This window comes from Arachis hypogaea, chromosome 14, assembly GCF_003086295.3.
Source record: "Arachis hypogaea cultivar Tifrunner chromosome 14, arahy.Tifrunner.gnm2.J5K5, whole genome shotgun sequence".
Lineage (NCBI taxonomy): Eukaryota > Viridiplantae > Streptophyta > Magnoliopsida > Fabales > Fabaceae > Arachis > Arachis hypogaea.
In genome coordinates this window covers 127636352-127706726 of record NC_092049.1, presented here as the reverse complement: position 1 = coordinate 127706726, position 70375 = coordinate 127636352, and the positions used below count along the sequence as shown (strand labels likewise).

At 38.6% G+C, this 70375-nt stretch overlaps 9 protein-coding genes across 30 annotated transcripts in view; 2 read left to right on the top strand and 7 right to left on the bottom strand.

The window, feature by feature from the left end:
* Positions 1-15601: 15601 nt before the first annotated feature.
* On the bottom strand, positions 15602-18745 carry LOC112744082 (cleavage stimulating factor 64). The gene is made up of 6 exons (XM_025793565.3): positions 18258-18745; positions 17921-17959; positions 17308-17820; positions 17128-17223; positions 16039-16224; positions 15602-15965 (listed from the first exon to the last, which is right to left on the bottom strand). The coding sequence occupies exons 1-6, from the start codon at positions 18426-18428 to the stop codon at positions 15840-15842; spliced, it is 1131 nt and encodes a 376-aa protein (XP_025649350.1). The 5' UTR covers positions 18429-18745; the 3' UTR covers positions 15602-15839.
* Positions 18746-21470: 2725 nt separating this feature from the next.
* On the bottom strand, positions 21471-30150 carry LOC112744080 (DEAD-box ATP-dependent RNA helicase 50-like). 8 transcript variants are annotated; one of them, XM_072214911.1, is made up of 10 exons: positions 29619-29953; positions 28875-28969; positions 25881-27169; positions 25323-25651; positions 24025-24219; positions 23580-23651; positions 23359-23482; positions 22627-22840; positions 22144-22275; positions 21471-22041 (listed from the first exon to the last, which is right to left on the bottom strand). In XM_072214911.1, exons 8-10 carry the CDS (start codon positions 22672-22674, stop codon positions 21844-21846), a joined length of 378 nt encoding a protein of 125 aa, XP_072071012.1. In that variant the 5' UTR covers positions 22675-22840; positions 23359-23482; positions 23580-23651; positions 24025-24219; positions 25323-25651; positions 25881-27169; positions 28875-28969; positions 29619-29953; the 3' UTR covers positions 21471-21843. The 8 variants fall into 8 exon arrangements, with proteins under 8 accessions (XP_072071012.1, XP_072071011.1, XP_072071009.1 ...); XM_072214910.1 differs by lacking the exon at positions 28875-28969 and having other exon boundaries at positions 29619-30128; XM_072214908.1 differs by lacking the exons at positions 23580-23651; positions 28875-28969 and having other exon boundaries at positions 23359-23546; positions 25881-26094; positions 26861-27169; positions 29619-30128.
* LOC140173048 (DEAD-box ATP-dependent RNA helicase 50-like) lies at positions 23376-25021 on the bottom strand. Its single transcript, XM_072215963.1, has 3 exons — positions 24977-25021; positions 24025-24219; positions 23376-23546 (listed from the first exon to the last, which is right to left on the bottom strand). Exons 1-3 carry the CDS (start codon positions 25019-25021, stop codon positions 23376-23378), a joined length of 411 nt encoding a protein of 136 aa, XP_072072064.1.
* Positions 30151-32913: 2763 nt separating the features above from the next.
* Positions 32914-33577, bottom strand: LOC140178731 (uncharacterized). The gene is made up of 2 exons (XM_072215962.1): positions 33328-33577; positions 32914-33137 (listed from the first exon to the last, which is right to left on the bottom strand). The coding sequence occupies exons 1-2, from the start codon at positions 33575-33577 to the stop codon at positions 32914-32916; spliced, it is 474 nt and encodes a 157-aa protein (XP_072072063.1).
* A 3003-nt stretch (positions 33578-36580) lies between these two features.
* LOC112744078 (pyruvate dehydrogenase E1 component subunit beta-1, mitochondrial) lies at positions 36581-41245 on the bottom strand. Of its 3 annotated transcripts, none has more exons than XM_025793560.3 (15): positions 40985-41245; positions 40775-40823; positions 40624-40677; positions 40101-40181; positions 39943-39969; positions 39801-39863; positions 39429-39515; positions 38705-38830; positions 38428-38561; positions 38010-38082; positions 37829-37894; positions 37507-37545; positions 37305-37429; positions 37110-37224; positions 36581-36914 (listed from the first exon to the last, which is right to left on the bottom strand). In XM_025793560.3, the coding sequence occupies exons 2-15, from the start codon at positions 40796-40798 to the stop codon at positions 36846-36848; spliced, it is 1083 nt and encodes a 360-aa protein (XP_025649345.1). In that variant the 5' UTR covers positions 40799-40823; positions 40985-41245; the 3' UTR covers positions 36581-36845. The 3 variants fall into 3 exon arrangements, with proteins under 3 accessions (XP_025649345.1, XP_025649346.1, XP_025649347.1); XM_025793561.3 differs by having other exon boundaries at positions 40775-40837; positions 40985-41124; XM_025793562.3 differs by lacking the exons at positions 40101-40181; positions 40624-40677; positions 40775-40823; positions 40985-41245 and having other exon boundaries at positions 39429-39662; positions 39943-39965.
* A 2527-nt stretch (positions 41246-43772) lies between these two features.
* LOC140178730 (uncharacterized) lies at positions 43773-48121 on the top strand. The gene is made up of 4 exons (XM_072215961.1): positions 43773-46274; positions 46553-47080; positions 47128-47334; positions 47525-48121. Exons 1-4 carry the CDS (start codon positions 43773-43775, stop codon positions 48119-48121), a joined length of 3834 nt encoding a protein of 1277 aa, XP_072072062.1.
* A 14403-nt stretch (positions 48122-62524) lies between these two features.
* LOC112744077 (CAX-interacting protein 4) lies at positions 62525-65703 on the top strand. Its single transcript, XM_025793558.2, has 2 exons — positions 62525-62871; positions 64466-65703. Exon 2 carries the CDS (start codon positions 64493-64495, stop codon positions 65456-65458), a length of 966 nt encoding a protein of 321 aa, XP_025649343.1. The 5' UTR covers positions 62525-62871; positions 64466-64492; the 3' UTR covers positions 65459-65703.
* A 1835-nt stretch (positions 65704-67538) lies between these two features.
* Positions 67539-69943, bottom strand: LOC112744074 (uncharacterized). Its single transcript, XM_025793546.3, has one exon. The coding sequence runs from the start codon at positions 69657-69659 to the stop codon at positions 67704-67706; it is 1956 nt and encodes a 651-aa protein (XP_025649331.1). The 5' UTR covers positions 69660-69943; the 3' UTR covers positions 67539-67703.
* A 346-nt stretch (positions 69944-70289) lies between these two features.
* LOC112744075 (serine/threonine-protein kinase BSK3) overlaps positions 70290-70375 on the bottom strand; it is an 8626-nt gene continuing 8540 nt past the window's right edge. For all 13 annotated transcript variants that reach the window (XM_072214890.1, XM_072214899.1, XM_072214891.1 and 10 more), the window contains one exon: positions 70290-70375. This exon is cut by the window's right edge and continues 370 nt beyond it. The gene's annotated coding sequence lies outside the window, so the exon portion shown is untranslated.

Here is a 70375-nt window from a genome sequence, read left to right as displayed (position 1 = left end):
TTCTCTATAATTGTGATCTTTACTTTGTTTCAGTCTATATGTCCAATATTTAGTGTATTTACATGTTTGCATATGATTGAGGCCATTATTTGATTTTAGCTCACTTATCCCAAATAAGCCTACCCTTTACATCACCCTTGTTAGCCACCTTGAGCTTTTTAATCCCATTTGTTCTATATTTTACCACATCACTAGTCTTAAGCGGAAAACAAATTAATTATCCCAATTGAATCTTTGGTTAGTTTAAGGTAGTGTGTTAATTAAGTGTGAGAAAACTGTGGGAACATGGGTTAATAAGGGAATGTGTTATATTTTTAATTTGATAAAATATTTAGAATTTGGGTACCTACTCATGTGAGACTAGAAAAATTAAAAATCCATGTGCATTGATAAGTTATGTTTATTTTTCTATTTAAAAAAAAAAAGAGAAAGAGAAAAAGAAAAGAAAAAGAGCAAATTAAATAAGGGGACAAAATTACCCCAATGTTAAGTTAATGAAAAAAAATCAATGCATATGTGATAAAATTAAAGAAAATTTGATACATGAGTATGTGATACAAAAGTGAGAATTTTGGGTAGCTAGGCATGAATTAGAATTATATAGAGTATATGTATGTTAGGTGAAAGTTTAGGTTAATTAAATATTCAATTTATAGCTCACTTAGCCATATATATACCATCACCCTTACCTTGGCCCCATTACAACCTTGAAAAGACCTCATGATGTTTGCATTAGTACATTAAATATTTGTTGATTGGTTAGATAAAAAACAAAGTTTAGAAAGCATGATTAGAGAAGAGTAGAGTGAATTACCCTATATACTTGAGTGATTAGAGTGCATATACACTACCAGTAAGGGTTCAATGCTTAATTCTATGTTCCCTGCTTTCATAAGCTGTCTTCTTACAAGTTTACTTGTCTTTTATTGTATGATTTAGATTAGTGGAATTTGATTTATATTTGTCTTGGAGAACTTATTTACTTTTGACCAAGTAGGTGGAAACATTTTTGCATTTAGTTGCATTCATATAGATAGGTTGCATTTCATATTAATCTACCATTCCTCTTCATCTTTATAGCTTCTCCTGAACTTAGCATGAGGACATGCTAATGTTTAAGTGTGGGGAGGTTGATAAACCACTATTTTATGGTTTATCTTGTGCTCAATTGGGTGGATTTTATCAACTCTTTACCCACTTATTCATACTATTTGCATGAGTTTACATTCTCTTTCCTGTTTTTGTGCTATGATTAAAAACATGTTTCTTTGATCTTAATTTAGCTAATTTTAATCCTCTCTTATTACCATTCGATGCTTTGATATGTGTGTTAATTGATTTCAGAGATTACATGACAGGAATGGCTCAGGGGATGGAAAGGAAGCATGCAAAAGTGGAAGGAATACAAGAAGTTGGAGAAATTGCTAAGCTGTCCAGCCTGACCTCTTCGCACTAAAACAGCCATAACTTGGGCTACAGAGATCCAAACGATGCGGTTCTAGTTGCGTTGGAAAGCTAACGTCCGGGGCTTCAATTAATATGCCATAGTTGCTCTGACGATAGGGGACGCGAACGCGTGCTCTACGCAGACGCGTCGTAGTGACAAAAAATTAGCGTGTTTGAATTCGCAACCAGCGAATTCTGGGCTGTTTCTGACCCAGTTTGCGGCTCAGAAAACACAAATTAGAGGCTATAAAGTGGGAAAATCCATTCATTCAAGAGAACAAGCTTTCATATTCACAATTTTAGGATTTAGATGTAGTTTTTAGAGAGAGAGGTTCTCTCCTCTCTCTTAGGATTAGGATTTTAGGATTTCTATTAGTTTAGTTCAACTCATCTTCAGTCACAGGTTCAATATTCTTTTTATTTTATATTTTTCTTTTACTTTCAGATGCGTTAATGCTTGTATTAGTTATGTTGCGTAATTGGCTTATGAACCATCCATGTTAAGGATTCTTTTTATTTAATATTATTTGAGGTATTTCAGATTTAAGATTGCTTTGCTTTATTTATATTGATGCTTTTAATTTAATTTAGATATTTTCTTCCTTTTGGCTTTGGTTAAGTAATTGGTAACTCTTGAGCTGTCAAATAAAGCAGTGGTTGAAATTGGGAGTTACTCCAATAACTCTAGTCTTTCCATAGGAATTGACTAGGACCTGAGGATTAAGCTAATTAATCCACTTGATTTACCTTCATAGTTAGAGGTTAACAAAGTGGGATTAAAATCCAATTCTCATCACAATTGATAAGGATAGGACTTCCAGTTCTAATACCTTGCCAAGAGTTTATTTTATTATTACTATTTTATTTTTCTTATCATTTAACATACTGGTTCCTTACTTTCAAAACCCCCAATTTACAAGACTCATAACCAATTATAAGAACATACTTCCCTGCAATTCCTTGAGAAGATGACCCGAGATTTAAATACTCGGTTATCAATTTTAAAGGGGTTTGTTACTTGTGACAACCAAAACGTTTGTAAGAAAGGTTGATTGCTTGGTTTAGTAACTATACTCGCAACGAGAATTTACTACAACTTCTAAACCATCAATCCTCAGTTCTTCACTCCGGCTCTGATACCATCTTATTGTATGGTCCCACATCAGTTGGGGAGGGGAACGAAGCATGCCTTATAAGGGTGTGGATACCTCTCCCTAGCATGACGCATTTTGACGAGTGAATGTGGGCGGCTTCAGCTATCATCCCTATCGTCAAAGGCAAAACCGTGAGGCCTTGTGTGCCAAAGCTGACAATGTCGTGCTAGCGTGTGGTCTGGGCTGTTACAAATGGTATCAGAGCCGGAGCCCGGATTGATGTGCCAGTGAGGGCGCTGGGCTCCCTTAGGGGGGTGGATTGTAAGGTCCCACATCGGTTGGGGAGGGAAACGAAGCATGCCTTATAAGGGTGTGGATACCTCTCCCTAGCATGACGTGTTTTGACGAGTGAGTGTGGGAGTCTTCGGCTAGCATCCCTATCGTCAAAGGAAAAACCGTGAGGTCTTGTGTGCCAAAGTGGAAAATATCGTGCTAGCGGGTGGTCTGGGATGTTACAGATGGTATCAGAGCCGGAGCCCGGATCGATGTGCCAACGAGGGCGCTGGGCTCCCTTAGGGAGGTGGATTGTAAGGTCTCACATCGGTTGGGGAGGGGAACGAAGCATGCCTTATAAGGGTGTGGATACCTCTCCCTAGCATAACGCGTTTTGACGAGTGAGTGTAGGGGGCTTCGGCTATCATCCCTATCGTCAAAGGTAAAACCGTGAGGCCTTGTGTGCCAAAGCAGACAATATCGTGCTAGCGGGTGGTCTGGGCTGTTACAGATGGTATCAGAGCCTGAGCCCGGATCGATGTCCCAGCGAGGGCGCTGGGCTCCCTTAGGGGGTAGATTGTAAGGTCCCACATCGGTTGGGGAGGGGAACGAAGCATGCTTTATAAGGGTGTGGATATCTCTCCCTAGCATGACACATTTTGACGAGTGAGTGTAGGGGGCTTCGGCTATTATCCCTATCGTCAAAGGCAAAACCGTGAGACCTTGTGTGCCAAAGCGGATAATATCGTGCTAGCGGGTGGTCTGAGCTGTTACAGAAAGCGTTAATTCTCAAATCAGTAATAATTACCATTTAAACTCCCCATTAATACTGACCCACTCGACACGTCTCCCAAGACTTCCGCATTCTCTTTCTACCACTTTGTCTTCTTCACTAAGTTACCTCTATTCGTATCCCTTACACAGTAACTGCTTACAGTAATACTTTAAATCCATCATTCCCTCCTTTGTTCAAAATCTTTCGAAACTCATTATCCCTTGAATTTTCTTTACATCAAGAACTTCTTCACAAAAAATCCTTAATGTTCCAGTCTCTTTTTCCTGCACTTAACCATGGCTGGTTCCTCTTCTTGTCCCACTACTCAAGATAAGGGTAAAGGCCCTGCGACAGCATCGCCATCTCCGCCTGTCCTTCGCATTCTTAATCAGGTCAATGATGAAGTCATTGACGATCCCCATTTGCAGGTCAATGACACCAGAATCCTAATCCCCTTCACAATCGGTGTAGATACACACTGTTTCCTTGGACCGATTGAAACTCTTGAGAGAGCAAACAAAAAACTTTCTTTCTTCCCTAATGCTGAAGGGAAAGATTTATTAATAAACCAAGCTTTTAATATCTCTCATTTCATCAACCAGAAACCCTTCAGAAATAATCCAAAAATAATCCTCGAGGGTTCGATTTCACAACTTGGTACCAACGCCTCGAACCCTCAAAGAGCACTATCTGGGGAGCCCTAGGAATACAAGAACTACTAAGACTTTCTCATTTCTCACTCACTACATACCCTTGGATGATTGGGGCGGTGACTTGTTTCTGGAATAGGACAACCAACAACTTCCACCTTCCTTGCGGAATGGTCGGAATGTCTCACCTCGATGTAGCTTCCATTACAGGACTCCCAATAAATTCTCCAGATTGTATCCCTGACATGAAATCTAAGCACCAGTACAATGTTGTCTTCAACACTTATTACAATGAATTTATTGCCCACAACATGGGTGAAGATGGTACAGAAATCACAGACAGTGAACATGTAGCCTTCTTGTTTTATTGGTTAACTGCAATCTTGTTCTGTTCTCGAAGCGTACAAATGTCAAAGCTCTTCCTTCCCCTGGCTACTCTTTTACATGAAGGGAAAGTTCTCAACTTGGCTAAGCTTCTTCTGGGGCACATTTTTGAAAAGCTTGGTCAATTTGTCTGTGACCTCCGAGACAATAAGATAATCAATACAGGAGGTCCACTCTGGCTCCTTCAATTATGGCTTAATGCCATTTTTTAAAATTTTACGACAAAACCTGAAGGTGGCAGTACTGATAAACAACATATCGAAGGTTTTCGATTGTCTAATTACAAACCCAATTTTCCAAACACCCAATCAGATGAAGCCAAATTCTGGGTTGTTTTCTCCCTTTTTCACTCTTGCAAGGATTTTGACAAAGATCAACTCAACTTCACCCCTTTTTTGCATCGTAATTGTGGCCCTGCCTGGCTTGATCGTTTGCTCTTTTCTAACACTAATAAGGAGAAAGAACTTGCAAATCGAACTTGGAAAAACCTGTTGGCTATTCAGGTAATACCAATAGGGTTACCACAGTATAGAAAAGAAAGGTTCAAGATAACCCTGTACGCTCCTCACTTAACTGCCAGACAACTGGGATTTTCTCAAGCTATCCCAACACCACAACCTCGACACAGTGATCCATTCTGCCACATTACTCTGTCATCTCAAGAAGATTTCAACACTTTTCTCTTAAAGAATAAAAAACGTATGGACCGCTTCAACTTCTTGATCTATGAACATAGTTCATTCATCACTAAGTCTTGTTTCGAATGGTGGACTACTTATTATTCAAGGTACACCCGTACCTTAGAAGAAATTCAACAAACTGCTATTTGAACGGCTGTCACTGAGAGTTCCCCAAAAAGAACTCACAAAAGGAAAGCTGACACTGCTCGACCACCACCACATAAAAGCAGAAGGACTCCTACCAGAACCTCTCGAAAAGTACCTAGTTTACTCATAACTTTTCCTTTTAACTTGAGATGATTTAAATTGTAATTTCTTAACCATACTTAATTCTGAACTTTTTATCAGCTACTGCTGCCATCATCAAGCGAAAGCGCTGATGAAAGTGAACCAACCAATAAGGACACTCTTGCTGCCTCCCCCCAATCAGAAGATGCAGCCGATTCTGACCCTGGCTCTCAGCTAGTACGAAGATCCAGACTTCCTCAGGTAACACAATTATCTCTACACACATTTTTCTTGGTTTAAAATAAATTTTAAACTCATAACTATGTACCTTTTATACTAGCCTATCAATGTTGCCCATTCAATTTCATCTACTGGGGCTCTTGATCAACCAATTCTGCAACAACAAAATGACCCAGAGCACTCCACATCACATGATTCAATCCAATTCACAGGGCCCATTCAGCCAATTCCAGCTGTTTTTCCACCTTCTCTTCATACAACACAGGTGGTTGATCTGACAACAGATCCCTTGCAGCACTCTCCAGAAGATACTCATATACTTGAGTCAATTTCACCAAACAATCAAGCTGCATTGTCTGCAGAAAATCAGGTGGCCCTAGACTCTGACTCTGCTTCTAGAATTGCTAACACCACCAATTCAGATTCTTTTCGATCCAGGGTCTTAGAAACTCCTCCCAAACTGCCTAGTCTTTCACTCAAAGTTGATCTTCAAACTTCTCCTGGACCAAGACCTGGAACATGGAGTGCTTCTACTACCCCTACAAGTGCTACCCTGGTCGATTTAATTTCTGTTTTAAAAAAATTTATCCAAGAAAATAAAGTACCAGTGCCTGTGCCAGCAATCTCGAGACCTGCTACATCAAGGCCTTCACTTGAATTAGATCCTGGCACTCGAGAACAGCTCCGATCACTCATCAAGCTCTTAGATCATCTACCTACCACATGGGTTAATGACCCAATTCTTAACCAACTCCTGGCTGATCTCTTGAATTCTTCTTTTGAACTCCCAGCTAACACCAAATTCTGCCTCAATTCAAGAATTCAAACAACTTCTTGATGAGAGCGTTGCATCTCAATTTCAACTCCAAGAAACTGAGACTGAAGAAGCCAATATCAAAACTAATATAGAAAATTATTTTGCAACCGCTCAACCAATCTAAGCTTCTTGTGAGGAATTTGATCTGAGAATTTTCCATGCTATTTCTATTCAAGCTTTTCATGACCAAGAAGAAGCAAGACTTGAAGTAGAATTAGCTCAGATTAAAGAACAGCTTGCCACAATACACCAAAATCGAGCTACCATAGCCATACCTCTGGCAGCATCCCAACAAGAACAACACCACCTTATTCAAGAACTTATTTCAATTGATACCAAGCGAGGAGAATATGAAAAACAACTTGAAAAAGTCTATGCTGACAAGTTCAAACAAATCGAAATACTTTCAATTCTGGACAATAAAAGGGCAAAGCTACACTCCGATTTGGCAAAACTAGTGGCACCTTGAATTTCTTTTCATCTCAAGTTTTATTTATATATATTTTGTAATAGTTTCCATCTTTTCTAGACATATGCATGTTGAAATTCTACTTTTGCCAACAATAGTATTGCTTCAAGTATTTTCCATTAACCGAAGTAATTACTCTTTCTGATTCAATATCTTTAATCTGGTAAGCATTTCCTGAATACGTTCCCATCACTTGGAACGGACCTTCCCAAGTATGGGACCATTTACTAAGAAATTTCGATTTCTTTTCCATTGGCAAGATAACCTTCAAAACCAATTCACCTACATTAAAATACTTTCCTTTGATTCGACGATTATAACTTCGAGCAATACTTTCTTTTTGTCGAATCATATTATCGAGTGCCAAAATTCATTCTGAGTCTAATTCATTTAACTCATCAAACATTGCATTCTAATAATCATCAACTGGCAAATCATTCTGTCTTGATACTCTTAAAGTATTCAAATTAATTTCTAATGGTAGTATTGCATCATGACCATATTCCAATTTATATGGCGAAGTACCTGTCGAACCCCTTGGTGAATTTCGATAAGCCCATGACACTTGGCTTAAAGTTTCATGCCATGTTCGGGGCTTATTTCCGATATACTTTTTAATCAAACTTATTAAAATTTTATTTGCTGCTTCTACTTGCCCATTAGCCTGTGCATAATAGGGAGTCGATGTAACCATACTAATATTTCTCGAAGCTGCAAAATTTTTAATCCGCTGACCAGTAAACATTATTCCTTGATCAGTACTTAATGTTTGAGAAATTCCGAATTGATGGATAATATGTTCCTCAACAAAATCTATTATCTCACTTTGACTTACTTCTATCAGGGGAATTGCTTCAACCCATTTTGTAAAATAATCAATTGCTACTAAGATAAACTTATATTGTTTTGATGAAGGAGGATGAATCAACCCAATTAAATCCAGAGCCCAACCTCTAAATGGCCATGGCTTTATTATCGAATATAATTCGGATGCTGGGATTTGTTGAATCAAACCATGTTTCTGACATTCTAGACATGCTATTGCATAATCAATACAATCTTTAATTATAGATGGCCAATATACATGATTGCAATATAACACCCATCTCATTTTCTTTCCAGCCTGATGAGCACCACATATCCCACTGTGAACTTCACCCAAAGCAATATTTTGGTCATTTTGACCTAAACATCTCGATAGACTCCCATTGATACCTTTCTTATACAATTCATCAGCCATTAAAACAAAATTCATTGCTCGCAATTTTATTTTTCTATCAACTGAAATGCTAGAATTTTTCAAGTACTGAGCAATAAGCTTCCTCCAATCAATGTCCTCCCATTCATCAACACACAAAACTTCCCTCTGACTTGCAGGTACTAAAATCTGATGAATACCTACCAAAGATTCAAGGGTTCCTGGGCCAATTTTATACTTCGAAGCAATTTGGGCTAATTCATTAGCCATTTCATTCCGAATCCTTGGAATATGAACTAGGGAAACTCTTCGAAAAGAAGTTAACAACTCCCAAGCAGTTGTTAAATACTTCTGTAACCTCTCATTATTACATTTAAATTCTTTGGACAACTGCTTCAAAACCAACTGGGAATCCCATAATATCTGAACTTCTGAAACTCCCTTATTAATTAAGATTTCAAGGCCCAAAATCAATGCTTCATACTCTGCCTCATTATTCGAACAATGATACTTTATTTCAAATAGAAATTTTGATAAAATTCCTTCTGGTGAAACAATTAAAATCCCAACTCCTGCACCATCTTTATGTTTCGATCCATCAAAATACAACTTCCAATAGTCGATTTTTACTTCGACCACATTTGCCCCCTGGTCATTCAGATCTTTTGAATTATCCACAAGAAAATCTGCAATGACCTGTCCTTTCACAGCCTTGGCTGGGACATATTGTAAATCAAATTCTGTCAACGCCAGCATCCATTTCCCTAATCGTCCCCTTAACATAGGGAAACTCAACATATACTTGATTAGATCAGTTTGCGCTATAACTTTCACCGACTTAGCCACCATATAATACTTTAATTTCATACAGGCATGATATAAAGATAAACACAATTTTTCGATTGGAGAATACCTTGTTTCGATATTAGTTAAAACTCGACTAAGGTAATAAACTGCTCGTTCTTGCCCATTTTTATCATCTTGGGCTAACATACACCCTATAGTATCTTCAGATGCTGCAATATATAATTTTAAAGGTTCAAATGGTCGAACATTTACCATAATCGGAGCTTTAGACAAATAAGTCTTAATCGAATCGAACGCCGACTGATGCTCAGCTGTCCATTCGAAATGTGAATTATTTTTTAATTTCACTAAAGGTGCAAACACCCTGGTTCGATCTGAAAGATTTGAAATGAATCTTCGAAGATAATTCACCTTAACCAAAAATGATTGTACCTCTTTCTTCGATTTTGGCGCAGACAATGCCAATATCGCATCTGCTTTATTTTTATCGATGGCAATCCCTTTTTTATGAACAACAAAACCCAAAAAATTTCCAGTCGACACACCAAAAGCACATTTTAAAGGATTCATCTTTAAACCCTTCTTTCTCATAGTAAGGAATGCTTTCCTTAAATGATCAATGTGCTGACTTACCAAAATCGATTTAACCATAACATTATCGATATATACCTCCATAAATTTCCCAATAAACTCATGAAAAATAGCATTCATTGCCCGTTGATATGTTGCTCCAGCATTTTTCAAACCAAAAGGCATAACTACCCATTCATACATACCCAATGCCCCAGGACAACAAAAAGCAGTTTTAGCCACATCATCTTCTGCAATAAAAATTTGGTTATACCCAGAATAACCATCCATAAAACTAAGTATTTCATTTCCTGCTGCAGAATCGATCAACATATCTGCAATAGGCATGAAATATTCATCTTTTGGAGTAGCATTATTTAAATCTCGAAAATCGATGCATACTCTCAACTTCCCATTCTTCTTCATAACAGGTACGATATTCGACATCCACTCAACATAGCGTGCATTTCAAATAAATTTTGCTTTAATCAAGCGTTCGATCTCTTCTTTAATCTTTACATTAATTTCAGGAGCAAAACGTCGTGGGGTTTGCTTCACAGGTCGAGCATTGGGTTTCAATGCTAATCGATGTTCCACCAATGAACGATTGAGACCAGGCATCTCATGATAATCCCAAGCAAAACAATCTTTAAACTCATGTAAAAGATCAAAGAGTTTAGTTCGAAAAGGATCAACAAGGTTTTTACAAATATATGTAATTCGAACATCATCGAGAGTTCCCAAATTAATTTCCTCTAAGGGATCTTGAGATTCAAACCCTTTATAATAATCACCATCATTCACTGAGCATTTCTCAAAACCCAATGGTTCAAGATCATAAATGCAATCAAAAGTGAAATCAATAGAATTATCAGAAACAGAAGAGACTTGATCATGAATAAAAACATCATTACTTTCATTTTCTACATAATGAGCCTCTGATATTAAATCGGCAGTCTGGCTTGCATCATTATTTATATTACAAGAAATGGGGAAATCATAACTAAATTCGACATGTCGAATTGGACACATTATAACTACTAAGATTACTAACCCTATGTGATTCAACTTCATCAGAAGAACCAACTTTATTTTTTAACAACTAAAAATCATTTAAATAATTATATAATGTTACCAGGTAGTCGGAAACTTCCTCAACCTGGTCCATAGAGCAGTTCCTTCAAGGTCTTCAAGAAAGACAGTCCCAACCAGTTGGCTCTAAACCCAACTCTGGATAGCGTAACTTTACCGAGAGACCTTCCGAGGACAAGTAGCACCCTTCACAATTATAAGGGCTCAGTGATCGATCAACATTTAAGGGCTTCAACTTACGATTATATATCCTGAAATCGACATGCATTTGTTCGACATATAAATTCGAATCTGCCTTGACGATTTTAGGTTTTCCCTCCTTAGTCCATAGGAGCACGCTCTGATGCACAGTAGAAGGTACGGCTCCCACACCGTGGATACAATCTCGCCCCAACAAAGCATTATAACTTGCTCTTGAGGAAACCACCACAAAGACAGTATTACGCTCAGACGAGCCGACCTTCACAGTCAAAGTAACCAATCCTCTAGTTGGGGTCGAAGTCCAACTGAAATCTGTCACAGCAATGTTTGTAGGGACTAAATCGTCAGGATACTTTTCCACCTTGATTAACATCCTCTCCGGCAACAGACTAATTGCAGCACCACCATCAATCAGAACTTTATTTACCTTTATCCCACTCAAAGTAGTTGTTATATGAAGTAGGCGGAGATGAGACATTTATTTTTCAGTAGGCCGCAAAATGTATCCTGGCTCATCTTCAATTCGAATAAAGAAAAAAGCTTCCTCATCCTCCGAATCATAGTCTTCATTGGGGTCACCTTCATACTCCCCCAAATATTCAGTTGGAATGATCGAAATTGTCCCAACCATGTCATCATCATCCTCATCAAAATATTCCTCATCAACATCAACATTTTTATTTTTATCGATTCCAGAAGACTGGGCTACTGCTTTGCCCTTTTCCATCTTCGCAGGTGATGGAATCTCTTTGGGGTAAGTTTCTCCATCAGAAGGAAAAACAATTCTGGAATGCACAGAAGGCGTTGCCCCCTTGCTTAGCTCTTTGCTTGTCTCAATCGAAAGTTTCTTATTCTGATTGAAACTTCTCCTTCCACCTCTTCCTCGCGGATAACCCCTGGCGCGACCTCGATAATAGGAATACTGATTTCGAGAAGGTGCTCGATGCCCCCACTATGGATTACGTCGATACAGATGATCACGTCTCTGGAATTCTTGGCAATTCCTAATCCACTGAACACCAATGGCCTGGGACCGGCTTAAAGGTGTGGTCACATTTTCTTGAGGAGTCTTTGAAATAGAACCCTCCATACGCCTAATTGGCTGCCTCTGGCGTGCTTGCTCTTCTCTATGAGCCAATTCCTTCTTCATTCTTTCCTTTTCAAAAATTGTTGCTGCTTCAGCATCAAAGACAGCATTGCACTATGGACACAAAGATACGTCCCGGTCCTTAATCTTTTGCTGAATCAAAAAATCCAGCAAACCATCCCTTGTCTTGGGGTATACAGATCTTACCTGTGACTCGAAATCATCAAGAGCCACATCAAAGTCATAGGACATGCCAACCATGTTCACTTCAAAACAAGGTTCGACATAACTGGCATCAACCTTGAAGGGATCCACATCAACCTTCATCTCTTTCTTGCCATCGTCGAATTTCAACCATCCCTCCATTATCGCCTCTTGAATTAAGTCCCTGAAACGGACACAACTATTAGTCGAATGACTTGTTGCTTGATGAAATTTACAGTAAGGCTTTCCTTTTAAATCTTTTACGGAAAGTAAAGTTCTACCCTTAGGCAGAATTAATTGTTTATCTTTAAGCAACACATCGAAAATCTTATCAGATTTTGAAATATCAAAACTATATTTCTTTACACCTTTCAGTTTTGAATCATTCGACTTTTCATTACTTGGAAGTTTCTTCAACAAAGAACAAACATATGAAGGGCCTTTCTTAAGTCCGGCCAAATCGACTTCTGTTTCAAAATCGAATTCCTCCTCTGAGGACTCCATGGTCACATAAGCAACCTTTTCTTTTCGAGTAAAGGGTTTACTCTTTGATCTTTGTTCATTTCTATACTTTTCTTTCTCTTTTTTCATGAGTTTGGTCTGTCGAACCTTCTCAGCCAAATGGGCTAAATCAGGAATATGCACATTGAGCAGTTTTCTACGCATATAGAATCCTAACCCCATAGTTGCTATTTTCACTACCTCACTTTCGGGCAATGACACAAAGCATCTACTCCTAGCGTTTTTGAAACGTATTAAATAATCATCGATGGTTTCACCATCTTCACGTTTCAAAGCCACTAGATTAGTGACTACTACATTCATCTCCCCTCGATAAAATTGAGCGTGAAAAGCAGTTTCTAACTGATTCCATGTTGTGATCAAATTCGGTCTGAGATTTGAAAACCAAGTAAATGCATTCTTCGTCAACGAAGAAGAAAAAAACTTCATTTTCAATTTTTCATCATTAGCCAAGTTCCCAATCTCGACCAAATAACGAGCAACATGTTCAGTAGTCGATTCTCCGACTTCACCAGCAAATTTTGTGACTATTTTTGGATTTTTCACCCCTCTTGCACCTCAGCCATCTGAACAACTTGGGGAAAAGCAGATACAAAATATGGTCGATTCATAAAACCAACATTGAGCCCAAATCAATTTAAAACTTCTTCCACAATTCTAGTGACTTGATAACGTTCACCACCATGATTAGCACGTAATCTGGCTAAAACATCATCAGCATTTTGACCTCGGAGAATTACATAAGGGTTTTCTTGATTCAAAACATTGTTTTCATTTTGAAAAATATTTTCTACTCCTTCGTTATTTCCCCTGGCATCATGCCTTTCACCATCATCATAATCAACAATTCGAGCAATCCTCTCGACTTGTCTAGCAAGACGCTCAAATTTTGATTCGTGATCAGCCATCATATAATTCAGAATTGTAGTCATTTGTTGGGTCAATAAATTGACTAAGTCATGGTGATTTTTCTCCACTTGTTGTCGATATACTGCCATCGAATTAGCAGCATTCGACGTAGAGTCCACATTATAATCACGAGAATACTCAGAATATTGCTGTGGGTTTTGAGTATTATTAACTCCATTTGCATTCCCAAAGCGGATAGGCGGGATAAAACCACCCATCGGTAGGGTATAACCAGGAGGAAGACCATAGGGAGGCCAACCAGCGGTTAATGGAGGCTGATACGGTGGCGCAGGGCCACGTGGACGGATATTACGTCCAACATTTTCAATCTGAATAGTTGTAACTGCTATACTTTCAGTTCCAATTGCAGCCTCTAAACGTGAAGACACGTCGGCCTGTTGCACAGATACTGGTATGCTATCATTAGTGGATGAACCACCATTCACAATCGATATCTCATCAGCCATGTGAATGATTTTTCCACTCCGTAATCACATACACTAAGTGATACTGCAAAAAAGTTATTTGACGCACTTCAATTTAAAAACTGTCCCACCGGGCGTGCCAATTTGTTTTTTCGATTTTTAGCAAATCGATGGTGGTTCGATATCTAGTGGTCTGGGAGCGAAACCTACTCCTCTTTGCAGGTACCAGTTTTCTAAAAGTGCATCAAAGCGTCTTCGATTAGACTGGAATCGGGAATAAAAATAAATTAAAATTGATAAATCAAGAAAAAGAATAAAAAGGAAAGTTTTTGAAAAGAAAACATGTTGAAAACAGAAAAGTTTGCGTTGAAATTAAAAGAAAGCGATAAAATGCCTTTGACTGGATCAAAGGACCTTGAATTGGAAATCAATAATGCAAGAATGTAAATTGAACAACAACGAAGATAAAGAATACTTGAAAAATAAATTTACTTGAAATGTAAAGTTTACAGGAAGATAAATTGAAAGAATGAAAAGATGGAAGGAACTCTATAGAAAAGTTACTCGATTGCAGACTCAGAAATTTCCTGGGATGTGAGTGTGCTTGAGTGTTTTCTGAGTAAAAGTTCCAATCCTGATTTCCTAAGGTTTCCTAGTATTTATAATCAATCTTTAATAACTAACAATTAATTATGATTAATTACAATAAATTATAATTTTGAACTTTTCAAATGCTTTCCCCTTGGTAACTGCTCCCGCCACTTGACTGTAGACGTTTCCCATAATTTTCGCATGTGATAAAAGTCTTTAATTGTTCCACTACCGTGATTATTCGATCTACCTTTCGAATGCTTTATTCGATTCCCCATCTCGAATGACTTACTCGATTAGTCCTATCAAATTAACAAGTCACTCGAAGTCCAATTGGCGCTCATTATTTCCAACCCACGCTTACGCATACATCTTCTCGAGAAATTCTCCCTGACTCATTCCGAATCGATTTGCTTTTATCGAAAAATATTTTTCGATCAACAGTTATATCTATAGTAGAACATTGGGAGTCTCCAGTTTCTTTTGTTTGTTCCATATATGAACACCTATATGTTTTTTTCATTTTATAAATGAAATTAACTGACTTTGAAAAAAAATAGTAAAAAAACAAAATTTAAACAAATAAAATGATATCAACTATATTTAGGAGTTTTAGTTTTTAATGAAATGTGCAAACTCATTAATTTCAACTATATTGCTTCTTTTTTTTTCTTTTTTTCCCACCATAATAGTCATTGTTTATTACTCGTATAAGAAATGCCTAATATGGAGTTATGGACTATTACTGAGACTGAGAAAGAAAAGCTTATAAAGTTAAATTTCTTATCTAAAAGATGGTATCGAAGAGAAGTGATGAAACAATGGTTTTTAGTTACGACGACAAATTGAGTATCTGCTGATTGTTATTTCCAGGATGAGCTTGAACATTCTGATGGTGATTGGTAATGAAGACAGTGATTGGGATTTCGAGTATTCTAATTTCTAAGTTTTCAAACACTTAATGATTTGCATTGAAGTTTCTGAATGACATAGGCCGTTACATGCAGCCAGCAAGAGATAGCTTCATCTCTGCTATTCAATTAAATTCATTCACAATATGATTATACGATTGAATTCATTCCTATTTAATTATCAACCTCTACAAAACTTCACTGAAGCCAATCAATTTGATCATAGAATAATGCCTGCCAAATTGCATGGATTTATGTGCACTACATCATTGACGCAACATCTGTTGAAGCTGCAGCACTTGATTTCTTTGTTCTGGAGGAAGTAGATTTATCTGCTCTGGTGTGAGACTCATGACTTGTTGAAGCAGCGCCTTCTCCATCTCCGGTGTCAACTACACACGCTAGAGAATATCAAAACACTGAAGAACCATCCATACAAAATAAATGTTAATTCACAAAAATTACCGCAGGAGGCCGAAGTGGCTGATTAGAAGCGCCCATCAGACCAGGCACTACAGATGGTGGTCCTGGAGGTACAGAATGCGGTGTTGGGTTTTCTGAAGGACCAGGCATCCAAGAAGACCCTCTATCAACTTGCATTGCACTTCCAGCTTGACTGCCAAAATCAGGCCCTAAAGGCATATTCCCAACCTGATATGCAAACATAACTTAAAATACGAAAAATTCAACTATGTTTAATTTCAAATTCAATATACATGATCATAGCATCATGTGACTCAATACTGGGACACTAATGATATCGCTAGTGTAATAGAATTTTCCGTATCCGTCGGCTCACCCCCCCCCCCCCCTTGCTCTCAGTTACTCATCAAATGGTACTCAGTTAAATATAAGGCTCCCAAGTACTTTATTTTGGTATTTCTTCTGGTAAAATCTCAACAATCAACTTAGGTTTAAGGATCATTATGTGCACAAACAAGAGTCACATGTGGCAGAAAGAGAAAAATCATAAAATAAAAGAAAAATGAATTAAACAGGACTCCAACTAGAGTAAATCAAACCATTACTTCTGCTAAGAATTGCTTTGACGATATCTTAAATTGTCTAGTGAAGTAAACTAGAAAATATAACCATTTTACTCTACATGACGTACTCTGCAAGTAATTGGTATCAACTTTCCTATTCAATAATTCATTTGAGTCCAAGGCATATTTTCCCTTTAAAACAAAGGAGCAATGTTTTCTACTTTTCTTGTAAAAGCTACTGTACATATAACCCAAACTCATTTGCAACAGTTCTATTACTATACATATAGGTTAATGCCTAATAACACCTTATACAAAGACTTAGACTTAACATGAGACATGTGGGATCTGATTAGCCAAATAAAATTGATTCTAGTCAGGCATGCCAATGAACCAAGTGTTAAATTCATAAGGATGACAAAAAAATCATATAAATAGAAAGCACAAAAGAATGAATACCAGATAGAAACAAAATGTCAAAAAACCAATCAAGCCCCAAATATTTTTATAAGAATTCATGGTGCCCAAGCATGGTCATATGTCCTAATCAATTATAGTATGTGCATACCTGAAAACGTGATTGAGATGACTGTTGACTTGGAAGCAGGGGATTCTGCCCCTGTGGAAATGTAGGTCCACCACTTGCAGGAGGTTTTGTACCTGGCTGAAAATTTCATCAATAAAACAACATTATTACAATTCAACAAGTCATTGGATCATAAATTGTAAATTGAAATATTCAACTCACAAGAAACAAGGATTGCGAAAGATTGTGAGGAGCACCACCGTGTTGAAAACCTATATTGGCACCCGTTTGTGGAAGGTACTGGGAATGATAATTGGTTACTGAAGGTGGTCGGTGCTGTGGCGGCAACGGCGGTTGCGGAGGCATATGTGAAAATCCAGGTGTCTGCAAAGGTTGTGCAGATGAATGGGGCGAAGGGGTCAGTATGTTTGGAAGTTGTGATGATTGTGGAAGTGGCCCGGAAGACACTTGGGGAGCCAGATGTCCCTTGGGTTGCTGTGGCATTTGAGAAGAGTGTGCGGCCATCGGCTGAGATTGATGACTCATTGCAGGAACAGCAGTTGATGAGACCAGCGGCGGAGGTTGGTTCGGGTGTTTTCGTAGAGGAATCTGGGGTTGCGATACACCTGCTTGATCCTGAAAACCACCTTGCCCGGGCAATAAAGGGGCAGGCTGAATGTTTGGCTGCACCGGCGGCTGAGTGTTCTGCGGTAAAATTGGCTGAACTTTTGGAACCTAGAAGCAAACATTTTTCCACACCCTCAATGAACGAATTTCTACCAAAAGACGATTGTGAAACTGAAACTGAAATCGGAAAAACAAGTCGAAAGCATACCGTTTGAGGTGGTTGCACCATTCCTAGCATAATTTGTGCCTAGTTAAACAAAATAAAATGGGTAGTTTGAAGTTAAACAACGAATTGAGCTTGAAAGAACCACAAAGTGAATTGAAGAACTAGCACGAGTACACTTCAAAGAAACCTAGGGTATAATGTGAAGAGTCGAAAGTGTTCAAGATATCGATAATCCATTCTTGCAACTAGTATAATTAAATATAGAGTTTCATGTTATAAACCTAAAGCGCTCAATTATGAAATTACGTCAATAAGGAAAAAAGAGTTGCCATAATCAATAGAAACAGCAAAGCAATGAAATCAAAGGCATGTGAAGAACCTGGAAAAGAGCTTTGGTTAACATAGGGTTCTGGATGAGGATCTGCCTGGCTTGTTGCTGGTTCTGTTCGATGAGATTCTTCATCTGAGACATTATATCGTAAAGTTGGTTCTTCGACATTCCGGCAAGGTTGGCTGTTAAACCGTCGCCGCTGATCCGTTTCTCCGACATTCCTGAACGTGGCAGCACTGACCAGCTCACCACGAAGACGACAACAGACGATTAAGAGAGTGATGAGGATAATCTTAGGAGGGTATTTTTATTTGAAAAAGATTGTTGCGTGGGATCCGGAGGTTAAGTGAAAAGTACACTAAAAAAATATATTTAGTTCGCGTTTTTACCAAAAATTTTAATTTATATGTGTTTTAGTATAGGACATCCCTTCTAAAAACGATGAGTGTACTTTTTATGTTTGCAATAATAATTTTACTAGAGGAGATTTGAATGTTTGCAATGAGGCAGAGAATAAGATGAAATTATTCCATCATGTTGGTAAGCTCCATCAATAGTAGAGTATATTAAAAAAAAAATTCAAAAATAGATTTGGATCTGGTCTGGAGATAAATATTATCAGAGGTTAGAGATTTATGGCCAATCTACTAATATAGTTGTTCACTTAGAAAAGAGTATTTACACTTGCAGGTTCTGAAAAATAAAAGGTAAAATTTGCACTTAAATAATTGTTAGATTGATAAATTTGTAGCATGGTTGTTGTGTTATCACTAATTAGTATTTTTCTTTATAGATATGCCATGTATCCATGCAAGTGCAGCCATATCTAGGATTAATCGAAATCTTGAGAATTATTATCATTATTGGCTGATTATAGAGATCTATAGAGCTACGTATATACACTTTTTTAATCCAATTTCAGGATAGGATCTTTAGAAGAAATCTCAGTATATAGGCCTCTTGCACCCAAAATCAGAAGAAAGCCATGTCCATTAACCAAAAACAGAAAGAAAGATGTCGATGAAGAGTCTTCTGGTAGTAAGAAAGCAAAAACTTTCACCAAATTAAAAAGGCAATACAAAAAATTCATTTGCACTTACTGTGATATTAAAGGACACACCAAAAAGAGTTGCTCCCATAAGAAGGCAAATGATATTGCCGGTGCTCTTGTTGCTGCTGTAGCAGCTATTGTTGCCTCCTCAAAAATTGCGAATGCTAGAGTTATCCGAGTATAACCAACGCTGTCACTGCTGACCATCAACTTGGTGAGGTTGAGGCTAATATTGTTGATAATCCTCTTGAAAATATTGATAAAGCACAACTTTCAGAGATTAAACTCACCCAACCCACATATTCTCAACTAGAAATTCAGGAATAGATAATATTAAGCTTGTTATTTGCATTTTTACATGTCTTAATATGCATAATGTGGTACTCAACAATCTCACACATACAATTCATTTCTAGATGTGTCCATCAGACCCATCTTCACCTTCACCTTCACAGCAGGTGATAAGGTTTCCACTCCCTAGCAACTGACAAGGCTTGAAAAGCTGCCACTTAAGAAAAAAATAATACCGAGTGGACTCAATGCAAGGCGCAAGTTCTAGGACAGTTGCACACTTGGCAGAATTTTTAAATTTTGTTCCCACTCCAGGCTTCAAACTACCATGAAAGAAAAAGTTTATAACTTAAGGTGTTTGGAACATATTGTGTTTCCAATATTTTGTACAAATCCTTTTCAAACTATGTTATTTTGAGATTATATTATCAGGTGTTGTGTTTTGATTTGGAAAAACTTAATTATTATTGATGATATTCTAAACATCACTTTTGATGTATTATAGCAGTTAATGCTATTGCTACTTGAATACTATGATTAATTACTATGACTTTTAGTTAATATGTTTAAAGTTTGTTTGTTTAATTATTTTGGTATATTACAACAATTAATCTATTACTATGATTAATATATATAGCCAATGAGTTAACTTATTTGTAATTTGCATATTTTATTTTTTATTTCAGAAACACAGCTTTCACAATAGACATGGTTTATCATTTCATTGCAAATAAATATATCTCAAACTTTAATTATCATTTTCTCTTTCATAGACCATAACCTACATCCATATAAATAAACCACACCATCTCTTTCCAATGGTCTGAAACACAAAAAAAATCAGAAAAAAAAAAAATTTGAAAGGAAAAACAATATAGAACTAAAATAGATATTCAACTAACTCACATTATAATTAGGATATCCATAAAATAGTTTTTCTGGATTCACGTTTGTACTAGACCAACGAAGAATGGGTTGCATCCCACAATCACAGAATTTTTCCTCCTCGGCCATGATGTGCATTCCTCACCCCACTACCATGTGAACGACATCTACTAGAGCTTTAGGAAGTTTCGTGCTCCTCCTCAACATCCTCCCTAACTCACCACAAACAGGTTCAATTTGGAAGATTTGGGTTACTTTCTAGGTTTTAAAGTTCAAATCCGATATTCCTGGAGGCTAAATTGATGCCTATAAGAATTTCGTCATGTCATATAACAATTAAAAGTATCAGGTGTTAATTAAACGTGACACATTCACTCCAATGTTGGAGATGGACGAAAGAGCTAATTTGAGTCCCACATTAAAATTTGAAAGTACAATTTGAATCATTTAAAAATTTGAAGGCTAAACTTAGTTAGAAATCAAATTTCAAAAATTATTTTGAGTATTAATTTCTAATTACAACAGATATGATTTATGAATAGTGTGTGAGGATTTGATTTTAATGATAAATTTAAAAATGAAAAAAAATTAATCATTAATTATTTTAACAAACCATTTTTATGTAAATAATTTATTTTATTAATTAACTAATTAGTGATAATGATTCTTAAGAAGTTAGATATGACTTAAATAAGTTTTAATTTTTTAAAAAAATATGCATAATTTAGAGTTTTAGACTAAAACAAAAAAAAAAACATATTTTAGTCAATTATATATTTATATTATTGAAATAAACATAACTATATAGTATAAATGTATGAATATTAAATTAACATAAAAAGTAAGACAATTGAAAATTCAGGATTAATTTGAGACCTAAAACAAATTTACTCCAAAGAGAAATGGTAAAAATTCAACCAATTCTTTTAGAGGCTCACTTTTTGCCTTTTACTGTGTTGCCGGATAAGATAGGAATATAAGATAATAGGAGCAGAGAATAAATTAGTAGTTCTTTTGGATTTTGCACATCACCATAACTAACAAACGTGAATTTTTCTTCATTCATACACTAAAAATGAGTTTATGCATTGCAAAGCATCGGCGAGGTGAAAACTAGAAGGTAATAGCAGAAGGGACATCGTGTAACGGATGACCCTTCCTATTTCTTTCCATGATTTTGCGTGCAAGCGATACTTGCTTGCCTACCACGAATATGAATGCCTTCCCCACACCCTTGGCGCCTCTCGCCGTTCTTCCGACACGCCTCACATATTCGCTTGGATCCCTCGGGAAGTCGAACAGTATCACGTGCTCCACTCCCCAAAAGTCTATTTCCCTTGATGCTTTGCACTCAACAACCCTCCTTACTTACATCATTATCAGAATAAACAACTCTAAATGCAAGACTTAGTTTAAAATAGATGAATACCGGTCCGTGCAAACCATAAACTGGGACACTTGTTTTGACGGTGAACGTGCAAACTCCTTCATACTGGCAAGCCTTGATTCCTGTGTCATGGCAGCATGGAAAGGTAGAACTTGTATAACTGCTCCCTTTCTATCTATACGCTTTAATGCATTCTCTACTTTTCTGCATGTTTCAATCTGCAAATTATTTCCAGATAATTATAAACCAAATAAAATAAATAAAAAGAAAAAGATAATCGTAACAAACATTCAATATTGTATAAATAGGAATTGAAATACTTTGTTGCAAAACACAATAGTTCTTGGAACAGGCCGTTCCTCTGCAAGCTGCAGAAGAGCAGATTTCTTGTTCAGAAATGCTGTATCAGTAGTTTTTTCTTGCCCATCTTCTCCACTGCAATCTACTATGATCTGAACAAATGAGAAAATTATCAGCATGGCCATTTACCGTGAATTTTATGATTCTTTAAAATGGTACAAGATTCAATTATCAATTCTGTTTATATTGGAAATATCACTTGCATTATAAGTTTATAATATGATTTATAAAGGGCATTATATGTTACATGGCTTTGACACCAAAATGAACAAGCATTTCTAGAATATAAAGAAACCAATTTTATATTTTTGAAGCTGCAGTGACATATCCTATATCACAGAACAAAGTAAATAAAGCTGAAGAACAAGTCACAGTCCAGCAATGGTTTCTCATGCTCAACTCATACAGGAATACTGATTCCAGTTTTCTCAACTGGAATGTACCTCTTCAAGGCGTGGGCTTATTCGGTGCATACTAGGTCCCATGATCATTTCACAATCGGGGAAAATTTCAACCAGTTTGCTGTAAACATCTCTTGGTAGAGTTGCAGTCACAAATAAGTATTGTGTAGTTATGGGTGAGGAATTGATCAAGCTTTGAAGAGCCACTTCGAAATCCTCATCACCATAGAGAATATCTACCTCATCCAAAACAACACTGCAACAAATTATTATAGTTAGGTCAAATTATACAATTGGAAAACAAAATATCATTAATTCTACAAATATTCAGAGTGGAACTAACGGGCATAGAAATCTAGTACATGTTATTAGGGACTTCGCTAAAAGATATTCCAAGGGTATTTGTTAAGAAGATGATAATGAAAATTTTTTAAGGTTTTGAAGTACTCAATGTATTGGAAACAAAAAATTTAATTGTTGAAATAGAAAAGTTTGTTATCCCAATGGTTATATATCTGCAGTAGCTAACATCTATTCCAGATATCAAACATTGTTCAAGTTTCAACACCAACAGAATGTAAATTCCACATATTGGATGCTTTATGCATGTTGATAGCAGATTAAGCTAACTCCAACCGTGGGTTAGGTCAGCAAAATCATAATTATGGCATTAATAATGGCATCATTGTTAGTTTAATGATAAAACAAACATAGCAGAATATTGACATTACCAACGGTATTTAATAATTCAATCCAAACGAGATCAACTTTTACCATCTTAGATTTGTTAACTACAAGAAGCCTTCCTTCATAAGAAACAAAAAACGGCCAGGTGTAGCTATTAATACATCAACACCCTGTTGTAAAGTTTCCAGTTGAGTTCTTTGTCGAAAGCCACCTGTGACAACCATAGATTTAAATGGAACCCCAGATCTAGACAGTGATCGACAATTATCTAAGACCTGCAAGCAATTTTTGACAAACAAAAGTTATACCACTCTCCAAATGATGAAACTGCACATCTTTTTCTAAACTTGTGTTTGTGCAGTCAGATGATTGGCATGGTCCTGCATACTCATAATCCACGAGTATTATGATTTTAGGGCTTGAGTTTCAAATGCTAAAAAGTAAATACTATCATGTGAAATAATGAGACATACTTTGAATCCCAAGTAGAAACTATTATTGGATTTCTTGTAACCTCATATTTTGAAATTACCCAAAAAGTAACTAAAAATTTAAGACAAGTCCTTGAATAACCAACATGATTCTAAACAATAATGTAGAAACAAGGTAATCTTCCTTTTTGGTTTCATGGGCTACTTTCTTGTTCTCCTATTCTGTTATGTTCTTTAACATGGTAAAAAATGTTAAAAGTGGTCCAATGACTTGAAAGTGAATATTTGTTTTAATGGGGCTCAATAGGAGAAGCAAAACAACCTGGGAATCTAATTCAGCTGTTGGTGCTAGTATGACAACTCTAGGAGCTTGAGGAGTGGATTTACTATGTCCTTCTAGTTCTTCTTGCCTAAGACGCTGAATTATTGGTGCAAGATATGCTAAAGTCTTTCCAGAACCACTTTGGTCAGCTATACTACAAGTCTTTCCAGCAATAACAGGTGCAAATGCCATGGCCTACACGAAATCAAATTATAGAGTATAGAAATCAGCCACAGCATAAAAACTAAAAAGCAATCACACAGTTTACAATTTATATCATAGTTACATGAATTCACTAATTAGATAATCTAGAGTTAATCCTCAAAGTTGTCCTTGAACTTGCAGTCGAGCCTCAATGTCATCCCTAAACTTAAAATTGCCCTAAATTTGTCCCTGAACTTAACAACGGTCGTCCCTGAAATACTTTTCGATGACGAAATGATGACGTGGTTGGACGGAGGCCACGCTGGAAGCTGCGCTGGACTGGTAAAATAATGTGTTTCATTTTTTGCGCCCAAATAGAACATCAACGACATCATTTAGGGTATTTTGAGGAGTTTTAACATGTTGGAGATAAAACCCGGAGAAAACGAAAGCTAGCCCGTTCTGGTTGTTATGTCTGGCAAGAATGTCTAGGTTCCTTAATCCAAATCCAAATTTGGGAGAAGCTAAGCTAGCTGACCTTTTGAGAGAAAAGGAAATAGCTACACCGAAGGATTCGGTTCGTCTGTTCATTGAAGTAAAGCAAGCTTCATGGATCGACCCGCTTTTTGTCTTTGATCCCCAATATGAGTGAGACCAAGATGGTTGATTGGAGTGCCACAATTTCGCTTCCTCGGGGCCTGATATTTTGAGGGGTTTTAACATGTTGGAGTTAAAATCCCTTAAAATACCCTAAAGGATGTCATTTATATTATATTTGGGCGCCAAAAATGAAATGGCGACATTTTACCATTGCAGCATAGCTTTTAGCATGGCCTCCGTCTAACCACGTCATTATTTTGTCACCGGAAAGTACCTTAACAACGGTCGTTGTTAAGTTCAGAAATAAATTTAGGACAATTTTAAATTTAGAAACGATGACTCGGCTGGAAGTTCAGGGCCACTTTGAGTATTAATTTGATAATCTATTGCATAAGAATTCGTGCGTACCACGTACTGTTTCATCTGCGTAACTGAACATGTGTATATTTTTCACATAAAATATTTATATCATATCCCATGCCAGATTTCTATGTAACTATGATTCACATAACACTGAATAAATGAGAGCCACACTCCAACAATGAAAGAAGTACCTGTACATTGGAAGGGCGCGGGAAAGAGAGCTTTTGGAGTGATTGGATGAGGTAGTCAGCGCAGCCTAGTTCCCTGAAGGACTTGACACTGAAGAAGCTGGTGTCGGGAGCGAGCTTCTGAGAATTAAGAGAACGGAAGGATCCTCCAGCGTCCCCTCATCCTCCTCTTGAACGAGGGTTTGGCGATGAATCATGTGGTCGACCATCGTCAGTGCTTCTGTTTTTGTGCTGCTTAGACCTGTGGACGAGAGCTTTGACTTTCTCAGTTTTCAGTCTTCCGAAACTCCGGCTTATTGAGGATGAGGACGAATCAATGCTTGTTGTGATGCCTGCCAGTGTCCAACCATAATAACAAATAAAATAACAAATATATGTTAGCAAAAATGTCATCCCAACCACATGTTTGTATGAATGCATGAGAGGGAGAGGGGGAGAGAGAGGATGCCTGCCGCTGTCCAACCATAATAACAAATAACAAATATATGTTGGCAAAAATGTCATCCCGACCACATGTTTGAATGAATGCACGAGAGAGAGACAGACAGAGAGAGAAGAGACCATTGTCTTGTTGCTGAGAGGAGGAGAAGGCGGTGGCAATGGTGGCGATGGAGGGAGTAGTGCGCCAAGGAGAAATCAGCAAAGGCCTTTGAGAGAGTGATGGCCAGTACCACCACCACCATCGTCTGGAATTGTAATTGGAACTGGGACCAAGGTTGCGAGAACCGAACCGGTTATTGAACCGGTCGAGTGACTGGTTCAATAGTTCAATGATCTTACCGAGATCGAATTTTGGTTGAATCGGTTTAATTAAATATACAATAAAATTATTAAAAATTTAATATACAATTTCAAATATTCAAATTCAATGATTTCTAAACTAATAAAATTCAAAGTTTTACAATTTCACATCATAACTTATTCATATTTATCATTAAAAATTCACAAAATAAAAATTTCTAATTAACTTCTAAGCTCTAATCAAGTAAACAGCAGCAATATTCATCACATCAGCAACAAAGATTTAGAATAAAAAATTTCAACAATAACTTTAATAATCAAGTAATCACCAACAATGAAAAACACAAACTTACACAAAAATTCAAACCATCAGCAATAAAGAATTCAGAATCACAAAAAATTTCAACAAAGACTTCTAATTAAGTATCAACAACATCTCAGAATCCAAAAACTAAAAAACTAAGCAAAGAATCCAAACTCAGCATCGAAACTAAATTTAGAATCACATAAGCAACCACCCCAACTAAGAACACAATCTCAACTCATAATCTAGTACACAAACTCAATTCAGAATCTTAGAATTTGAAATTGAGAACTCTGTGATTCTTCCATCTTCAACATACAACCAAAAAAAATTAGTCATCAACAACATTTATTCGGCAAAAAATATTCAACCGAATCATTCAATTCAACTATTATTCCACAAAATCAGCAACTCCGAATCAGTAAACCCGGCAACTCAGAATAGGTATTATCAGAAAAAGTACAAAACAAAAAAAAATTGAAACAGCAGTGCCTACCGGTGGCGAGGGAGGAATGGGAAGTAACGGCGACGAGGAAGGGAAGTTAGCTCGGAGCCTCGGACAGAGAGCAGACCTTCGCGACAGAGACGACCGAGCTCGAACAGAGAGAGAGAGAGAAGGGATGACGACCAAGCAACCCTACGTTACGGCGACTGCGAGGCGACGAGCTGGATGTAGACTTTCGGGCAACGGCAAGGAGAAGAGGAACGATGCGATGAGGGCCGAGCTGCAGACCTTCCACAAGCAACGACAGCACCCACGGTCTGTCCCCGTCGGCGGCAACAGCTCCTGTGTAAAACTGGACAACTGCAAGAAAGACAAGACAATCGCTGAATTTTTCAAGAGCCATTGCATTCAAAGTTGATTTGCAACTCTTGCATCTAAGAGTAGCATTCCATGAACACAAAGGAAATGTGTTGGGTACACTCAGAGATTGTCGTGCCGCACTCTCTGTGGACCCTAACCACCAAAAATGATGGAATCAAGGTTACGAGAATCGAACCGATCATTGAATCAGTCGAGTTACTGGTTTAATAGTTCAATCGGAGTCGAACCATAATTAAATCGATTTAATTAAATATATAATTAAATTATTAAAAATTTAATATATAATTTCAAATATACAAATTCAATAATTTTTAAATTAATAATCCTCTCAAGTCGAGAAAGAAGGGCAAACAAGAAGTGGCACTACAAACCAACTTCTAAAAACTAGAGTTCATGCATGCATGGGTTCAAACACCTGACAAAACCCTTACAATCAAGATGATGACTTTGGTCTTTTTCCCATTACACACAAACTGAAACATCGGTCAATATTCAGCAGATAGAAGATTATAGGAACAGATAAACAAAGATAATACATAAACATGTTCCTCTTAATTAGACTCATTTGTTTCAAAATAAATAAATATATAGATAAAGTAGTTCATCGAAAATTCTATGTATATAGACAAATTATCTAAAATAAATTAATTTTTTAATTACTACTTTTTTTTAAATTGATAGTTATTTTGAAACCAAGTTAAACTAAAACGAATTAATTAATTTGCAAGAGTGAGATCATTCATCTCTCGTAATTGAAGGAATGCAACTTCAACTCCTTACAATGGCTCATTTTTTTGGTCCATTTTGTTTTTCTTCAGCATAGCTTTCATGGCTTCAGCTTGGAACAAAACAGGAAAAGCAATACCATACTTGATGAACATAATACAAGCATTCATGTAATAGAAAACAACAAAAGCAATACCATACTTCCAATTAAGTATTTAACAAAAGTCTTCCAATCAAATATTCAACAACACAAATCCAGAATTCAAAAATAGAAAACTCAGCATCAAAAGTCAGGAAATCCAAAAACAGAAAAATTAAGCATATAAGCAAGATTCATAATCATATAAGCAACAACGCAACTCGAAACAGAAAAATCCAAACTCAGCATCCAAACTAAATTCAGAATCATATATAAGCAACAACCCAACTCAAAACAGAATCCCAACTCAGAATCTAATACACAAACTGAACTCAGAATCAAGGTTCAGAAAACTGAACCGGTCATAATCGCTCTAGCTATTGGTTCACTGGTTTAGTGGTTCAACTGGTTTAACTATGGTTTAACCGAAATAACCGTTTTATAGTAAAAAAAATAAGTAAAACATAAATAAACACACTAAAACATAACTATAGTCTAATATAAACTTTAAAATATCATCCAAATTAAAAGTACTACATTAACCACAATGTTGTAATCTCATCTAAGTACAAACTTAAAAGTCAAATAAATAGCAAATGAAACAACCAAACATGAAATGTCAACATCGAAGTTTGTCATTAATAATTAAAATCCGCAAAAATTTGCTCCAGATTTACCGACAACCTAATAACAGCTATAGAAGATATAGTGAATGAAAATCCTGTGAGCAAAAATTTAAAGGCTGAGGAGAGCTATGAAAATAGCAACAGAAGGCTAGAGATTAATGATGAAGGAATTAGCCAAGCTAACCAAACTCACCCATCTGAGGTGCCAGAAGAAAGCAATATTGTTGTTCAAGACCATGAACTATTGGAGGAAGATCAAGATAACACCAATAAACTCCAAAACACAAGCTGTATAGGTAGTGAAGATCTTAACATGAGCAAGGAAACAAAGCACCAGACAATGGAGCAAGATGATGAGCAGCTGAGAAAGATTAAACCGTGAAAACCAAATTTATTCCTTAGTATCATCTTTCAACAACACATGATTTCACAATTTAAAACCTTATTCACCAGCTTCTCTTCTAACTCATCTGGAATATGCGCAAATGCACTTCACAGTATCCAAATATCCAAATACAACAACCCAATAATCTCAAGTTCTCAACTCTCAAGGACAACAATAGGTATACAATAAAAAAAATTAACAACGGAAGACAAAAGCAGAACCATAACAGAATCAAACAAAATCAGTCAATCACTGTAAAAACTAAAATTCAAAATAGAAATTAAAGAAAATAGAACTACAAACTATCAATCCTAAACTACAGACAACAATAATTGAAGAAGAAAAATAAAAAATCAGTACACAAATTAAAAATAAAAAATTATTAATTAACAATAATAAAAAATTATTTAACCTAGGAATTCACAGATTAATTAACAATTATTCAACCCATAAAGCCATAACAAGTTCCAGATTATTCAACAATTATTGTTAAAAAAATAGTAAAATGCCTAGAAGAACAGAGCTGGCAACGGAGGCAGGAACAGAGCTTACGACGGAGGAACAGAGATGGCACCGGCGAAGGTAGAACAGAGCTTCGCTATGGAGGCAGGAGGCGAGCCCGGCGACCGTGCTTCCACTGCTGAGAGTCTGAGACGTTAGCTGAGTGAGGGACTGAGTGAGCTTCGAGGCTCTAACCGGCGACGGCGTCAGGAGCAGTTCGACGGCTAAACGAAAGGGAGGGACTGAGCTCGCCGGCGTTGCAGCTCGAGGGTGATGGGAGGGACGAGGGAGGGAGTGTGTGCTAGTTAGGGTTGGTAAGGATTTTTTTGGGGGGGGGGGGGAGGACTCCAAAAAACCGGACCGATTCATCCGATTTACTGGTTAATCGCTGATTCAATCAAATTTTCACTAATTTTGGGTGTCAACTAGATCGATCTAACAATTGATTCTCAGTTAACCTAATTAAATCGTCCGATTCGATTTTTAAAACATTGGTTGGAACTGCACATCAGAGTTAATAGCCATGATGACATACTTAAAAAGTCAACAACACTTTTGTGTGTGTATTTTTTTTGGAAATAGAACATGTAATGTAACATTAGCTTGTAAGAAATAGTGATCAGTTTACACACCATGAAGAAAAAGAGAGAGAATATACACATAAATTTAGGTATAGCAAAAATTTGTGTGCTGTGCTTTAAAATTTTGTGTGTTATTGTTCAAAAATTTGTGTAATATGTGCAAAAATTTGTGTGCTATATCGATAAATTTGTGTGCTATATAAAGGGCTTTTTTATTGAAATAAATAAAGAAAAAATATTAATTCTTTAAATACGCATGCATGAAACTAATTTCCAAAATACGCAGCTTCATCTCATGCAAATCACCCACGAAATGGGTTTACCCACCAATTCCGAGCAGCCGCCCACGAAATGGAGACATTGCCTGACAAAAGAGGCGTTAAAGTCCAACTCAACCATGGCATCCGCGAGATGGGATATATCAATGGCGGCAGAAGCGAAATGGCCATGTCACCTGCGGCGCCCACGAATTGGACCAAGGCGTGTCTGGCACATGCGAAATGGAGCATCTCCTTTGCGGCACCCACGAAATGCGCACACCAATGGCGGCAGCTACGAAATGGTATGGGTTTCAGGTGAAGGCTGCAAGGTTTCAATGCTCCAGTCGTACAAGCATGCATTGGGTGCATGGGGTGGCATGGTTGGGGTTGATGAATTGGTGTGTATATAAAGGGAAGACGGGTAGGGGACCAAGTGTTGCATGCATTGAAAATTAGTGGAAGAGAGGGTTAAGAAGTATAAACCGTGGAGAAGAAAAAAAAATAAAAAGTTTGTTTGGGTTAATATTTTTGTGTTGTGATTTGAATAGAAAAGTGTAACATAGGCAATGGTGGTGGTATTAACGTGGAAGAAAATCTTAATCGGTTAGATGAAGTTCACATTGCCACGCATTTGATTCATAAGGTTAGTTTCAGTGATCATGTGTGGTTAATTTTGTTATTAGTCTTTATCATTATTTAATATTTGCTAATGTAAATTTAAGTGTGCTCTTCCTGTTTCGATGTTGCAGCCCGCACGTGTTCTGACACCGCATGGCACACTTGTTGATGTTTTCACGTCGGAGTCGACGGATCCGAGCATGGATCTCAGGCGGCAGAGACTTGAACCATATTTCTGACGAGCAGGATTTTATTATGCATCATTAATAAAGCGTTTTGAGTATGACAATCCGCTGATAAGTGCATTTGTTGAACGATGGTGACCCGAGACGCACATATTTCACCTCCCATGGGGTGAGTGTACCATAACACTAGAGGATGTGGCAATGCAGTTAGGGTTATCCATTGATGGCGAGCCTGTTAGTGGTACTCTAAGGTCATGGAGCAAGTTTCACCAAAGAGATATATGGCAATGGTGCCAAGAGCTACTTGGTGATGTTCCACCCGGACATGTAGCTAGGGACAACGAAGTACAACATAAGGTTGAAGTGGATCAGAACTCGTCTTCAACAGATGCCGCTTGACGTACTACATGATGTCCTGATTCAATATGCCCGTTGTTACATTTTGTATTTGTTGGGCGGCGTGCTACTACCGGACAAGGCCAACAACACGGTCCACGTTCGTTACCTACCTTTGCTGGCCGATTTTGATGCCATCAGCACTTATAGTTGGGGTAGCGCATGTATTTGTTGGCTATATCGAGCCATGTGCTTGGCAACAGATTACACCGTCGAAGGTATGGCTGGCTGTCATACGTTGTTAATTTCGTGGATTTATTACAAGTATCGTTCTGGGCACCAGATGTGGTGACGCCGCATAGTTTTCCATTAGCTACAAGGTGTGGTAATTTTTGGCATATCCTGTTTAGTTTCGTTACGTCATACATTTTCATTTGCTGTTTAGTATACGACTTATTTGCACATACTGGATTTCCATAAGGTGGGCGGGGAAGAAGGGACACAATGACTACGGTGAGCAACGTCTTCTTAGGCACCGCCTGAGGTTGGACAATCTGCAAGTGGACGATTTACGGTTTATCCTTTGTTTTTATTTATCTATGGTGTTCTTTTTAATATGTGTTTACGTTATATTCTGCTGCTTGCAGTTTAATTGGATGCCATACATGGATCTTTGTATTCTATCGAGAGTGCCTGCTGAATTTCTCGGCCATCCTCACGGAGACTTCTACCACTCGGTTGTACCTCTAATATTATTCCGGTGGATTGAGATTTTCAATATCGACAGAGTGTTGCATCAATTTGGGGAAAACAAAGGACCGCCCAACCCTCCATTGAATATCGATACATTCCATCGACAGTCGGCCCGAAACGATGATGGGTGGTGGCCCGTCCACCTGTCAACTTGGTTTGAGATATGGGCTAGCCGTCATACTGAGGCATATCATCTGCACATTGATCGGGCCGACACCTTACGTCCCAGCCAAGATTACTATAGGTGGTACTGTGATAGGACCCGGAGGTTTCTATCCGCCCCGGAAGCATTGCATGATCCGTGGACCGATGACATTCCTGCTAGTGTACCGGCAGAGTATGGGAGAGCATCGGTGGTAAGGTTACCTGATGTTCCACAAGACCGTAGGCACCAACGAACGCGACGAGAAAGACATCATGGTGCTTATGGGGTGGGGTTCGAGAAGGCAGAATTTCCCGCACAAGATCGGCCACAACATGAGCCAGAGGTTGGACCACATGATTCACAGCAACAACCTCAACATCACAAAGAGTTCTACTACCCTCAACCTTACATGACAGGAGACCAACCTCAGACACCTTCCATGCAGCAATTCATACCATACTAGAGTAGCTATGAGGTTGGTGGATCATCCCAAGGCGGTGGTTGAGTCGCTACATGTCTCCTTAGATTCGATAAGAAAAAGAACCACAAATCAGTGTTCTCCCTTTCGACAATTGCAAAAGACAGGATGTTGTTATTCCCGTCCTGTGCTATGCCCATCAACAACGTCCCTGCGTACTTGCCATACAAGTGTGTTCTATCCATTGAGACAAGTGACTTGCGGTTCCTGAAGGCTTCAACACAGGACGGAAAAGACCAAAAAACCTGATGAAACATGACACTGTGACGGTCCAAGGTGTTGCCGACATAGTTTGGGCGCGTTTGGAGGTCAACGATTGTTCCTGACACGACTACACTTAATTAGAACCATGCCGTAAGGACTCCAACTAATAAATTTACATAACTTTCAATTGACAAGGTTACCTGGAATGAAAGCTTGCAGTGCGTTGAAATATCTTCGTAGCTGGTCATATAACTCCTCCCAATCACCATAAATTTTGGCAATTGCCTTCTGCTTTGCATGCCATACCTTCTTGTCAGAAACCTTGTACCCATATGCTGACTCGACTGAACCTTGCAACACCTTTATGCAAATAGTAGCATCTGCTTGTACCATTGGATATATATGGTGGCAGATGACGTCGCTATCAAGTTGAGCATGATCTTGTGACATCGAGCTTGCCAAACAACTGTGAGGCCCTTCGTATTTTCGAATCACCCAAAATATGGAGGCCCTTGTCTTTGCAACTCGAACCAACCAACGGCGTTGGCCCCCAAACTACTTGCATCGACATACATACCTAGCTTGATCCGACTCTACAACCTTGTATTCCGCACTTCTACGATTGTTGTAGTTCTTTACGGTAAGCATAGCAGTTTCTCTATTGAGAAATTTAAGACCAACCTCCAGCTCCATCTCACCAGACAAAGCATAGTTGCTCGGTGTGTCTTCAACGGTGGTCGAACCCATTGCACCGAAATTTAAAGACAGATAGCGGCCTGGAGTACCGCTAGATCCACCAACCGATTTGACACGACTCAGAAGATCCCTCTCGCAGTAAACGGGTTGGGTTTCAGGAACCACTTCTGCTTCTTCACCACTATCATCTTCGATCTCATCTTCGTCAGAAGTGTCTGCCAACCCATCAACAATACCTTCTGGGGATGCAACTTGGTTAGAAGGGGGAGGACATGCACAACGATTTCCTACAGTTTGTCTGTGCGTCATAAAGGCATTGAAGGTTCTCAGAGCTCTAACAATCTCCTGGAATGGCATCAAATCGGCGGCACCGAAATTCCCAGGTTGCACCACATTATTGGAACTAGAGGAGCTTCCACCAACATCCTGGAGACACACGCATAGCTCCAACGAGTAGATACTTCCAATGCTCCGATGATAAGAAAACATCATCGAAACTTGTTGGTCAAATTTAATCTGTATTTTCTGATACACAAACGAGTTGGCAACTGCAACTGACATTCTGTAAGTCAACTTCGTGATGTCCTTCTTTCCGACCAGACCAGTATTCATGAGGATCACATTCTTCAACTCTTCCAACGACGTCTGCGGCGGGATCATTATCCACAGTGGATCGTCACAAATAAATGTAATACCTTCAGATGTAAGAGAAATGTCTCCGTTAAAATATACGATAACGTAGACATTTTCGATAGCCATAGACACAACAAAATACCAACTACAGTATTTTACAAAGAAGAGGAAGAGATGGAGATAGGAGAGAGTTGTTGGAGATGAAATTTTTCGTGGCACAACAAAGATTTCCAACTATGGTTGCAAACTGCCTGCCACACCCCTTTATATAGCGAATTCCGGGCTCCATTTCATGTGGAGTACAACTGCTTTGGGTCCATTTCGTGTCTGGCCTGCTAATGTTGTCCATCTGGTTCCAATTTGCGTGTACCATCATGGTCTTGGCCCAATTCGCGGACGCTGGGCATGAAATTTCCATTTCGTGGGCACCATACCTGAGGTGGAGTGTATATCCACTTCGTGGGTGATGGACCTGAGATGGAGCTGCGCATTTTGGAGAATATTTGCAGCCGTGCGTATTTAGAGAATTAATATTTTTTCTTTATTTATTTCAATAAAAAAGCCTACATAAGGTATAAAAAGGCTTGTACATGTGGCTATGTTTGGTTGGAAGGAAAGAAATAAAGAAGAAGAAAGTAAAAAGGAAAGAAATGAAAGGAAAGAAATTGAGTGAATTTTTATGTTTCTTATATGTGTTTGGATGAAAGAAAAATAAGAAAGAAAGAAATGTTATAAAAAAAATAACTCCATCCCTGTATTATAAAATATATTAAAAAAAAGAAAGAATAATATTGAAAGAAGAGAAACATAATAAGTTTTCTCTTCCTTTTCTTTCTAACATGAGAAAAAAATTGGCAGATCCCATCCACTTTTTTATACTATTCAACTTTTCGTCTTTAATTTCTTTTTTCAACCAAACAATAGAAAATAATCATTTTTCTTCCAATTTTCTTTCCTCTATTTTCTTTCCTTCCCATTTTCTCTCAAACAAACATAGCAGCAATGCCTTCTTTGAATTGTGCGCTAGTAGATCACATTTCATTTTGAGAGTAATTTTTATTGTAGTTGGACCAACTTGATTAAATTTGATTGACAAAAAAAAACTTGTAAATATAACATCACTTTAAATTTATTCGTTAATTTAAATTATATTTATTTAAATTTTAAACTAAAAAAGATAATGCAAGAAGCTAACAAATTAGTGGGTAACCTCTATAGCTATACCCGATGGATGTGGCTATTTTCCTTTTATTCTTACTTTACCATTTCTTTAGCTATTTATCTTCTAGTCCTTTGTTGATGATTTTGAAATACCCGGTATCTTTTATAGTCCCTTTATGGAAACACTTATTTTCATAGTAATAAAATAACATTTATTTTAAAAAAGAAAACCTAAAAATATTATAATTTTAAATTATGTAAATAAAATTAAAATAATTGAAAAAATAAAAATATAGCGATACCATCCAAATCATATCTAATGTCAGCAAATTTGCCAAACTCAGGCAAATTTTAAGCAAATAGACAAGTATGCCGATGTGATGGACGAACTTTGTAGACATTGCATAAATTTTCCTATCTGTTAAGCAAACTTCAAAAACCTCAACGAAAAAATAAAAAGTGTCTTTTAATTTGTTTTGAGAATTAAAATTTTTTAATATTTTATACAAGCAAAAAATCCATTGAATTTAATATTTTACGAGTTCCTTGTGACACTTATTAAGTTATTATATTTTCTTGGTCACATCACTCATCCTCTTTCCGGCAACTCAAACATAAAGGCCCTCCAAAGCCTCTTCACACATAATTTTGGCAACAATTACTCATTCCCACCGGTTATCCACACAATAAAAAATTGAAAGTAACCCATTAGACACTTTTCGGCCCATCAACCAAAAAGCTTGCTAATCAACTTTTCTTAGCCGCAGTAATCCCAAACAAATGCTGAACCAACCAAACACCACCTAGGCACCATGACCAAAAAAAAAAAAAAAACACCACCTAGGCACCTACTATTAGTCTATTACTGCCTCGTTCGGGCTTCACGAAACCCTGCAAAAGCAGAGATACCAGAGGCGTCGAAGAGAACATCTAGGAGACTAGGACACGTAGGATCCATGCGTATGGATGTTTAACTTGCCATTATTATATACCATCTGTAACTCGTGAAAATTAAGGCTGCACTATTAAGTATACATCATGAATCAGAATATTTTAAACCAACGCCTATGTAGTCCATAAGTGAAACCAGCACTCGCCGCTTGCTATTTCTTTCTGCTGTTTTATGGTGAAATATGGAGGGGAAAAAATTGTTTTTGGTAACATCTAGGATTACCGAAGAACTTAGCATAACCAAGACATGAGAGAAATTTCCAGTCCTCAATAAAACTCAAGCTGTTGCAGCCAAGGGCACAGATCTGTAACATGCTCTCTTTGCGGCACGAACAATATCTTCAACCTACAGATTCACAATACACGACACGTGTACCAAAACCTTCAGTAAATTAGAACTGATTTCAATCAGATGCAAACTTATACCACGCCAATCATCTCAGAGCTATTATTTCATCTTGTTTAGATAAAAATATATATTACTGTATTGGATCAGGGTGGGAAATTCACAGAAAATAAGATTAAACTTTAGAAGAATCACCTGTGGGACAGCCATTCTCTCCAAATTGGCTGCATAAGGCATGGGAACATCGGCCCCAGCAATTCTCTCTACCGGTGCATCAAGATAACCAAAACTCTCCTCGATTACAGAGGTGCTGTTTAAGAGATGCAAGAGGTTAGTATATTTCCAAGAATTAACAGTTGAAGACTAAAAGGTCAATGCAAAGAGCTAAACCAAATTTCGGCGCCAACACCATGCTGAGGAAATCCTTCTTCAACTGTCACCAATCTATTGGTTTTCCTGACTGAAGCATTAATTGTGGATCTATCAAGCGGCCGAATGGAACGCAGATTTATAACCTGTGTAGATAAATCCTTTTCTCATTATTTTTCTCATACTAAAACACAGTTTTGCTAGGGAGAAGAGGGATGCTTACCTCAGCACTGATTCCTTCCTTTGCCAGTATCTCTGCAGCCTAGAGACCAAGAAAGAGTGTTATTTATACCCTAAATCTTCTTCGGGTATGAAAAAGGTTCTGAATCTTTAAACCATTTAAATAAAGGGATTCTGATTGTTCTTAAAAGGTTTGTATAACACCACATGACGGATTAATACCTTCCAAGCCTTATACTACCTGTTGGTGGTGTAAGGAAACCTATTATCTATTTATCATATCTATCTACAAATAATAAGCAATAAATTGGATACAAAGCAAACAATACATGTCTACAAACCAAAGGATTTTAGGGAGAACCAACCTTGAGAGCATAGCCAACCATTTTTGAAAAGGCTGTAATAGTAACATCTTTTCCTTCTCTCTCAATCTGTTAATGGTAAAATGCATTAAGCAAACAAGGATTCAGAGTTTATAGCATAACAAGTTGTGACTCAAACAAGCATTAGACAAGTATAATTCATATATTTTAGATAATAAATTACCTTTGCTTTTCCTATGGGAAGGCAAAAACTGGAATCAAGAACTTCGGCTGAAACAGGGAATGATTCACCATATCTGAAGGCCATAAACAAACGAATTAGATATTTTGGAACAATAAATGAAGCTGAAACTTTCAAATATTCATTTTCAGTTTCCCTTTATATCTGTCACTTTGCTTGAATGCAGAATTACTAAACTTAGAGAGTAATCCAAAAAAATATTACTAAACAACCCTTAATTAATGAAAAGAGAAAATAGTAGAATAAATCTTAATATTTTTACATATTAAGGGTATAATTGGTAATTCCATAATAAATGTTGCATAGAAAAATGAGAATGACAGATATTGTGAAACAAAAGAAATAAGCTAAAGTGACAGATAAAGAAAAATAGGAGTACTAATCACGCAGCACAACTTACAATAACTCATTTTCAAGAAAAACAACAGGGTCAGGGTCCCTTATAGCCGCTTTTAGCAAACCACGAGCATCTTCAGATGAATATGGTGACAATACCTTCAATCCCGGGCATGAAGCATACCAAGCTGCATAACACTGCACAAAAACTAAGTTGAAGGATATATAATAAGAAATAAAACCCATAATACCTATGCTCAATAGGTTGTAACCAGAGCAAAATTCTTCAGAAATGCAAAACTAATTGAAGTTCGTGCTTAAAAGTAGAAATAGATCCATACTTGAGAGTGCTGAGCACCAACTCCAGCAGCAGCTCCATTGGGTCCTCTGAAGACAATAGGTACAGATATTTGCCCAGCAGACATGTAGTTTGATTTTGCAGCAGAATTAATAATGTGATCTATTGCCTGTGCATACGTTAAAATAGAACAAGTCAATAAGTGGAATCAATTATAAACCTAATGAAGAAGCTAGTAATGTGATCTTTCAATTACGTGCATTGATACAAATATTTTTCTCAACATTGCTGTAATGAAGAGGAAAGAGATTTTACATTCTAACATAATATGTAACTATGACATTAAAAGAATTATGCCAAGCAATTAAGAGTTAATAAGTAACAAAATTCCAACAATGAGGTCTAAAATTGGTTAATGCATATGGCCATGGGAGTCAAGTGACATTCAAACTACAAGTCAAACACCACATATCAAATATCTGCTTAGAATGTATGTCTACTATGATTTACACAGTTAACAATAAATTCAATCTATTGTTCCAATATAGAGGTCAACATTTTGCCTCCATTCACCAGTGTATTATTTATCTCTAATTCAGATTCAGGTGGGAAATCAATAATTTCCATATCATATCATGGGACCTTCTAATTGTAAAACATAAAAGATCAAGAAGAATTTGGCCAACTTCAGAAGACATCACAGCAATTTAATTATTTGGTGCTTTAATTAAAAAGTAAAATACAATTTAATCAAGTTCAACTCTAACCTGCATGGAGAAGTTAAAAGTCATAAACTCGACAACCGGCCTTAGACCATAGTAAGCAGCACCAACTCCAATGCCAGTAAATCCAGCCTGCAATATATTTAGCAAACAAATTAGTGCCATCTCCTTACTAATAGAAAACAGAAACAGTGATAATGATGGATAGGATTTATCCCCTCATGTGATAGTTTAATTTTTGCAATCTGCCTCTAGTCCTCTGGGCTTTAAACTGAAAATCTTCCAATATAAAAATATTTGTTCTTGTCAGTTGTGATACAAACTATTAAATTTTCTCTTTCAGTTGCAATGACTCTTCAATAGGATTAAACAGTGATAAGACATCAAAGAGCAAGGAACTGAGTGAAAAAAAATAACCTCGGTAATTGGAGTATCAAGAACCCTTTCAGGACCATACTTGTCCAGAAGTCCCTTAGTAATCTAACATGTAAGAAGAAAAACAGGTTAAACATTTGATAGCAAAACAAGTTCACGGATACACAGCTGGCAATAAACTAACCTTATATGCACCCTGGTATTCCCCAACCTGCACTTACATACACCCAAAACCATCATAAGAAACGTGAAAAAGTGAAGAGACCAACAAGAATTCATTCTTTGAAAAACAAAACAAAATAAAAATATGATAGTATGAATGGAGCTGAGTGTGTAAGTTACCTCTTCACCCATCAAGAAGACTTTAGGATCAGCAGACATTTCCTCATCAAGAGCAGAGTTCAGAGCCTCTCTAACTGTCATCTGTGATATTATTTACATTATATATTAGATTAGATCTATGAAGCGCAGATACTAACATGGACACTTGACACAACAAGGATATGGACACTACACACACCAAACTTCTAAAATGATAGTACACGGATGCTAACACAAACACAGGATATACCTATATGCATATAATTCAAAGTTTATAGGATATTCAAGTATTTATACATGTCAAACTACCTACATTCACTACTATTAATATTCAATCAACCAATAGGGGCGATTCCGAACCCTATTAACAGTTTAACACTACATTAATCAACTAGTTGAGTGCTGGATACTGACAAGTGTCCTACACACGCACAACTCGTTTAGTTGGTGTGTTCTTACTCAACAGGATTAGATAGATATTTTGTGTTTCAAAAGCAAAAAACAAGCATGGAGTTAAATGTGAAATACTGAAATGAAAGCATACCTCTTTAGCAGAAGAAGAGAAAGCTCTAAATGCAGAGAAGGCAGGTAGAATATTCTGCAAAAAAAAAAAAAAAAAAGAACCAAATATGAGATGCTTCCAAGCACAAATTGAATCAGTGAAACGCACGTAGGAGATGCCACATGGCACGTACCTTATGCCTTATAGCACGCAACATCTTGCTATGTTGAAACGAAGCAAGCCTATTCACAGAAACCTTAATCCATCAACAAACAGCATTCTTTACAAATCAATTAAGGAACATGAATCTAGATGAGAGGAATCATACAGAGAGGCGAGAATTGAATGAATGAAACCCTAAAAGATGTGGAATAGTAATAAGAGGAGGAAGTGGAAGATGTACCCGCGTCGATCTCTCTGTGTCTGATAGAATCCGATTCCGATCTCCGCTCGCCAAATGGAATGAAGCCACACCAAATCCCACAAGCTCCTAAGTTTATTATATATTTATTAAAAATGTTTTCTACCCGCAGCTTCATTATCGCTGTATATAGTATTAGTAATTTAGTAAATATATTAAAAACAATAATTTAATTTTGATATGTCGCATTGTCGCTAGTTTTTGTTTTTCCCGTGCATCTTCCGACAATAATTTCAATACATCAAACTCTAAAAATAATTTTTTTTTGAAATAAATAAAATAAATATTTTATTAAAATATATTTTAATTATCTCGTTTACACTACGAAATAAGAGTATATGCATCTCGTTTACACTATAAATGAAATAAGACACAGAATGAGATACGTGTATATTTTGTTTACAGTGTAAATGAGATACATGTATATTTATGAGGTTTATAGTGTAAACGATATACGTTACGAAAATTTTCAGCAACTATAAAAGGATGTGCAACCCTTTATATTCTCCACACACATTTTACTTCTTCTTCTCTACCATTTTTCTTCCGAAAAATAAGCCAAAATGTCTCGTAGTAGTAGTTATCTAGTTGTAAGTGTGTATCTCAATTGACATATGAGAAATAGTGATAATGAGGTGATATTTGAGCGTGAGAATCTCATTCTGTTGCGTATCCGGCGAGTAAGTTCTTTGTGAAACTGAAAAATTTGATATTAAGTAGCGTCGGTGATAGTAGGAGAAAAGAGATCGGAAGGCTGTGGTATATGTCAAGGTTCTGAAAATCGGACCGGACCGGCCAGTTCAACCAGGTTAATCGAAAACCGGTCAATTAACCGATCCGGTCCACATGTAAAACTGTCCTGCAAAAAATTGGCAAAAAAAGTCGGCCGAATCGGTGGTTAACCAACAAATCGGCTGAACCAACCGGGTTTCAACAAGTGCCGATTTTTTCCCCAAGTCACGAAACGACATCGTTTTGGCTGTTGAAAAAAAAAAAAACAAGCTGAAGAGGGAAGACTGAAGTAAAATAACGTTGCTCCACTCTCCTCTTCGAAGAACCCCTCCTGGTCACCTCCCAACCCTAACTTTCTCTTGAACCTTCAACCCTACAAACGCCACCGTCACCTCCAACAAACGCCGGAGCGAAGCGTCACCGTCGGGGATCGAGCCAGCTCTCGCAGATCGAAGCGTCAAGGTCACCATCATCGAACCGTTGGCGTCGTCTAGTCGTCGACTTGGCGTCGTCGTGGTCGTCGGCTTGTTGTCGTCACCGTCACTAAAGCATTGGTCGTTGTCTGGCTCTGGCCTTCTGTGCTCTCCCGCGGTGAGTACTGAGTTCTTCAATCTTTTTGTTTTTCAATTAATTTTATTTATTTGGTGACAAAACTGTATGAATTTGGCATATTTGAGTTCATGGGTTTTTTATTTTTTCAATTAAATTTTTATTCATTGAAGAATTTATGGTAAATTTGAGTTCAGAACCTGAATTTAGTTTGGATGCTGAGTTTGAATTTTTCTGTTTTGAGTTGGGTTGTTGCTTATATAATTCTGAATCGTGCTTATATGCTTAGTTTTTCTGTTTTTGGATTTCCTGTGGCCTTTGATGCTGAGTTTTCTATTTTTGGATTCTGGGTTTGTGTTGTTGAATATTTGATTGGAAGGCTTTTGTTGAATACTTGATTGGAAGTATGGTATTGCTTTTGTTCTTTTCTATTACATGAACGCTTGTGTTAGGTTCATCAAGTATGCTATTGCTTTCCCTGTTTTGTTCCAAGCTGAAGCCATGAAAGCTATGCTGAAGAAGAATAAAATGGACTAATGAAATGAGCCATTGCAACGAGTTCAAGTTGCATTCCTTCAAGTTGGTTAATTGTATGGACATAGGATTCTGAATTAATTTTATGGATATTGGAATTTTAGATTCTCTTCTCAAGTTTTTGTTGTTTCAAGTTGGTTAATTGGATTTCTTAGCCCGTTTTGAGTTTTGAATCTTTTTATTGGTCTTTCTTTAATTAATCTTTTTCAGTGAAATCTTGAAATTGTAAGATAGATTTTTTTCTGAGTTGTTGATTCTGGGTTATTGATTTTTCTGATTTTAAGTTAATGCAGTGTTTCAATGCATTATTTATGTTGTTGTTATATTTTTTTATTATTTTTATGAAATTGGAATAACTGTTAGTGGTATTATATGCATTTTGATTTTTGTTAGTTATAAATGTTTATTTTTAAAATTGTTTCTGAATTTTTAATGGATAATTTATGATATAAAATTATAAAATTTTGAATTTTATTAATTTAAAAAATATTGAATTTAAATATTTAAAAGTTGTTACGGCCTGGCCCAAATCATTTGCGGGCCAGCCCAACCCGATCACAACCCGACCCTGATGGTCAGGAGTAAAACGGTCAGTAGCCGACCCGGACATGCATCCCAGATAGCTCCGCTACAGCTGTGCGAAGCATCGAAGAAGGTGGGCTTGTCCTTACAGGGCCCACATCTGACACGGTATATATGGGGAAGGTCCTACCCTTCCCCCAAGGTACGTCACATACCACTCATCCCTTTTTCACCTGCACTCATTCTTGACTAGAGCGTCGGAGTGTCTTTGCAGGTGACACCCCCCTCACACGAAGTGCTCGGAACGTCGTCCATTCCTTCCCGGCAACTTACGACCAGGTGAGCCCCCATCTCATCATCAACCAGGATATTAATCCGATTCGTCCGGTACCCGACCAACCGAACATTGGCGCCATCTGTGGGAACCGCCAGAATGGAAGTAGTACAAGGCCCTGGAGGAGCAGGGCGAGAAGCCGGGCAGAGAGGGGAACCCGCCGTGGCGTCCTCGGGGGAGCGCACGAGATCCCCTCCTCGACGAACCACACGATCCCAAGAAAGACGCCCCTTAGGGGGAATTGGCGACAACAGCGCCAGAATAATGCAGGAACTGGGTCACAGGATGCAGGACCTAGAGCGCCGGCTGGCAGACCGGGAACATCGCCAGCGAACCCCCGAATCAAGCGACTCCCGTTCTCCCCTGAGAAGCTACTCCCGACGCACAGCTAGCCCAAGATCCGAGTCTGAGAGCCCTAGGGAGGAAGGACGCATAAGGAGGCGCCGTGACCCCATCATATATGTCAGGCGCAGGAGGAGGCGCACCACAGATCGTGCCACCACAGATCGTGATCGGGAAGATGGTCGACGGGAAGACGACGAAGGGAGAACAAGGAGGACGCGCGGACCAGTCATAGTAGGCGCGACCCCATTTCATCGTTCCATCCTCGAAGTCCGGCTGCCAAAGTACTTTGAGAAGCCAACGGATATGATGTACGACGGAACCCAAGACCCACAGGAGCACCTTACGGCCTTCGAGGCCAGGATGAACCTGGAGGGAGTAGGGGACGAGGTAAGGTGTCGCGCTTTCCCGGTCACCCTCGCGGGACCTGCGATACGGTGGTTTAATAGCCTCCCGCAGGGCTCAGTGGCCAAGTTCTCGGATATAAGCCATGCCTTCCTAGCCCAATTCACCACCAGAATAGCCAAGGCAAAGCACCCAATCAATCTGCTTGGAGTGACGCAGAGGTCCGGAGAACCGACAAGGAAATATCTAGATCGTTGCAACGACGAGTGCCTGGAGATCGATGGGCTGACCGACTCGGTTGCCAGCCTATGCCTGACGAACGGACTCCTAAACGAGGACTTCAGAAAGCACCTCACGACGAAGCCAGTGTGGACAATGCAGGAGATCCAATGCGTAGCCAGAGAATACATCAATGATGAAGAAGTCAGCCAGGTCGTAGCTGCCAATAAACGGCAGCCCTCCTACAGTCAAAACCGACACCACGGAAGCGAAGAAAGGCAGAAGGAACACGCCAGAGACGGCGGTCCGAGTAAGATTCCCAGGCCGTTTCCTCACGTCGGGAAGTTCACTAATTACACTCCCATCACCGCGCCGATTATGGAAGTTTACCAACAAATAGCCGAGAAGGGGATCTTGTCAAAGCCCCGACCTCTGAAGGAACGAATAGGGGGGAGCAGGAGCCTTTACTGTGATTACCACAAGGGCTACGGGCACAAGACACAGAACTGCTTTGACCTGAAAGACGCACTAGAGCAAGCGATCAGGGATGGAAAGCTAGCTGAGTTCTCCCATCTCATTAGGGAGCCGAGGAGACGGAATCGCGATCATGAGGGTGAAGACAAGACCCGGACAGCAAAGCGACGCCAAGAGCTGGAGGACGATGACCATAGCCTTACCATAGTGAATGTAGTAACAGCAAGGAACGCGGCGCCTAGGTCGAAATCGGCACATAAAAAAGATGCCAAAGTCCTGGCGGTTTCCACATCCTCTGTGCGAGGCCCCAAAAAACTTCTATCCATTTCATTCGGCCCGGAAGAATCATGGTTTGACGAGGTCGCGGAAAGCCCTCCCATGGTCATTACGGCCAGGGTGGGAACCGGCCTCGTCAGGCGGATCCTTGTAGACACGGGGACAGACTCGAACATCAGGTTCCGCAATGTGTTCGACGCCTTAGACCTAAAGGATGCCGACTTAAAGACTCACCAGCACAGCGTCGTAGGGCTCGGCGACCACTTCATCAAGCCGGACGGGATAATCTCCCTGCCGACCTCCATAGGACAAGGCCAAGGGAGAAGAACGGTAATGGCAGAGTTCGTGATCCTACGAGACTCCACGGCCTACAATATCATCCTAGGGAGGAAGACCATCAACGACCTGGGGGCAGTCATCAGCACAAGGATGCTGATAATAAAGTTCATAACTGAAAAAGGGTCAGTAGGGTCTGTAAGGGGAGATCTAAAAACGGCAGTCGCTTGCGACAACGCCAGTCTCTCGCTGAGAAAGAAATCCAAAGAAGCATCAGGAGTGTTTCTTGCCGACTTGGATGCCAGAGTCACCGACAAGCCGAGACCCGAACCAGAAGGGAACCTGGAAAAGTTTAGAGTCGGCGACACAGAGGAGAAGTTCACCTTCGTGAACAGAAACCTCCCTCACGAGCTGAAAGAACCTCTGATGGAAATGATCAGGGCCAATGGTGACCTATTTTCCTGGACACCGGCCGACATGCCAGGGATAGATCCCCAACTCATGTCGCACCACTTAGCCGTCAAGCCAGAAGTTGTACCGGTGGCCCAAAGGAGGAGGAAGATGTCACAGGAAAGGGCGAAAGAGGTGGCCAAGCAAACGGCCAGCCTCCTCGAGGCAGGATTTATCCGGAAACTTGACTACTCGACCTGGCTGTCGAACGTGGTCCTAGTAAGAAAACACAACGAAAAATGGAGGATGTGCGTGGATTATTCTGATCTCAACAAAGCATGCCCCAAGGATTGCTACCCCCTACCCAACATTGACGCACTCGTCGACGCAGCGACGGGGTACCGGTATCTGAGCTTCATGGATGCCTATTCCGGCTACAATCAGATACCGATGCACCGGCCAGACGAAGAAAAAACGGCGTTCATAACACCAAGAGGAATCTATTGCTACAAGGTAATGCCCTTTGGCCTAAAGAACGCGGGGGCCACGTACCAAAGGCTGATGAACAAGATATTCAGCAACATCATCGGCAAAACGGTGGAAGTCTACGTGGACGACATCCTTGCCAAGACTACCCGACCCGAAGACCTTCTAAGCGACCTGGGAAACGTGTTCGCAGCTCTCCGACGACACGGCATGAGGCTCAACCCTCTCAAATGCGCATTTGCCATGGAGGCCGGGAAGTTCCTGGGATTCATGATAACCCAAAGGGGGTGGAAGCCAATCCTGAAAAATGTCAAGCAATACTCCAAATGGAGAGCCCAGGCTGCGTCAAAGACGTCCAGAGACTGACGGGAAGGCTCACCGCCCTATCTCGTTTCCTGGGGGCGTCGGCAGCGAATGCCTTGCCTTTCTTCAACCTAATGAGAAAGGGAATAGCATTTGAATGGACCCCGGCATGCGAAGAAGCGTTCGACCACTTCAAAAAGATCCTTGCAACACCGCCTGTACTCGGTAAGCCTGTGGTCGAAGAACCGCTCTACCTATACCTGGCTATAACGGAGGAAGCGCTGGCAGCGGTCTTGGTACGGAAAGAGGGGAAAGTTCAACAACCGATCTACTTTGTGAGCAGGTCGCTGCAGGGAGCAGAACTCAGGTACAGCAAGTTGGAGAAACTGGCACTAGCGCTCCTGACCTCTTCCCGCAGACTACGACAATACTTCTAAGGTCATCAAGTAATCGTGAGAACGGACAAGGAAATTCGTCAGGTGCTCCAGAAACCCGACCTAGCAGGAAGGATGATGACCTGGGCCATCGAGCTATCCCAGTACGATTTAAGGTATGAGCCTCGACATGTAATTAAGGCACAAGCAATGGCAGACTTCCTGGGGGAGGTAACTGGAGACCCAACTGAGGACACGGGCACACGGTGGAAGCTCCATGTAGACGAAGCCTCCAACTAGACGTCCGGCGGCGCCGGGATCATCTTAGAAAGCCCAGTCGGGGTCATCTATGAACAATTGGTCAAGTTCGAGTTTCCCGTATCAAACAACCAAGCAGAATATGAAGCACTTCTAGGCGGCTTGGTCTTAGCCAGGGAAGTCGGGGCTACGAGGCTAGAAGTAAGCAGTGACTCACAGATCGTCACGTCGCAAGTAAATGGAAGCTACCAAGCCAGAGACTCGTTGTTACAGAAGTACTTGGAGAGGGTCAAAGAACTGAGCAAACAGTTTGAAGAGATCACGGTCCAACACGTTCCAAGGGAGAGGAACACACGGGCAGACATCCTGTCCAAGCTAGCGAGTACAAAACCTGGAACCGGCAACCGATCCCTCATTCAATGCATCTCAAAAGAACCTGCAGTTGCCCTCCACCTAACCAGGATAAGCCCCTCCTGGATGGACTCCATCACTGATTTTTTGCAGAACGGCAAACTCCCCGTAGGTGAGAAGGAAGCTAAAGCGTTGAGAAGGGAGGCTGCCAAATACACAGTCATACAAGGCCAATTGTTCAAAAAGGGACTCAGCCAACCCTTGCTGAAGTGCCTGCACCCCGACCAGACGGACTACGTGCTCAGAGAAGTCCACGAGGGGTGCTGTGGTTACCACATCGGGACAAAGCCCTAGCGAGGAAGCTCATTCGAGCTGGATATTACTGGCCGTCAATAATGGAGGACTCCAAGGAGTTCGTGAAAAAATGCGTTAAGTGCCAAGAGAACGCTAACTTCCACAGAGCACCAGCCACCGAACTGAGCTTGATGACGTCCTCCCGGCTCTTTGCACAATGGGGAGTCAACCTCTTGGGACCTTTCCCGGTTGGCCTAGGGCAAGTCAAATATCTCATAGTTGTTGTCGACTATTACACCAAATGGATAGAGGCCGAGCCACTGGCCACTATCTCCTCGTCCAATTGTAGAAAGTTCATGTGGAGGCAGGTGATAACTCGGTTCGGCATCCCAGAGGTCGTCATCTCAGACAACGGGACGCAATTCACCGATAAGAAGTTGGTAGAGTTCCTCGCCGGCTTGGGCATCAAACAGAAATTCTCCTCGGTAGAGCACCCCCAGACAAACAGACAAGTCGAGTCCGCAAATAAGGTCATCTTGCTGGGCCTCAAAAAGTGGCTAGATAACAAGAAACGAGTATGGGCTGACGAGCTCGCCTCAGTCCTCTGGTCCTACCGCACAACCGAGCAATCCGCCACAGGAGAAACCCCCCTTCTGCCTAACATACGGGGTAGACGCAATGATACCCGTAGAAATCGGCGAACCGAGCCCACGGTTACTTCTCAAGGGGGTGGAAGAAGCTGTAGAGAAGGACCTAGTAGATGAGATCAGAGAGATGGCCCACCTGTCAGAAGTAGCACTAAAGCAAAGAATCGCCCTGCAATACAACACCAAAGTGCTCAAGAGGGATTTCGAGCAAAAAGACCTCGTCCTACGGCGCAATGACATCGGCCTACCGACCCAGAGAGATGGCAAACTGGCGGCAAACTGGGAAGGCCCCTACAGGGTCAGAAAAGTGATTGGCAAGGGCGCCTACAAATTGGAGAGGCTCGATGGAAGGGAGGTCCCGAGGACTTGGAATACGGGTAACCTGAGAAGGTTTTACCCCTAGATCAAGCAGGCCGGCCAGGCGATCTAAAAAACTTAATCACTTACCTTTGTATCTACCATGGTAACAGACTTATTTAATTACCGGTTAATGTTTACTTGTCATTTCTACCAATTTTACTCCTATTTGTTCTCTTTCCTACTTAAACATCACGCGACAACAAGTTCCACGACGCGTTAAACGGAACCACGATACGGCACCCCGGGACTGATCACCCCAGGGGCCACCTAAACCGAAGCCATTACAAACGGCTATAGCGATAGCAAAAGGCCACGACCTGGCTTCACCGAACTACCAACACAACGGTAAACAAACACGAGTGCAAAGCTCACACCAACAAAACGGTAACACGACAAAGCGAAAACGCTACCAGAGGCAAAGACGACGATAACAATAAGCTGACCAAGCGACTTTTAAAGTATAACAATATAAACAAGTTCTACAACAAAAACCATAAATCCATACAAAAATATAAGGCACAAGAGCTCATTTCTTCGGCATGTCAACAATCTTGCCATCCTTGATCGTCTTGAAAACTCCAATCGCTGATGTGTCAAAGTCGGGAGCCACGATCTTCACCTGAGCCTTAAGGGCCTCCTCAGTCATGAAGATCGCGTTCCTTCCCTGCTCTCTAGTCACCTTATGTTTCTTCTTAAGCTCCTCAACCTCAGCTTCAGCAGCCTTAGCCGACGAGACGGCCACGTCACACTCTTCCTCCAAGGCCACCACCCGACCTTGCGCGGCATTAAGTTGGCTCTCCAGAATCATCTCCCGCTCGGTTAAACGGGAAACGGTCTCATCGAAGGCCTTCAACTTCTCCTCGGCAGACGCGGCCTTCTCCTTAGCAGCCTTTAGTTTCTTCCCCGTCTCAGACAATTGCTCCTGAAGAGTTTCAACTTGAGTTTTGAATTCGTTATTGGCCTGGACAGCAGACTCGAGCTTCCTGTGCAGCGACTGCATCCCCGACAACTCGAATTCAGCCTTCCAAGCTATTGCGGCACCACGGAGAAGGGTACGGTACATCCACCTCGCCTGCCCCATAAGCTCGGTGCTAAGGAAATGATCCTCTGTGCCGAGAAGCAGCTGCGAATCTATGAAGGTCCCGGCATCAAAGTTCCGCTCCATTATGGTGAGAACCCCCTCTGGGCTGGAGGAAGACCTCTGCCTTTTGGGGTGGGAATAAGCTTCAAATCTCATCTTCTTGTTGAGCAGAGGACGAGTGCTCGGGGCCGGCCACTTCCTCACGAATCGGAGAAATGCGCGCCCCGTCCGAATTCTTCTCCATCATCTCGGTATCCCGAGGAGACGGTGTCGCCTGATCCTTGTTCTCAGAAAGGCCCTCCAATTTTCCGTCAACCTTCTCGTCGGCTTTCTCCTCGTCACTGTCTACCAAGAAGGTCTTGAACAAACCCTCAAGTCCTGTCACTGAAGCAGACATCTCCACTGCAACAAGCAAGTAAACAAGTCAGTCGTGAAACCGGCACAATCAAGTGAAGTAGTAGCAACGCAAAAGAACAATAAAAAACAATATACAAGGCAAAACAGCTCACAAATATAGTTCCTGGCGACCTCCCGGTCACCCATCAAAAGGTGGGGGTTCACGTGATTCTTCCCAAAAACAGCCAACAGTACGTCAGCAACCTTTTTGTCCACGGCGAACAGCCCCTTATAAGACACCTTAATGAATGTGTTAGACCCTGCCCCAAAGCTCCAGTACATTGGAATGAGGCGCTCCCCTTCTAACGACAACCAAAAGGGGTGACGACCCTTGACCGGACGCACCTTAAAGTATTTATCTTTAAGCCCATGGTAAGAGTCCTCGAACAAACCAAAGATCCTCCGCCCCTGGGCAGAGTGGAAGGACATGAACCCTTTTCTTGCTTTCCCCTCCTTAGAAGGATTCGTGAGGTTGAAGAAAAAGAGGAAGACATCGACAGATACCGGCAGCTCCAGGTATTCACACACCATCTCGAAACAGTGGATGAAAGCCCAACTGTTCGGATGCAGCTGTGACGGTGACACGGATATCCGGCCAAGGAGCATCATTTGAAACGCAGAAAACGGAATGCGAACCCCCACCTGGGTGAACATGGCTTTGTAAAACCAGATCCAGTCGGCGACTCAGGGGGAGTGGAAATTAATTTCGTATAGCCGTTCGCTGGGGGCAGGAACAAAGACGTCGTAATTGGCTTCCTCGTCTGTCCCCCGCACAAGCACTCGCCTTGGCAGAACTCCGTTAGCTCCTCCAGGCCCATTTGATTAGGAGAGTCTTTTAAGTCGGAAACAACCCAAGCATAAGGATCTAGCTCGCGGCGGAGGTAGAAGTCCGTGAGACGACGCGAGGCATACCTACAGTGGGGTTACCACTCGGTTAGTCTACCAGGTCGGGAGCTCGGAAAAACCCAGAAACTACACTTAACCTATCCAAATGACTAAAAGAAAGAATGGCTAAAGCGCAATCCAAGTAAAGAAAGTGGACACCCTAGAATGGTAACCCCCTAACGCACCTATTTAACACTAAAAGGTCACTTATCATACAAAACCAAGCAAACAGCATGCATACAGAAGAACAACAAAATAAACACGAAGCAAGGAACGAAGAAGAATGCTTACCTGGACTGATTATGGAGATTCAAAGGGAGAGGAAGAGGAGCGTATGCGCGAAAGTGCAAAAGTGACACTCTGGGAACTCAGAAAGAGAAGATGATGAAGACGGTGGGAGTGAGGATATGAGAGAAAACTGTTTAAAATTACCACTAAAGAAGCGCGAAAGGCTTGGGGGCAAAATAGTCTTTACACGCGGGGTTTTCAACCCATTATGAGCATTTAATGCTCCACGCGAGGAACGAGGCGACAAATGGTCATCTCAGCAACAAACAGACACGCGCGCATGGGGCACGTCCCCTCCACGGGCGGCCGACCTGGCGACAACACACGAAATAAGAGATAACACGCCACCAACAACCCTCACGACTATTGCTGGCGCATTGGGGGCACTGTTACGGCCTGGCCCAAACCATTTGCGGGCCATCCCAACCCGATCACAACCCGACCCTGACGATCAGGAGTAAAATGATCAGTAGCCGACCCAGACACGCATCCCAGACAGCTCCGCTACAGCTGTGTGAAGCATCGAAGAAGGTGGGCTTGTCCTTGCAGGGCCCACCTCTGACACGGTATATATGGGGAATGTCCTACCCTTCCCCCAAGGTACGTCACATACCACTCATCCCTTTTTCACCTGCACTCATTGCTGACTAGAGCATCGGAATGTCTCTGCAGGTGACACCCCCCTCACACGAAGTGCTCGAAACGTCGTCCATTCCTTCCCGGCAGCTTACGACCAGGCGAGCCCCCATCTCATCATCAACCAGGATATTAATCCGATCCGTCCGGTACCCGACCAACCGAACAAAAGTATATATTAAATTTTTAATAATTTTAGTTTATATTTAATTAAATTGGTTGAACGCTGGTTGAATCCCTGTTGAACCTCTGAATCATTGAACTAGTTACTCCACCGGTTCGTTGACTGGTCCGGTTTTTTGCAACCTTGGTATATGTTGCTAGCACCGATGGAAAACAGAATTTTTCAGTTTCGTTTGTTTTGACTCTGTGGCGACGAGCATGTGAGCCTGATGTTTGACATTCATGGAAGAATCATGGTGGAACAAGTGATAGAGCTTTCTGCGGAGGTTGGTGATGTCGGTGACTGTAGATCTAGCTAGTTGAATTTTGTGCAGGATAACCCACCTCTCGCACCAAAACCACTACACATTGCTAGTCCAGTGGAAGACATGGACATTGATGATGAGGACTCTGACGATGAGTATGTTGCGGATATCAATGAGAGCAGTTCTTCTGAAAATGATGATGAGGAGGAGGAGTTTGTACCAAATACCCCGATCGAGGCATCACGTCGGTATCTTCTGCCTGTCCCGCACCCAATTCCGGTCTTGTCATCTATACTCAGTCACTATCATATATTGGATCTGGATGCGATACAATAGAAAAATCTATTTTCCAACACGGGTGAAGATAATTACAACTTAGACGGCGGTATGGAGTTTTCGGTTGGCCATAGATTCAAAAGCAGAGATGTAGTAATGCAGGGTGTGAAGAATTACAGCATTCGCAGAAGTGCTGAGTATCGAGTCGTGGAGTTGAATCGAATAAAGTACCATGTGCATTGCCGATAATCTGAAGCAGGCTGCCCTTGGCATCTCCGTGTTGCTCTCCGACAGAATCTTGGATATTGGTAAGTTTAAATTTATTTGTGTTCTATATTCTCATTTATGATTGTTATGCTTGTTGTACATCTCAACCTTGGTTATTCTGTTTCTTTAGGGAGGTACGTAGGGTTAGAGGAGCGTACACATGTTTAGCACCCACCATTTCTCAGGACCACCGACAGTTGGACAGCAGCCTCTTCTGACGTGTCATCCTTCCGTTGATACAATCCTCGCCATCCATAAGCATCTCTATCCTACAAGGTGCAGTTAGACAAAGCTATCACTCCAAACCCTCGTACAGAAAGGTCTGGATGACGAAGCAAAAGACAATTGCCCAGATATACGGTGATTGGGAGAGGTCATACAATAAGGTGCCGAGGTTGCCACAAGCACTGCAAAATTGTTGTCCCGGAATGATATGCGAGATTAGGATTGTACCGTACTATGATGGACACTTTATGGTGCATGATTGCAGCATGTTTGAGAATGTATTTTGGGCCTTCTCTGCCTATGTGGAGGCATTCAAACATTGCAAACCGTTCTAATCCGTCGATGGCACACATCTTATTGCAATGGCACAAGACGATAACAACAATATCATACTTGTAGCTTTTGTAATTGTTGAATTTGAAACCACGGAGCCCAGATCTTTGTTTCTTACCAATCTGAGACGACACGTGACCCCACTTAGTTTAAAGAAAAACAAACCTAAGTAAATATTTAACTAACAAATCCATTTCAAAGTATGCCTAAAATAATACCTTATCATGTAAAATATTGCTAACAATATATTCAGTCACTTAATATATACTGCATACTACTTCTATAAAAATACCCTAAGTATGGGTACACATGTATGCTTTAACATAAATAAAAAATGAAAAACAACAACTTCAAAGTTGACTGCTCCAATGATGTGCCATGTCGCGTTCAGTCGGTTGATCTTTCCATCGTGTGCATCGGCGCGCGTCATAATCTCGTAGTAACTCGAAAATTTGATTAAAAAAGAGTCAAAGTGAGAAAAAAAAAGTCGAAGAAATAGATGTGATAAGGACTAAAGAGGCGGTGTGGATGAAATATATATATATACCTCATTCACTCTTATATCGTTTACACTGTAAACGAAAGAAAGTCGTTACACACTATGTGTACAAATGTGATACGGCCACGTCGTTTCGTGTCTTATCTGATTTACAGTATAAACTATATATGTGTACTCTTATTTCGTTTACACTTAAAACGAAATAAGTAATAAAATACATTTTAATAAAAATGCTACAAATTACATATTTTAATACATAAAAAATTTATTTTATTTATTTAAAAAAATCTAAAAATAAATGAATTAACAGAATTATTATACTAGTGATTAAACCACTATAGTATTAGTTGAATTATTAAATTAGAGTGTTTTTTTATAGATTTATAAAGATGACAATAAAAGTATTAATTGTCTTGTTAAAAAGAGCATAGATTTAGAAGAGAATTTTTTGTTTTGGGACCAATTTCCTCCAAATTTACTCCAGAGTTAGTCAGAATCTCAAAGAGAATGTTAGAAAAACTACTTTATTCCGATTAATTTGTGTGCAATTTTTTTTTTTGGCATTAGTCCCATTTCAATACCCAAAAATGTAACACCTTAATTTTTAGCATCTCATGATCGCACTAAAAGTCCAAGCGTCACTTACCTCTAAATCTTTATATTTTATATTATCTTTATTTAATATTGAGCTTTCGCGAATACGAATCGAAATTTTTAATCAAGAAATCGAAAGGATATTCTATTTTAAATCAATTAACTACAGAAGTATATATTCACATAGCTTTATATACATAGACATATTCAAAGATCGTCAAATACAAGTTCTGCCCCTCTAAAAATCAAAACAACCAATGGCGAGGGAAAAATAGAATCTATGACTAAGCCAAATACAGGAAATACGAATACATTAATTCATATATATATATAAATCTCCATAGCTCGGTCGCGGCTCCACGCCAAGGATTCCTGAACCTGTCGCTGAAAAGAAAATCTGTAGGGGGTGAGAACGTCGTCCTCGCAGGTTCTCAGTAGGGAAAGTGAATTCCGTACAAGTAATAAATAAGATTGTGAATAATTAACTTTACTCAATAAAGTTATTTTTTATCAACCTTCAAAAATACTTTTTGATTTTACTTTAAATAATTAATTGCTTTCTTTAAAATTTCTGAACTTAAAACAAGTCTCATTCACATAATTAATTCTTAATCACATTAATACATAACTAATAGCACAAGAGACCCAATTGAACACACAAGAAAGGCAGAGTAAGACAATCAGCACAATCACAGATAAGTACAACAAGCAAACACAACCAAATATAAATGCGCAAACAAAATGATGCATGTCTATCCCCTACCGCAGATAATGAGCTCATTTGTCGGTTTCGACCCGCACCCGACGCAATCCGACTTGCAAGTTAGATAAGGCATTTCAGCGGTATAACCTCTGCAAGGTTCCAAACCTTTGCAGGTACTGATTCTCCAGCTGAAGTATAAGGTCCTACATCGGTTTGGGAGGGGAACGAAGCATGCCTTATAAGGGTGTGGATACCTCTCCTTAGCATGACGCGTTTTGATGAGTGAGTGTGGGGGGCTTCGGCTATCATCCCTATCGTCAAAGGAAAAATCGTGAGGTCTTGTGTACCAAAGCGGACAATATTGTGCTAGCGGGTGGTCTGGACTGTTACAGATGGTATCAGAGGCGGAGCCCGGATCGATGTGCCAGCGAGGGCGCTGCCGCGCTGGGCTCCCTTAGGGGGTGGATTGTAAGGTCCCACATCGGTTGGGGAGGGGAACGAAGCATGCCTTATAAGGGTGTGGATACCTCTTCCTAGCATGATGCATTTTGACGAGTGAGTGTGGGGGGCTTCGGCTATCATCCCTATCGTCAAAGACAAAACCGTGAGGCCTTGTGTGCCAAAGCGAACAATATCGTGCTAGCAGGTGGTCTGGATTGTTACATGAAGCATGTGACTCATGTTCCTGGAAGTCATTCCACATTTACGGGCATCCCCGTACAACCATTCACATATAAAGCCCGCGGCTTAACATTTTCACATTGGCACCATAACTATTTACTTTCCGTCACCCTCTCGTAACCTTTTAATCATTTCATAATCACACGTGTTGTGTTCTCTTTTCCCTTCCTTTCTCTTTCTTAAAAAACCGAACTCATATCGTAACTTAAAAACAAAATCTCTTAAGAAGATTGAATTAAAATATTATACTTTTCTTGATAAATCGAATTGGAAACAAACTATTTATGTAATAAATCGAAATCAAATAATATTCATAAATCATATTTTCTTTTAAATAACGCCTTAAACAAAGTCTTGGAGTTTTATAAAAAGTTCAATAGTATTTCCTCTAAAATTCGGACTATGACACCCTTCCAGGGTCCCAACCAAACAATCTCTCAACCATTCCAAATACTAAATCATTTTCAATAACCAAACCATTTTCAAATATCAAATAATTCTCAATAATCAAATCGTTTTCTTTAAAACTAAGCCATGTTCTATTTCAATAAAATTTGGCTCCCTCACTTTTATAATTTCTCAAATCAATAACCCAACTAAGACATTAACATAACCAGAATTTCCAACACTAATCACAGCCTCAATTCATAAAACTAATTTCATTTTTCCAATTCAACAAGCAATACCAAATCTATCACCATTTACAACCACCGTACAACCAACAGCAACTACAACAATATCTTCATTAATAACAAAATCACAATTTAACAAACACACACCTAGCTAATCTAATCACTCAATCTTTTATAGCACCATCAGACAAACCAAAGATCAACTTCAGCATATTTAAACATACTTATTATCACCAACAATTTTCAACTTCATCAAAAGTCAAACAAAGCATTTGTAAATTATTTGTAATTACTCAATAAACTTTTGGCATTCTTAAATTAAAAACTCTTAATTTTAAAACGAACCCCCTACCTTAGTTAGTCAAACCAACGCGTTATAGAAAACCTTTTACCCTCGGCCCGAAAACAACAGCGTCAACTCCGACTATGTTCCGTAGTGGTAACAGCAACAAAGGGACCAGCTACAACAATAACTCAACCCTGACATAAAATCGTCGCGCAAAACTTAATAATCCATAACAGAACAACAACAAAGAGAGGTTTTCAGAGCAAAAAATTTACTGTACCAAGAAAGAAACCAGGAACGGAGCAGCCGCAACACCAGCAGCGAACTCCGACAGCATAAATGCTGCTCCCGGCGGCCATGCACGGCAGCAATAACCACGGCAGCAAATCCCCAATCGCGTTTTCTCTCTCCTTTGAGAGTTATCTCTCTCCCCTCGAGCTCCTCAGCAATGGCGGTGATGGAGGGTCAGCGGTTGCCTCTGGTGACATCCTAGGCCACTGCGACGACGAAGGAGGCTTCGGCGACGGTGACATGCAGTGACGGCGAGCTTCAGCCCTGACGAGGAACGGCGGAACAACAATGTTCTTCTCCCCTTCTACCTGGCAGTTCGCATCTCTTCCCTTCCCCCTGGCCTCTAAGTGCGACGGCGATGGCTGCTGCATAAAATGACTGCGACAACAACCTCGACAATGGCAGCGGCATACGGCGACGGTGGCACGACGATGACTGGTGGCGGTGCGTCCCTCTCTCGGATCTCCTCTCCGTGCTCTCTCCTCTCTCTTTCTATGGAAAATTCTAATGATGTCGCTGGGTTTGATAAGAAAGGAAACATTGGTGGTTAGGGTTAGGTTAGAAGGGGTTAGGGTTTCAATTTGGGGATTAGGGTTTTGTGTATCAAATTGGGGATTTTGGGTAATTTAGTAATTTTAATAAAATTAAAGGATAATATAGTAATTGAAAACTAATTTTAAATCCAATAATAATATCTATAAAATTATCATTTAATCATCAATCTACAAATTATTTTTAGCTCAATATTTTAATTCAATATTTGGAGATAATCAAATTAATTTTTTTTAAATTCTAAAATAGAGCTAAAAATTTAATTATTCAAATAGTGCTAAAAAATTTAGCGGACTATACTTCACTATTTTTTCATAAACCGCAATAAGGTGCAGTGGTTTATGGCTTGTATTTTAGACATAATCTGCTAGAGGGTATAGCTGATTATTCTTGTGTGTGTTTCAAACATAATCCACGATAGCCTGTAACAGATTACATGTAAATCTTAAATCGTGATAGGTTATCGCGATTTACATAGAATTAGTTTAGGACACAAATGTAACCTGTTTTAGAAAGTTGTATTTGTGTAAATTTGATCGCCAAATAATTTATTTATGTAAATTATCCTTTTTTCAGATAAAAAAAATTAAATTTCATTAATAAGAATCAATCAAGTATATATATAAAAAATTCTTGAACCGAGGACACAGCAAAATTACCTTTACTAACAACTTGTGATAAGAGCTTTCAACTATACCAAATTTAGTGGACTAAATTCCCAAAGTGGTTCTCGAAATTCGATCCGTGCACCAATGTTACTCCTCAGTTTTCAATTGCACTAATTTAATCCCCAGATTGAGCTTCGGACTACATACAAGTTCTTCAGCCTATTTCTGGCGTGAGTTAGTAAGCGGACTACTAATGTGGCACGACCACTGCCACGCTGTCAATTATAATTCCCTAATTTAGTATATGTCCCCATTTATAAACCCTAACGCTTCTTCTTCTTCTTTTTCTTCCTTTTTTTTCTTCATCATCTTCTACTTCTATCATTACCCATCTTTGTTGCTCATTGGTGGTGGTTCGTATGGAGTACCTTGCTCCACCTCTTCGGTTTCTCGCCAATGCATGCATTATACTCCTTATCATTCAAAGTTTGGATAAACTTTTTCTCTGTTTGGATTGTTTCTGGATTCGATTTAAGAGGATCAAACACATCCCTAAAGTTCAACTTGTTGATTCAGGTACTTGATAATTCTAGAAAAAACCAGCACAAAGCTAAAAAATGATTGGGCTAAATCGGCGTTGAATTTTCAGAAGTCAAGCTATGATGAATCAGAAGCAGGGCACGAAGAAAAAGAAGATGATAAATAAAAAATTTATGAAGAAATAGTGAATCCTGCTGGTTCATCATGTAAATTAAGTACTCATCATGTAAATGGTGATTTTGATGTAATTTGTTATAAATTATTATGGTGAAAAGTAACTAGCAAATAAATATATAAAGGGGGAGTTGGATGAGGTGAAGTAGTACGGAGGGACTTGTGAAAATGTGGTGGAGATAGCAAGGAAAAATATGGTGGCAGCCCAAAGAAAAGCACCAAGAACGATGAGATGAGCACAGTTGTGATGCTTGGCAAGGTAAGCAGCAAATGGGTAGCATAGACATTAAACAAATGATCGATAGAAAGTGAGTGTGCCCAGAGCAGTAAAATTTTCTTGAAAAGTAGCACTAACTTCTTTGTATACTACTGAAAGCAGAGATGAGTATGCATTATTCATTATATTAACTATGTTAATCATCACCAGTATCACCGTTACACTCTCTCATTTCATCTTCATCTTTTTTTTATTTTCAACTAAGAGCATAAGAATTCGTAGTTTGCATTTTTTTTTTTCTGTGTTTTCCACGATTCAAGAACGGATATGAGAAACTCAAGGTTGACTTGGGAGGAAAATGTGTGCCCATGAGATTGACTTGGACTAATTGTGAGAGTTGAGACACCACTTTACAGAAAGAAAGGAAGAAAAAGAAGCGTTTGGGTTTATAAATAGAGGTAGGGACTAAATTCGAGAATTATAATTGATAGCGTGGTAGTAGTCTGCCATATTAGCAGTCTGCTTATTCACTCACGTTAAAAATAGACTGAAGGACTTGTATGTAGTCCGGAGTTCAATCTAGAGGGCAGTGGCGGAGTTTAGTTCAGATAAGGGGGGCCATGGCCCCCAAACTTTTTATAAAAAATTTAGTAGTACTTTTTTAAAAGATAAAAAATAGTTCAATTGACTTAAATACTTTGCTATGACTTAAAATATCTAATAAGTTCAATAAACAACACTCTCTCTATCTTTAAGTTCAAATATAAAAAATGAGATATTTTTATATATTTAATTTAATATTTAATTTAATTTTTATATGATAAAAAATAATAGAATATTCAATAAGTATTAATATTATTGTATTTGTATAAATTGACAAAAAAAATTCAATAAATATTATAAATTTTAATATTTGTCCTTCTAACTTCTTCTTTACATATTTTACAAGATATATATTTAAATTTTTATATAAAATAATAATGAAAAATCAAAGAATTAATACATTTTTTAAGAGGAAGGCTAATATTTAAGAAAGAGAACATATAACTTTTACAATATCAACACCTGTAGATAGTTCTTCTACTTTAATGAATCACGAAGAAAGTGAGATATAACCTTCAAAAGTTCAAAAAGTTACATATGATGACTTTAACCTTAACTTTTTGGAACGAGATCTTGAAAAACTGCTTTAAATTTGGCAATATCACCCAAACCAGAGAGATGAGATTAGACGAGCTTATCTTAAATGGAGTCTATATCAAAAATATTTTGACAATTATTTTCTATCTGACCCCTCCAAAATTTTGTTTCAAGTTCCGCCACTGCTAGAGGGGGCGAGGAGGAGTAAAATTATTGCAATTAAAAATTGAAAGATAAACATTAATAAATCTAGAGGATCACTTTAGAAATTTAGTCAAATTTAGTGATATTTATTTAATGATATTACTTTTTTCTTTTTCTATTTTTCAAATTTAAATTAATTAACGTTTATGATGGTACTTTTTAATTTAATTTTTAATTTGTTTATCGTGACTCCATTTACAAGAACTAGAAAAGTTATCACAAAAAATTGATGAGAATATTTTGGATACACTAGTAGATGAAATTACAAACCATAATTACAATCACAATAGTTGATCAAACAAACTCAACTAATTTTTCAATAGAACTAAAGTGTGAAGAGATCACATATTAATATTATAGTCATAAAATATTATATTTTTTTAAAGAGGATGGTAAAAAAAGGGGAGAAGATGAGTGGTAGTACCATTAGTAAGAAGAGAAGCCTCCAAAAAAGTTTGTAAGGCTAGAGATACGAATATTAAAAAAAAAAAATTATACTGAAATAAAAAAAGAAGTGGAAGAAGAGAATTTAACTAAGTATAATAGAGTGACAAAAGAAAAAAGAATGGTAGTAGGTTGTGGAAAAAGAGTAACAATTGGATTGAGACTTGGCACAAGATGAAATGATGAGATATGATAGAGCAGGTTGGTTAGGATGTAATGGTGAGAAAATACTCAAAATAGTGATAAGAATGGTGGTGGTAATATTGGTAATTTAAAAATTTAGACTAATTTATTAGGATAGGATATTTTTATTGAACCACATTACTTTTTATAGGTATAAAGTTAATTTTATTTTTTATTAAATAATTTTGTTAGCGTTTTAAATTTTAATAAATAAAAATAATATTTTTTACTTCTAAACTGTTACAGGAAATAATGAAATATAATAATTAATAACAAATTTTCTTTTAAATAAATATTTAAATTGATACTTCAAAAAATTTTAAATTGAATATTTTAATCCTAATTAATTTTTATTTTTTAAAAGTTCTCCAAATCTCCCGAAGAAATTGATTTCTTTGTTACTTTCAATCAAATTAGTAATACATGTTGAACAAATAAAAACTAACTAAAATCTTATGAAATATGATCACTTTGATAGCATAAGATTATGTAAGAAATTTAAAGGTATGTTTGGGCGCTATTATTTTGTTAAAAAAAGATTTTTTTTAATAAATTTTTTTTTTTATTTTTTAATGTATTTGACAAATTTTTAGTAGTAAAAGTAAAAGTACTAGTAAAATAAAAAACAAATTTTTTGAGAAGCTGTAATTTACATCTTTTTTTAAAAGATCTTTTTTCTTTAAAAAAAAGATGTTTTTTCATGTAATAAATAAACAAAAAAGTATTTTTATATTATTATACCCAAACATAATTGATAAATAAAAAAACTTTTTTACATGAAATATCCAAACATAAAATTACTTTTATTTCTCTATAAAATCTTTTAAAAAAAATAACTCGAAAAAAAATCACCCAAACAAGCTATAAATTCTTCACAAGGACCTCTATTAATCAAGAGCACATTCTTCTTCCAAAAACTCCGAGAACGCTAAAAATCCCTAATCCCCAATTGCTATGTCATACGCTTGAACCGCAGCCCCTTCTTTCTCCAAAAGCTCCCATCTCTTCCCTTTTTCCCCTTCTTCCCTCTGTTCCATTTTTTCCTCTTCAGCCAGCCAATCTTACAAGTCACCACCACGAATCAACGTCGATCACCGCGTCTCTCACCGCGCCGTCACCACTCGCCCCACCGGATCTCTCTGGTGCTCTCATCTGTCAGATTCTCACTTTGCCACCTCCCTGCCAGTAACTTGTTGCCGTCGTCGTTCATTTCCCGCAGCGAAGCAACCTTTCAGCACTGGTAAACCTTGATTTTAATTCTAAAAGATCATTGTTGTTATTATTGTAGAATTGTTGTTGTGAAATAATGGTGGTGTTTGGATAAATCTTTATAAAAAAAGAATAATTAAAGATAAAACACAAAAGCATGAGCAGAAGCAGCTTCTAACCTGCTTTTGTCTTGTTGAAAGGCAATATTAATGATGTTCTTAGTATAAACTTTACATTTCAAGGCTGAAATTTTTTCTTAGTATGTGACCAAGATATCTAACATTTAGGAGCGTGAAGGTAATTTTAAAGAGAAGTTAATTATAGGATATCTATCCTTTTCAGGAGCTGCTTTGAGTGTATATTCTTAGAAGTATTTGTTTTTGTAAAACTTTATGCAAATTGATGCGTTGAAATTGAATTTTTGTGGGATGAGTAACTTAAGGGAGCATTGGCATCTAGAAGTACCTTGTAGCTTTTTGAATTCCACTAAAGCGAGGGATTTGTACCTGGCTAGGTGCAGCACATTGCTATAGCTCAAGTTTCTTGATCCCTTATTCTTGATGTTCAACAGACCTTCTAGATCAAACTTCAACCATTTACTTCTTCACAAAAACAGATTTCTTCACTTGCTTAATCAACATGGCATGCATGACTTGGACTTTTGACTGTTTGTTGTTTTATAGAATGCCAAATTGCATCTTTCTAGTGAAGTTCTTCTTTTTATTTATAAAATTTAGAAAATGTTGCTTACTATGATATGGAGGTTTTTATTTTATAAAAGAATAAATTAATATTAAGCGGGAAGGGGAAATGGAAGGAAATAAAGAGAGAAGATGGTGTTTATCTTGGTGTTCATCACATATCGGATTCTCGGTGTTCATCACTCGTCATGTGTTAATCTTCATGTTTTGATGGTAATGCCAAAGTGACGTGTTGATAACCAAACAAGTGGTTCTGTTTCTTCTATCTGCAGCATTTTTCTGGCTTTCCATTTTGGTTTGTCGTCTGATGGTTTCTGGTTTGCTCTCTTCTGTTTTTCTGTCCTGGGGATGTGATGCTTCTTCTTTGCTGCAGTTCTGAGATGTTCCTGCATTTTTTTCCAGTGTTTTTTGCCTGTATTGTTCTACTGGTTGGCTGTGTTCATGATCTTCTGCTGCTTAGCATGCTTTGGTTGCTGATTCTTTCTACTTGCTGGTTTGATGTACTTTTACTGTTCTTTTGATCTTTCCATGCTCTTTATGGTTGTGTTTGTTAGGAATCTGTTAGATTGTTTGTCCAAATTTTGGTGTTTCTACCAGATAAAACAGTTTATTTTTATATAACTTGTACGGAAGTATTCAATGGCATGTGCCATTGTATTGCAGTTAGCTTAGCTTGGGTAGCTTAGATAAATTCTTTAAGACGTCGTGCTGGACTGCCTTCTTTGGCATGGTGCAGTCTTTGATGTCATAAATCAAACCTTAGATGGGAGAACTTAGACACGGGATGTGGTAACATTTTCTTTCCCTTCATTTATTGGATGCAATTAAAATCACACAATCTTGCCGATTGCTATTTCTTGGCTGGTTGATTGATGCCTCTTGTAAGTTATGCTGATTTTTTTTTTTTTTTTTTGGGATCTCCAGGTTAGGGATTGAAATCTAGATCTCAGGATGCCAGCTACAGCAGGTAGGGTTCGCATGCCTGCGAACAATAGGGTGCACAGTAGTGCAGCCCTTCAGACCCATGGCATTTGGCAGAGTGCCATTGGCTATGATCCTTATGCACCAAACAAGGACGACAAAGATTCTTCACAGAATCTCCCGGATGCCAAACCTGATGCTGAGAATGCATATGCTAGCTTCCAGGGGCTTCTTCAGCTTGCTAAGATAACCAATGCTGATGTTGATATCTCCCGTGGGGCCTGCAAAAAGTGCGGCCGTGTTGGGCACCTCAAGTTTCAGTGCAAGAACTATGTGAAGGTCAAGGATGATAATGAGGAGAGAGATGCTGAAGCTATGCAGTCTCTAGGGTTGGTTGGATTGGATAAAAAGTTGAAGGGGAAGGCTGATAAGCTCGATAAGAGAAGCAATGTTGAGAGCACAGAAGAGGAGGACGAGGAGGAAGATAGTGAGAGTTCAGATTCTGAGGTTGATTTAGAGATTGAGAGAATTATTGCTGAAAGGTCTGGGAAGAAAATTAGTGAGAAGCATGGTTCTTCTAGGAAGAAGGGGAGTTCCGATGATGATGGGTCAGATCGGGATTCTGCGAAGAAGAGGAAAAAGAGAGGCAGGTCGAAGAAGAGAACTGGGAAGAGGGAAGTTAGTGATTCGGATGATTCAGGTGAGAGGAGGAGAAGGAAGAGGAGGAGAGCGCACAGGAGAAAGAGGGACATGTCTTCAGATGAGGATGATGAATATAGGCACAGTAGAAGAAAGAGTAGGAAGGAGAAGAGGAGGAGGAGAAGCCGTCGATCAGATTCTGATTCTGAATCATCAGAGGATTCTGATGTACTGCACAAGCGGAAGAGCAAAAGGCCTCCATCATCTGACAGTGATTCATACTATGATTCAAGGAAGGGTAGGGATGCCAAGAGATCGGAAAAGAGGAGACGGCACCACCATGGGGATGATGAATAGAGTGGCATCAATTAGTGTAATACTAAAAGCCAACTTTATGTGATTTGATATGCCGTAATTCGTAGCACCTATATATGCTTGTTTAAAATTTATACCTTTAAAATTTATACATTGACATATCTATACTGTTAAGATGAAATATGCAGGGTTTAGATAGTTGTGTTAATAAGCTTTTGAATTGTTGTGTCTATTTTTCATGGTCCAACCGTAACTATGATTCATGAAGGAAAATATGATGTTTGATATACGTGGTCTCGTCTATTATGCCATAAAGCTCAGTTCTAACAAAAGTAGATGCATTGACCTATCTACTCACAGATCCATCTATCTGATTGTAGAGAGCATAACAGAAAGCTTAAGATGTATGGTTTGACTGTTTGAACTTAAAATCTAGCTTTTTTCGGAGAGTCCGTTCAACATGTTTTACCCTTCTAAATTAATTTTATTTTTTCATACTATTCAGGGTATTCATCATTTCTCTCATGTTGGAGTTTTTGTATACCTTTTTTCTCTTGGAACAAAGAGATATTCAGGAAATATATAATTTGATTTACTGTTAATTCTTTTAGTATTTATTTTATCGTATAATTTCAATAATGTCAATTATTGTGGTATTTTTCTTTAAATTATCGACCTATACATAAATATAAGTACTATAGGGTTTTAAAAATGAAATCCAGGGATCCAGAAAGGACAAAAGGATAGAAATGGGGTTCTCCCAACCAAAAGAAACAAAATGCTAAAAAGGAAAGTTGAAGAACTGAGTAACTAGTGGAGAGGAGTGATTGAAGTGGTCTGTAGCTCCTGTATTTTAGCCTTTGCTACATGGATATCAGAAATCAGTTATTGAGTATAGAATTGCGTATTGAGTATTTCATAAAAGAATTTTATTATACTACTATAAATATGTTTGATTATTTCATTATTTGTCTATTATACGTTTGATTATTCTATTATGACATGTTTGATTATTCTAGTAATTAAGTAGTTATATAGAAAAATATGTGAATTACTATGTATAAATATATACAAATAAATAATTTGGTGAATATATATATAGTGTGGTATTGACGTATTGTAGTAGACTAGTAGTTGATATATAAAGGAATATAAAATTATGACCAAAACAACATAATTTATTTGTGCTTACAATTTATAACAAACTTATGAAAAAACTAAAATAAAATTTATCATTATGAATCGAATAAAGGAAATAGCACTGCAATACGTAAAGTATGACCAGAACAACATAATTTATTTATGCAAACAATTCATCAAAATCTTATGAGAAAATTAACTAACGCAAAATTTACCGTTAGGATATCTATACTATATAATGGGGATGGTATATAATGGGAATTTGGAAGGGTTAATACACAATTGTTTTTTGAGGCCATTTATTGAGAGTAAATGTTTTTTTTGGGTCAATATTCAAAATTTGTTAATCGATTTTTAATCATCTAAGTATTTAGAAACCCATTAAGATTTTTGAATTGTAAAAAGGGGTTTTGTCTTACCAAGAGAGTATTTATTTATATTATATGAAATGTCATTACAATCTGCCAATTAACTCAATGGGAAGCAGCATTGAGGTGTTCACCACGTTTTAAGATGGTGACTTGCCCCATCATTGATTTTTTGGAAACAGAAACAGCAGCTTGAGGAGATTATTTAGGATGAGGATTGAAGTTAACAGGTCATATAGCTGGCAGCTGCAAAATATTAGAGATTGGAATTGGATAAGTTTAGAATTATGATTGAAAATTTAAAATTATGTTAGATTAAAAAAAAATTGTAATTAGGTTTATGTAAATTTTCCGGTCAAATTTTGTCCACACAACTTCAAAATTTAATATTCCTAAATAAAAATTAAAATAGTTAATATTTAATATTTATCCAAGATGTCATTTTTCTATTCCTATTTTACATAGATAAATCTTATGGTGTCTATAATTTTAGTATCTAATTTTTGTCAAATTTATTTTTTATGATAAATTTTAAATATTTAATAATTATTTATTTCTATACCTTCAAAATTAAATATTAATTTTTAATTCATTTTGATAAATTAGACAAACACTTTCAAACACCATCATCTTTTATATATTATAGACAGATATACAGGGATACAAATAATGCTTAATTACTTGTCCAAAGACACAAATGTAGGATTGAAGCATGCAACATACATCAATTCAAGACAGTAGCAATCCCACCAAGGTCTAAAAAATGGCAGCACCATCCATCAAGTACCAAGTGAAGCTCTGTCATAGAGTGCTGACAAATTTCGATCTTCAAAATGATTGTGGGTCCTCACTTTGCCATGTAACTTGTCAAGAATCCTCCATGTCACACAATCAGGTGTGAGTTTATTCCTTTTCATCTCTCTAACAATCTGATAAGCCTCCCTTTTCAAACCTAGATTGCAAGCACAATTGATCACAATATTATAACTAAATATATTTGGAGACACCCCAGAATCTACCAGTTCATATAAAAAATGACAAGCTTCGTTAAATTTATTGGTGCGACAGAACCCTTTCAGAATTGCTGCATAAACAAAATTATCATGAATCCCTGAAGGCCATATAACATTGTGCCAAAAATTCTTTGCTTCATCTATTTGGTTAGATTCACATAGACCATCTACCACAACAGTATAAGTGGTACTATCTGCAGTAATGCCATTACTTGCCATATTATTGAAGGCCCTCAATGCATCATTTGGCCTCTTCAGTTTGTATAGGCCTAGGAGAAAAGCATTATATGTCGCAACACTCGGTCTTACACCATTTTCAGGCATTACTTTATGGAGCAACTCAACAGCTTCATCAACTCTTGCAGTGTCTAATAAACCAGAAATGATCGTAGTGAAGGTCACAACATCGGGAGCGGAAAATTTACCACTCAACATGTCCTGTAATACCGTTAGAGCTTCATCAATCCTCCCCATCTTGCAAAATCCATTGATAACTGTGTTAAGTGTGATCACATCTGCATGACACTGGCTTTGAAGCATGAGCACAAGCACATTCAAGAGTTCTGTTGGATTATTCACAGTACAAAGAGCTCTTAAATAGATGTTGTAAATCCTAGTCTTGTCGACGCCTTCCCTACTTAGCATGTGTTCAAGAACTTTCCTTGCCTTGTCCACATCCAGCACTTGGCAAAGAGCTTCCACCAACACCTTGTAGGTATGCTCAGAAAGCAAGAATCCGAATTCAGCTTCCTCTAATAACTGATAAGCTCTCATACAATCACCATCCTTGCTAAGCCCATGTATAATATAATTATAAGACGCTACACTCGGAACTAATCCTCTCTTCCTCATTATATACACAATCCTAGCAGCCGCATGATACCTCCCAACCTTGCAGAGTGAATCTATCATCTGTCCATATGCAACCTCCTCACACAAACTGCCCCCTAATGCAAACTCCTCGGCTATCCTAAACAATTCATTGAAGAACCCTCCCCTACACAGAGAATCAACTAGATTCACGAAGGCTGCCGTCTTCATCGAAGCCTCCCTTTCAACCCTCATCTTCTCCCATAACTGGCACATCATTCCCTTTGCTCCTTCTATATCCCTCATCCTAAGAAACCCGCCGACTAAAACACTATAAGTCAAAGAATTTGCCGCAATACCACTATCAAGCATTTCATCAAACACCTTGCGGGCATCACCAATTCCACCAATTAAGCAGTACCCATTAATGAGAGTAGTATAAGAAACCACATTGGGGGAATGCCCTCTACCCTTCATGTCGAAGAACAGTATGTGAGCTTGTTGGGGTTGACAGAACCTGCAAAAGTGATCCATTAAGCGGTGATAGGTGACAATGGAGGGAACGAAGCCGTGGTTAGCTTGGATCAAAGAAAGGGCACAAGCCCAGGTTCGGTGCGGGGTTCGAGAGGGGAGGAGGCGGGAGAGGAGAACGTTGGAGGTGCGGTGGTCAGGGAGGAAGCCGGAGGAGAGGAAGAGGGAGAAGATGTTGTGGGCTTCATCGAAACGGTGGGCATCACAGAGGGAGTGGATGATGGCGGCAAGGTTGCGGTTGTGGAAGGTGGTGGTGGAGTGGTGGTGTTGTCCATGTTGAATGGTGGGGTTGTGGATGGTGGTTGAGAATGGAAGACAGGGGAGAACGAAGAAGGGTTTGGATTTACTATGGATGAGAAAGGTGGTGGTGCGTGATTGCATTGCATTGACACGCGATGAGCCAATGGACAGAGGCTCCTTTGGGGCATTTGGTCGAACAGGTTCTGTGCTACTAACTTCACGTGAAACTAATAAAAAACTGCATATGAATTTTCATCCATAAACACCCTTCTTTCATTCTTTGTATGTGTCCTTATCTGCAATTTTTTTTCCTCCCTACTCTTCTTTGTTTTATTTCTCTTTTTTTTTAAAAAAAAGAAAAACAAGGGCTAAAAGAAGAAAGAAGCAAAAATTTATGTTTATTTCTGTGTTTAGTTAGAAAAATGATACCTGACTGGCAACCAAAACAAATTTGACTCTTGACTCAGGCATGGATTCTTGTATTCACTCTTCATATTTTTTTGGTGAAAACTCACGTGCCGTTCGACTCTACGTGAAGTTGATAATTGAGAGTCGTTAGATAAAAATTTGATAACCGAGAGTCGTTAGATAAAAATTCAGTCAAATCATCTAACGGCTCACAGTTATCAACTTCACGTGAAGTCGACTGTACCTGAATTTCCCCTATTTTTTCACTAATGCTCAATAGTAATAAGAATGAACATTTCCACATTTCCCACTTCCCAGTTTTTCTTTTCCTTCCTGTTATTAAAGAAATAAAATGATGCTGAGTTTGTATTAATGCTCCATCATTAATCAAATCAAATCATGGATAAGAACTTAACCAACATCCAAGCCTACCCAATAAAAAGGGGTAG

Coding starts and splice junctions, on each gene's coding strand:
- LOC112744082 (XM_025793565.3), bottom strand. CDS start 18,428: ATGTCGGAGAAACGGATCAGCGGCGACGGTTTAACAGCCAACCTTGCC. Junction 17,224..17,307: donor TTTCGCAATCCTTGTTTCTT/GTGAGTTGAATA, acceptor TGAAATTTTCAG/CCAGGTACAAAACCTCCTGC. Junction 16,225..17,127: donor CATCTCAATCACGTTTTCAG/GTATGCACATAC, acceptor TTTGCATATCAG/GTTGGGAATATGCCTTTAGG.
- LOC112744080 (XM_072214907.1), bottom strand. CDS start 22,674: ATGATCATGGGACCTAGTATGCACCGAATAAGCCCACGCCTTGAAGAG. Junction 22,276..22,626: donor TAAGCCCACGCCTTGAAGAG/GTACATTCCAGT, acceptor TCATTTGTTCAG/ATCATAGTAGATTGCAGTGG. Junction 22,042..22,143: donor CTATTGTGTTTTGCAACAAA/GTATTTCAATTC, acceptor AATAATTTGCAG/ATTGAAACATGCAGAAAAGT.
- LOC140173048 (XM_072215963.1), bottom strand. CDS start 25,021: ATGACGTGGTTAGACGGAGGCCATGCTAAAAGCTATGCTGCAATG. Junction 24,220..24,976: donor CTAAAAGCTATGCTGCAATG/GTAAAATGTCGC, acceptor GATTTCGTGTAG/GCCATGGCATTTGCACCTGT. Junction 23,547..24,024: donor CAGCTGAATTAGATTCCCAG/GTTGTTTTGCTT, acceptor AATTGCTTGCAG/GTCTTAGATAATTGTCGATC.
- LOC140178731 (XM_072215962.1), bottom strand. CDS start 33,577: ATGTCACAAGATCATGCTCAACTTGATAGCGACGTCATCTGCCACCAT. Junction 33,138..33,327: donor ACTGCAAGCTTTCATTCCAG/GTAACCTTGTCA, acceptor CCTGTGTTGAAG/CCTTCAGGAACCGCAAGTCA.
- LOC112744078 (XM_025793560.3), bottom strand. CDS start 40,798: ATGTTGCGTGCTATAAGGCATAAG. Junction 39,864..39,942: donor AATACCAGGGTGCATATAAG/GTTAGTTTATTG, acceptor CTTACATGTTAG/ATTACTAAGGGACTTCTGGA. Junction 39,516..39,800: donor TTGATACTCCAATTACCGAG/GTTATTTTTTTT, acceptor AATATATTGCAG/GCTGGATTTACTGGCATTGG.
- LOC140178730 (XM_072215961.1), top strand. CDS start 43,773: ATGGAAGTAGTACAAGGCCCTGGAGGAGCAGGGCGAGAAGCCGGGCAG. Junction 47,081..47,127: donor AAGCGCTGGCAGCGGTCTTG/GTACGGAAAGAG, acceptor CTTTGTGAGCAG/GTCGCTGCAGGGAGCAGAAC. Junction 47,335..47,524: donor CTATCCCAGTACGATTTAAG/GTATGAGCCTCG, acceptor CAATTGGTCAAG/TTCGAGTTTCCCGTATCAAA.
- LOC112744077 (XM_025793558.2), top strand. CDS start 64,493: ATGCCAGCTACAGCAGGTAGGGTTCGCATGCCTGCGAACAATAGGGTG.
- LOC112744074 (XM_025793546.3), bottom strand. CDS start 69,659: ATGCAATCACGCACCACCACCTTTCTCATCCATAGTAAATCCAAACCC.